The sequence below is a fragment of the Dromiciops gliroides genome, chromosome 1, assembly GCF_019393635.1.
Source record: "Dromiciops gliroides isolate mDroGli1 chromosome 1, mDroGli1.pri, whole genome shotgun sequence".
Classification (NCBI taxonomy): domain Eukaryota; kingdom Metazoa; phylum Chordata; class Mammalia; order Microbiotheria; family Microbiotheriidae; genus Dromiciops; species Dromiciops gliroides.
In genome coordinates, this window is record NC_057861.1 from 240,465,142 (window position 1) to 240,537,230 (window position 72,089).

Genomic DNA, 72,089 nt, shown 5'->3' on the forward strand with positions numbered 1-72,089 from the left:
GTCATACATGGGAGGTTCATGAGGAGCATAGAACCATATATAGAGGGGCAACTAATGCCTCCAAAGCTGTAGGGTTACAGATGATGTCATCGCACTGCTCCTGTTGGTCTCATGGTCACTTCTAAATGTCTAGCCCCTACTGAACATGGTCCCTTCTGATCCTGTGGTTGCTGCTAGATGCAGTCACTTGATTAATGACTGCAGAGCTTTTTTGCATTATGTTCTGAGTTTTGAAGCATTTGGCTTTAGTCAATCATCAATAAGCAATTTATTACTGATTGATTAAGTTCCAATCAATAAACATGTATTAAGTACCTACTATGTACCAAGTGCTGAAAGGCAAGGATGGTCCCTGTTGTCAAGGAACTTTCCGTCTAATAAGGCAGACAATGTACAAACATGTACAGACAAGCTACAGACAGGCTAAATTGGAAATAATCAGCAGAGGGAAAGCACTAAAAGTAAGAGAGAGCAGAGAAATCTTTCTGTAGAAGGCAGGATTTTAGCTGGGGTTTGAATGAAGCCAGGGAATCCAGGAGTAGGGATGAGTAGATTCCAGGCATAAGCATGGGGGACAGCCAGTGAAAATGCCCCTAGTCAGGAGATGGAGTATCTTGTTTGAAAATCAGCAAGAAGACCAATGTCACTGAATCATAGAGAATGTAGTGGGGGGAGGAGCAAAGAGGATGTGGTTCTGAAATTTGGCTAAAATGTTCCATAAAAAGAGAAATGACCTTTGCCATCTCTCTTTGAGCTTAGATCTCAGAGACTCAGGCTTAACACATTCAATGAGAAGGCCAGACCCTTAATCAGACAAGGAAAAAAAATACTGCAACTGTTTTCTTTCCATTAGAGAAATCTCTCTGACCTCCCAAAGTCTGAGTCTCCATGGGCTCATCTCTTTTGGAACACAAAACAGCCAGACAGTTAAGTAGAACCCACAGTATGTATGTATTTATTACCTAGTGGGTAACCCTACCCACTAGGATTATCATATCTGTCCCAAGCCTCTATCTGATTTATGATTAGGTAGTCCTTATAATTCCTGTTTAATTACTGATTATCAATCTACATCTTCTTTAAATACTTTCAAGTGCTGCCTTCTGGAAAACCACAAAGAATTCCCTGAGTCTGAGGTACCATGGTTTTTCTCAGACTCTCAAGATCCTTTGGGTATCCCATGCAAATGAAAGGGAAGGAAGAAAATAAGAACAAACAATAACAAAATAGTTTTAGTGGAGCTACTGAAGAGGTGTTGTCCTTCTTTGTTCTAAATTCCAGCCTCTGTTATGTCTTTGAGACTGGCAATGGGCCTCCCAAGTTTTGAACCACTCTCTATATAAGCTCTTGTTATTCAACATCTACATGTGCGGAATGGTCATGATGAAAAGGAAGACTTGATCCCCTCAGCCTGACACTTCTGATTCTGAGGAAGCATTTTAAAGAAAGTTTATACTATATCCTACTTTGGAAAGAAAGAAGGGAGAGATGTGGAGCAACCTGTTTCATCCGTGTTTTTCTTTTTCCTACCTCGGGGGTTCTAAAATTCTGGGTCATTCTGCTCTTTCCACTAGAATGGGGTTCTTAATCCTTTGCTTATCATGGATCCCTCCGGTAGGCTGATGTAGCCTTTGTACCATCTTCATAATAATGTTTTTAAATGCCTATAATAAAATGTATAAGGTTTCAAAGGAAGCAAGTTATACTGAAATTATCAAAATATATTTTAAAAACAAGTTCACAAATGTTACATTAAGAACCTCTGCTGTAGAAGATCCAGCAGATAAAAAAGAAGAATGGCTAGTCATGAGAAACAATGACTATGAGTCTGGGTTGGAGGCTACTAATTCAGATAAAATAACAGATTAGTGATCTGATAGATAATGATATGCCAAAGAATGCAGAATTATTATGGGAAGCAAAAAATCAGTTACATATAATTCAGTTAACTGGATAAGAAGAGATAAGTGAAATGTGTTGTTAAAAAGTTACTTTAACATAAACCATCCTACGAGCAAAACTTTGTATACCTGGCATCCTGAGCCATGGATAACTTCCCAGGAGAACTATTCCTTTATGACTAAAGACAATTCCCTGGGAGACGAACCTACTCTCAAATAATTTTCTAGGGTCAGTCACTGTCTTTCCTCATCCCTGGAAAATACCTTATTAGGAAACACTTGCACTGTTACCCTAGAGAGTTCACTAGGAGTCTCTAAAGCCCAGAACACACAGATCACATAAAGACAGTCACATCTGCCCATGCAAATTTATCATCTTGACTTTAACACTAGACCATTTTAAACTTGAGGTCCCATGACACTTTACCTCCTTTCCCATCCCATGATTCTATATTTAATATAGAAAAGAATTAATGAGATGAATATAAATAACTTCAGCATGTAGTCTATAACTTAAGTTATGCCCATACACACAACCAGTTCAACCACTTTTATTGAATTGATTGGTTAAATTCAGCTCTACTCTGAGTCAATTCAGTACGAAAATCAGACAGATGAGTTGGTTGACTGAACTGATAGGTCACCTCATCACCTCATATACATGTAGACTCAGCTTTCAACCACTTGCAAATATTTCCAGATCTTCAATAATGGATTTTTTTAAAACTTCAGATTCTTGTTTATAAGCAAGAAATGTTGTCAGTTATCTAAATCACTTTTTCAGAAGCTACATCCTGCTTTGTTACGTTTATGGAAAGATGACAACAGAGGACTTTAAATTGGCATTTTATGTCTTCTCATTTAAAGTTGGCAATGTTCACATATTCAAACTCTCTTCTTCACCACAGTTCCTCCCAATATATTTCTCTTTAACTGAAATAACAGTTTAATCCTGATCTGAACACTAACTTTGAAAGTGTGAGGAAGTCAACATATAGTTCCTTCCCTGACTTTGTCACTATTCTAACTCCCTTTGGGAATGGCTTATCCTGACAGAAATTCCATTCCATTCAACTAAATTTCTTATAACAATTAACAAAATTCCTACTATGTGCAAAGAATTAGGCCAGGTACATTGGATATCCATATGAAGACTAACAGTCTCCATTCTCAAGGAACTTAGAATTAAAAAGGAGGGATAAGATGTACCCAAGTAACCATAACACTAATTAATTACCAATTTAAAAAAATAATAAAGGGGGCAGCTAGATGGCACAGTGGATAAAGCACTGGCCCTGAATTTAGGAGGACCTGAGTTCAAATCTGACCTCAGACACTTGACACTTACTAGCTGTGTGACCCTGGGCAAGTCACTTAACTCTCATTGCCCCATTTTTAAAAAAAAGAATATTATCAAATAACACTACTGCTAACATATTTCTATAGTGCTTTCTTTTATACTAGACTATGAAAAGGGTGCCATGAGAGATTGGGCAGAGAGAGAACAGGAAACATTTCATGGAAGAGGTAATACACGAGCTTAGCCTTCAAGGAAGGGAAAGATTTCAATAGATGAAAATTTAGGGGGCATCCATGACCATGTGGAACATCCTGGGCATATGTAGAAATAGGACAGGGTAAGATGAGGTCAAAGAATGTCCAGTTAGCCTGAAATATAGAATCTATTAAGGGAATATATAGTGTAAGAAGGTAATTAGTATGAAATGAAGCTGAAAAAAATAGGTCATCAAACTGGAGAAAGCATCAAATGTCAAGATAAGGCATTTCCATTATCCTATGAGCAATAGGGAACCATGGAAGGTTTTTGATAAGGGGAGTGACACGGTCATATGGGTACATGAGGAAGATGATTTTGACAGGTTTGTAAGAGATAGATAAGAAAGGGAAAAGATTGGACGCAAAGAAATCTTTTAGGAGGTTATTTTGCTAATATGGGCAGAAGATGATGAGTATCTGAACTAGAGAAGGGACTGTGGAAATGGAAAAGAGGGGATATGTATAATATTGGGTAGCATTGATATTGTGTTTTGTGGTTTGTAAAGTGCTTTACATATCTTAATTCTTCTGATCCTCACAACAACCCTGGGAGCTAAGTGCTATTATTTATCCATGTTTTACAGATGGGAAGACTGTGGCAAGTAGAGGTTACATGACTTGCCCAGAGTCACAGATTTAGTCAGAGTCTGAAGCAAGATTTGAAATTGTCTTCCTGACTTCAAGAGTTAGCCTCTATCTGCTGTCTACCTGCTATTTGATCTGACTTCACAGGTAATCAAATGCAAAGATTTATGTAAAGAGCCTGGATTTGGAGTCAGATTTGAATCCACGCTCTGCTATTTCTTTTTCTTTTCTTTCTTTCTTTCTTTCTTTCTTTCTTTCTTTCTTTCTTTCTTTCTTTCTTTCTTTCTTTCTTTTTTTTTCCAGGGCAATGAGGGTTAAGTGACTTGCCCAGGGTCACACAGCTAGTAAGTGCCAAGTGTCCGAGGCCAGATTTGAACTCAGGTCCTCTTGAATCCAGGGCCGGTTCTTTATCCACTGTGCCACCTAGCAGCCCCCTAACTCTGCTATTTCTTACGTCACCTTAAACAAGCCCCTTTATATCTGTGGGTTCCCATTTTATCAGCTGTAAAATGAGGGGATTGAACAATATGACATCCAATGTCTCTAAAGCTATGATGCCAGGATTTTTAGGTAATATGTTAATTCCTCTTTTACAAATCTATGTGCTCCTGCATTCTAGCTAATCACATCTCTAATCTAATTGGCCTTGGCATAAGAATAACTTTAATTTTAATGGTTTTCCTCTTCTTTCTCCCCTTCATGTGGTCATTGTCCCAGATTGTTCTCTTCTCTTTCATTATGACCCCTTTCTTGGCAATCCCATCCATTCCCATGGCATGAGTTGTGGATCCTCTGCAAATGACTTCCAATTCTCTGGAGGGAAGAGTCACCAATAACTTTCTGGTTTGGAGCTTGAATAGCTATCACCATGGTGGCACTATCAAATAGTAATTAGGAAGTTAGGAGGAAGATCAGGGTTTGAAGAAAAGATGGTGAGTTTTGCTTTGGACATGTTGAGTATGAGTTATTGATATGATACCAAAGTGGGAGTGTCTAGCACACAGTTGGAAATGTGGGACAGGAAATCAAGGGACAGGTTAGAACTATAAATAGAGAAATAGAAGTCAGCTTCATAGAGTTCATAACTAATACCATGTGAATGGATGGAATTGCATAGAGAGAGAGCATTATGAAAGAGAAGAGAATGGAATCTGGAACAATGACCACATACAAACATGGATGACAAGATGAAGAGGAAACCATTTAAATTAAAAGTATTCTTATGCCAAGGCCAATCAGATTAAAGATGTGATTAGCTAAGATGCAGGGCCACATAGACTTGGTTATTTTGTTTGTTTTTGGAGTTAATTGGGATTTAGTGACTTACCCAAGGTCACACAGCTAGTAAACAGACTTGTAAAGGAAGAATTAATATATTAACCCCAAACCAACTTGTTGATAGAGCCACTGTTTCAAAGAATGATAACCCCTTGTTGCTTTCCAAATGCCTACAACACAGTGACCTAGGTGGAACAAATAATTATTTTTAATTGTTCATATTGTCTTATAAATTTTAAAAAAGGTTTATGTAGATTAAAAAACAATCATAAATTTCTTCAGACATCTTCATTAAAATCCTTTTCAAATATTTGATATTCTCCCATTGTCTGTAAGTTATGCTGGGTAAAAATATATGGGGAGGGGTGGCTAGGTGGCACAGTGGATAGAGCACTGGCCCTGGAGTCAGGAGTACCTGAGTTCAAATCCGATCTCAGACACTTAACACTTACTAGCTGTGTGACCCTGAGCAAGTCACTTAACCCCAATTGCCTCACTAAAAAAAAAAAAAAATTAAAAAAAAAAGAATATATGGGGTATTGGGGACAACAATGATTAGGACAGGGTTTTGTAAGACTCAAATGAAATAATAGCTGCAAAACACTTTGCAAACCTTAAAGCACCATATAAATGCCATATTATTACCAGTGGCAGCCTCCAGTCACCACTTTCTATTGAACCCTTGTTAAGCTGAAGCAATGTTTTTTAAAGAAATACAGGGGTGTACTGGGAAAAGTTTAACCAAACTTAGCTGAGAAAAAAATGTCTACACATGCTTTTAAGATTCACTTGCACTATTACCACTTTTTAAAGTGTATCCAATAAAAAAAACAATCAACTCCTTATTTGTAGTAATTGTCAATTTCTAAGTTATATATGTTCGCATTGAAAATTTAACAATCAGGGGCAGCTAGGTGGTACAGTGGATAACGCACAGGCCCTGGATTCAGGAGGACCTGAATCTGACCTCAGACAACACTTGATAGTTACTAGCTGTGTGACCCTGGGCAAGTCGCTTAACCCTCATTGCCCTGTCCCTCTTCCCCCCCACCAAAATAAATTTAACAATCAGTTCTGGCAAGCTGTACTCTCCTGGAGTCAAAAAACAAATAAACAAAACAGGTTTAATCACAACTTTGCCCACAACTGAACAAGCTGAATGAATTCATTTAATCTTTCTAGGCCTCAGTTATCTCCTCTATGAAACAAAGGAGTTTAAGGTCCTTTCCTTATGAAAATTCTATATTAAAAAAATAATCTCCAAAGTGCCTCATTGGGGGTCAACAATAGACTCATTTGGTATAATATCCTTTTTCCAATGGTGGCACCAAAATTTAATTTGCAGGAGCATATGGCTGTTCCTAATGAGGCCTTATCACTATGTTGGCCTTCTTTGCAGATGTAACATGGTAGACTGCTGGCTTTCAGGAATCAAAAACAATGACTCCTAAATCCCGGTGCAGAAGGCTAGATATAGAGTCAGAGGGCCTGGTTTCAAGCTCAAGTTCTCCCACTTATTGGGCAAATCACTTTGCTTCTCTGGACCTCAGTTTCCTTATCTTTAATAAATCTTTTCTTTTTTTTTTTGGCAGGGCAATGAGGGTTAAGTGACTTGCCCAAGGTCACACAACTAGTAAGTGTCAAGTGTCTGAAGCTGGATTTGAACTCAGGTCCTCCTGAATCCAGGGCTGGTGCTTCATCCACTGCACCACTTAGCTGCCCCCTCAGTTTCCTTATCTTTAAAATGAGTTAGACTAGATCAAATATTTCCAAAGTGTGGTTTGGGGACCCTTTGATTTCCCTGAGACCCTTTCAGGGTATCCATGAGGTCCAAACTGTTTTCATAGTAATACGGACATTTTAATTTCTAATAACTCATCTAAACAAATCTCTTTGGGGAATCTTTAATAGTTGTTAAGAGTACAAAGGGATCCTGAGACCAAAAAGTTTAAGAATTGCTGGTCTTGAAGACCTCTAAGGTCCCTTAGAGCTCCAAGTTCTATGAACAGATAAACAAGATCTTAATTCCCCTATCATTTTTAAGATTGAAAACATGTTGATAGACCATAAGAACTGGTCACAGCTGATATGGGTAGAGAAAAGTAATTTCTTCCATGGACTTTAATTCTTTTTAAAAAGCAATTTTGGAGGCTTGGAAAATTCCTCAGATTCAGGGCAATGGAAATTAAAGCCATCTCATCACAGAGCCATGAAGCAGCCAGACAAATCTTCCCCTCATAGCTCCACCCAAATGCTACAGATTTAAACTAGAGGGACCACCATGAAGGGTGAACATTTCTGTCTTCATGCCCATTCAATTCTTGGCCTCATTACTGAGCCTTCCAACAAGCATATCAATTAGTGGCACCAATTGTGAGGGTGTTTTTTTGTGATTCGAACACCTGTCCACTAGGAACTGGACTGAGGCCACTGAACAGTTGTCAGATGGTAACTGTAATGTTTATAGATACAATCCATAGATCTGCCTCTATGTTCTCTAAAGTGCCAAAAAGTTATATAGCCAGACATCTGGCAACTGGAAGAGTGTCTATCTCTGTAGCAGGCTGACTGGCACTTAGAGTACTATTTGTGTATGTAATGCTGAGCCTGAGAAAGTGAGTGTGATTTTAAATCTGTTATCTCCCTCATTTCTATCCAAAGTGTTGGAGTAACAACTTCTGGTTACCACCAGCCAGAATTACATTCAAACTGAGGCGGGGGAAGTAACATTTCCAGACTCGAGGACCAACTATTTCTGCTCACTCTAGCCAAATTTTACCCATCAACTCTATCCTTTCTGGAAAAATATGAGGCTGAGATTTTACTGTGTACCCCTAAAAGTGCTAAAGATGATAAGAGATGGAAATAGTAAATGTTGGAGGGAATGATACATGAATATACTGTCAATTTAACTGAGAATTGGTCTAAACTTTCTGGAAAACAATTTGGAATTATGTGAGAAAAAATTGCTAAACTATTCATATCCTTTAACTAAATGATCATACTACTTACTGGGGCATATACACAAAGGAGGACAAATACAGAAAGGCCTCGCATAAACTAAGATATCAATAACAGCAATTTTGTGATAGCAAAAAATTAGAAATGAGGTTGGTCACATTAATTGAGAAATGATGGAATAAACTATGGTATATGAATATAATGAAATGTTATTGTAAGAGACAACAAACATGAGGAGCTCAGATAAATATGGAAAGACTTGCTGGAAGCAATGCCAAAGCAAAGTAGTACAGGGAAAGGAAAATATACAACCATTATAATAAATTAAAAGAAGGCAACATTAAAAAGTATTCAGATTCTGATTTAATATAATAGGCAATGTTAGCAGTATAGAACTAATGAAAAAACAGATCCCCTTCCTCTCAGAAGGAAGGTAGGGATTTAAGGATGTGGAATATGGTATATATCGTCATTTAGTCATTGTGTCTATTGGTTTGCTTAATTATTTTTCTTAGCTAGATGGGAAAGTCCGTGTGCCTAACACTATGCAACGTGCTAGGGATGAAAATGCAAGATTAAAAAAAACAAAAACAAAAAAAACAGTCCCTGGCTTCAAGGAGTTTTTATCCTACTGAACATTTCCAACTGAATGTATCCCCATAAGCAACTCAAATTCAACCTGGCCAAAAAGGAACTCATTATCTTTTCTCCACATTTCCCCCTTCTGTAGATGGCCCCACCATTCTTCCACTTATCTAGGTTAGCAATTTTGGTGTCATCCTTGGCTCTTCCTATTACCTCATTCCATAAGTGAAATCCATTACCTACTTTTGTTGATTATGCCTTCATGGCTGTCTCCTCCTCTTCATTTATTTGACCACCACCCTAGTTCAGGCTCTGATCACCTATTTTCTGGACTATTGCAACAGCCTCACATTCGGCCTCCCAGCTTCCCCTCTGTCCTCTCTCAAATCTGTCCTCCGTACATCTTCCAGAATAATAATCCCAATTACAAGTTTGGTCATATCACTATTGTGTTTCAGAACTCCCAGTGGTATCCCACTTTCCTCTAGGATAAAGCAGAGCTTGTCATTTAAAGCCATGTACAAACTGGCTTCAGCCAACCTTTCAACACTTATTACAAATGATTCTCCTTCACCTACTCATACTCCAGTCAAACTTGCCTGTTTACTCATCATCACACTTAATGTTGTATCTCCCACCTCAATACCTTTGTCAAGGTATGTTCCTATATTATGAATGCACTCTCCACCTCCACCTCAGAGAATTTTTTTTTCACTTACTATCTCCTATAGAAAACCTTTTCTAGCACCTCCCTACCCCAGCCTCAGCTTTAAAAAAAATCCATTAGTCCTCTCACTCATCAAATTATTATATTCATATTAACTTGTTTACATGTTTTATTTCCCCTTATCAAATATTTGCTCTTTGGAGGCAGAGGCCATTTTTCCTTGTCTTTGTATCCTCAGGCAGAGTGCCATGCCAATATTAGGTGCTGAATAGTGCTTGTTGGACTCTAGTAGAAGCCAGAAGATGATGCATAGAGATAAACTTCTCTTCCCCACACTGTCCTGAGCTCTCTTTTCCCCCTCCACTAAAGGTGACTTTGTTGCTTCTTGCCCAAAGTGCACAGCTTTCTAGTTATGGCTCTGTATATTTCAATCATTCAATTAACAACCAATTATTAAGTGGTTTCTTTCCTTAGGAATTCAAAACCAAAAATTAATTATTGCATGCCTTCAAGGAACTGATATTTTCTTGGGTTGGGGTAGGGAGGAGCTTCATAAAAATATCTAAGTAAGTACATAATATAAGGAAGATAAATGCAAAGTCTTTGGTAGGGTGCTTAGTAGGTAGGGAGATAGGAGAGGAGAGGAGAGGAGAGGAGAGGAGAGGAGAGGAGAGGAGAGGAGAGGAGAGGAGAGGAGAGGAGAGGAGAGGAGAGGAGAGGAGAGGAGAGGAGAGGAGAGGAGAGGAGAGGAGAGGAGAGGGGAGGAGGAGGGGAGGAGAGGGGAGGGGAGGGAGGGGAGGGGAGGGGAGGGGAGGGGAGGGGAGGGGAGGGGAGGGGAGGGGGAGGGGAGGGGAGGGGAGGGGAGGGGAGAGAGAGAGAGAGAGAGAGAGAGAGAGAGAGAGAGAGAGAGAGAGAGAGAGAGAGAGAGAGAATTGTGAGAATTATGTGCCAGATGTAGAGTTAGGGATTCCAAGAGTCAGATTGAAATAGGAGGAGAGATCGTTCCAGGTAGAGGAAACAGCAAGGATACTATAAACTCCACAATAATACAGGAACCATGACTTATTTGATCTTTTTCTCTCCCAGAGTTAGGGCAGTGCTAACCCCAGAGCAGATGCCTAAACATGTTTGTTGAACTGAGTTCATCTCATACCGTTACCCCAATCATGGCTGTTTATCCCACTCTGAAATAAGACATATCTTAGTGTTTTGAAACATTTTTCCCCCAAGCTGCTCAAAATATGCTGTTACTTGTGAATTTTTGTATGCTCATAATATTTATGTGATCGAGGAGCCAAGATTGTTATTACCAATTTTTAAATGGAGAAATGAAGGAACAAAGAAATTAATAGAATATCAGTATGAGAACTAGAAGAAACACAAACTCAGGTCTTTTCAGGTCTATTGATTATGACTAAAATCAAAATCATAATGTAGTTCTGGGCAAGTCACTTGCACTTGTAAGTATTTCTATTTCCCATCTTCAAAATCAAGAGAAGGGTACCAAATCAAGTAATAACTGTAGCTGCTAAAGCTCTCCAGACTCAGAATGAGATGATGTCTGTCACACATTTAATTATGTATTTTATACCTTCCTGGTGTTTGAATAAGCAGGCTCTTGTGGGGGGGGGGGAAGTGAAGGGGAGGACTGGAGTGAGAGAAAAAAGGAAATAAATAGACATTGTAGTAGAAAAAGAGTTTAAATGATTTAGAATTATCTTTCAGATGTGATTGTTTTGGCTGTCCTGTGGTGAAATCACTTTGAATTTGTATAGAATCCTCATTCAAATTCTATAATCTTAGAGTTAAACTGCAGACAACAAATTTCTTCTGTTTCAATATTTTAAAAGTTATGTTTTGGTAAATTTGAATTCTTAACTAAAAATGGATATGATTCTTTCAAAGGGCACAGTCTGTGTAATAAAGCACAATTGCATCTGAACCAAGTTTGTAAGCTGATGTTAATATGTTGTTAATGAGTAAATTTAACCATTGTGAGCAGATTTCTGGATCACAGGGCCAGCAAAATGGCAGATGACAGATTAATCACTTTCTTCAAGCCACTTCAACTATCCAGAGAGAGAGAGAGAGAGAGAGAGAGAGAAATTATGTGCCAGATGTAGAGCAATTACAGCTAAAATCACAGGAGGAACCCCAGCAAGTAAAAATTTTATGAATTAACAGGCAAGTTCTAACCCTTGAAGTGTTCATTCACCCCTCTCCCACTGGCCTCCATGTGTTCTTAGAGGGCATACAAGGAAACTTTCCACTTTGTAGAAGGACCCACCATGGGATCACTCATTGCTGTAGAGATTCTGCCAGAAAATCACATCCATTGATTCCTTTATTCCAAGAGAAGCATCTGACTCTATCCAACCACATGAAATTGGAATGGAAGGGAAAGTAGGCAGGCTAAAAACATACTACCTTTGGAATGGAGCTTAGGCATAGCCTAAGCAGAAACTGAGCCTGCAGACACCCTGCTAAAAATACCCTCACAACAACGCCTCCATCCCATAAAAAGTGGCAGATATTGATTTTTCCCAACCCCAAGAAGGAAAGGAGAGCAGAGTGAAGAATTAGAACAGGAGCCAGAAAGTAGGCCTCGGTGTGCCAGACCTGATGGAAATCAGAGTAAGAACTAGCTAGGGGGTCCTCTATGTTATCAGAGGGTACTCAGGGCAGGACCTAGTCTGGTGACCAGTCTATCATCCAATTGGAAGAGGCTGAGGCAGCCTTGAATTCCAGCCTCAGGAAGGAAGGGGTCTAGTTTCCAACAAAGGAAGATGAGCCCAAAGGTGATGAGGAAACACACAAAAAAAGTTTGAAACCCTAAACTTTAACCTAGGGATAAACATTACCCATGATGTCATTGGTCCTCTTCTAGAATGTAGGACCAACAACAAACAATAAGGGCCCAAGTATTAGCAGTCTTAGGGCAACTAAGTTCACCACGGCTAGAACCTGGGCCTGAAGTCAGGGAGACTCATCTTCCTGAGTTCAAATCTGGCCTCAGATACTTCCTAGCTATGTGACCCTGGACAAGTCACTTAACCTTGTTTGCCTCAGTTTCCTTATCTGTAAAATGAGCTGGAGAAGAAAATGTCAAATCACTCCAGTATCTTTGCCCAGAAAACCCCAAATGGAGTCACAGAATCAGAAAGGACTGAAAAATAACCCCAACAACAACTAGTAGTCCTTTAGGTACTCAGATGACTATGTGCTTCAACCAGCATTAGGAAGTGCTAGGGATGGACAAAACAAAAAAAAAAATTTAAAAAGGATCAAGCTCTCTATGGTTCTCAGAGAGTTGGCAGCCTCTGTTCCCTAGCTTGACTCCTTTTATGGGTGACAGTGTTCTCCTTAATTGAAAGGTGTGATCTTTATGAATTTATTCTATCAAATTCTTGGGTCAACCAAGAATTTCCCGACTGGAAAATCTACCATCTTCTCTTCAATGCTACATTTCAAAGGATCCTCATAAAGTGAGGTTAGTATTATCACACCTGCCACACAAGCATGATTGACTTTGCTCATTACCATAGATTCAAAAGAAATAAAATAAAAGTATGTTAAAAAAAACCCCACAAAATTCCCATGTAGGCTTCACACTTTTTAAATATAGCCAGTCCCCAAGTAGTTTATTTGTTGTCGTTCAGTCATTTCAGTCATGTCCAATTCTTTGCGATGCCATTTGGCATTTTCTTGGCAAACATCCTGGAGTGGTTTGCCATGTCTTTCTCTAGCTCATTTTACAAATGAGGAAACTGAGGCAAACAGGGTTAAGTGACTTGCCCAGGGCCACGTAGGTAGTAAGTGCCTGAGGCTAGATTTGAACTCAGGAAGGTGGATCTTCCTGACTCTTGGCCCAGCTCTCTATCCACAGAGCCATCTAGCTTCCCTGAAGAGTTTATATCCATATTCTAAACCCAGGGGTTTCAGGACACAGTTTAGGTGCTTAATCTTTTTATTTCTTCAACTGGAAACCATAGGGATCCCTCATCTTCTTTCCTACTATCAGCCTCCTAAAGTCTCAAGGTCCAGTCTGTTGAGGAGTTCATAGTATGGTGCACTCAGTCTTCTATCTTCTCTTCAAAGGCAGACACTAGCAGTCCAGATTTGGATGCTCTGCTTGGCCATGCCTCTAGCCTTTCCTCCTGCCTGATCCCTCCTGAGCCTGTTCTTGCAAAGCTGAATTATCATAATCTTGTCATCGGAAAACTACCACATGGTCTGGCAAGAACAAACTGCTTCCTTTTCTAGGCCCATTTTTGTCTTCTGCCTCCCTTTCTTTCTCCTCAAGTTCCCTGACTGCTGTTCCCAATATCATTTCCACATGGGGCCTTTCACTCCTCTTCATATCTGCTGATGCTTGGTTGATACCCTGAGTTGGTGGATGGGAGCAGTATAGGACAGAGGGGGTTCATCAGCTGGGAGGATCACTAGAAACCCATGTATATGTAAAAGGAGGAGGTTAGACTAGATGACCATCACCACACTCTGCATACATCAGTTCGTATAAATCTTGACAAATTCATTTCATATTACACCCAATGGCTGTCAGTCTTCTCTTGTGTCAAGTTGCAAGCTTCATGAATTTTATTGGCCATGATGCAGCCTTAATACAAGACCTTATAATGTGGTGACAGACATAATTATAGCTACAATAGTGGGTGTCCCTATGATGAAAACCAGGATGAATAAATTACAATCTGGCCCAATTATGTGGGGCTGGTATAATCCCCAATAAAGCTGATGTTCGTACTGACCTAATCACCTGTGCAAAAGCACTGACGCCATATTGACAGTTTCTAAATGGACTTCTTGCTGGGACTTGTGTGATGAACCTCTGAATCTAGTTTTGACACTCAAGTCTCTGTTCCTTTGGAGGTGAAATCAGTGAGTTTGTAGAAGGTTCTATAGATGCTAAAGGAGGGAAGAGGTACTCCTGAAAGTAGATAGAGCATTGGCCTTAAAGTCAGGAGCTCTTCCTCTTCCTCTTCCTCTTCCTCTTCCTCTTCCTCTTCCTCTTCCTCTTCCCCTTCCTCCTCTTCTCCCTCTATTCACATGGGGAGTCATATCCTTACATATGGTTTTGATCATTTATACTTGGCAAGATATCTTGAGGTTGGGAAGCTAGATTTTTTTCTTCCCTGTTTATTTATTCTATCATTTTCCCCCTGAAAAACTGGGACAATTAACTCTTTTGTCTCATGTAACTTTCATTCATAATTTCTTGGAACTTAGCTCTGGAAAACCAGGTTTTGATTGCAGCCCATTGGGATTGATTCAAATGATTATGCCTTTGAACCCAAGTCACTCTGGTTTTCACTGATTGAGCTATTAAAACACAAACAATGATCAAGTGGAGCTTGGACTGGGACTTATTATTAGCCAAAGTGTGAGTAAATTGAAATTATTTCTGTTCTGGAGTGAAACTCTGAGGGTGTTCCACTCTCTGATTCTTTTGGGAAGACAAACTAAGCTATCATTTGCCTTAATTCTTACCTAGCCTTTAAACACTGAATGGGTGTTGCTTCAGATAAACTGATTGAAACCACACCTACCGCAGATCCTGGCCCTCAGGGGGTGTGCTCTCTGAACTCTAACCTCAGCATGTTCTGCTCATGGACCATTCTCAAATACAGTAAACCAATAGACTTGAATGATGCTAGCCAATTATCTTTGAGCAATGTGGAAGGTTCGCCTCTCCTCCAAAGCCAGAAGAAGCTTCTACTCTCAGTTAAGTTCTTGGACACGCTCATGGAAGACTTGGAGGAAGAAGCAGGCCAGGCTCAGCACTAGGCTAGATAGGCCTTTTCTTAACTTTCTGAGCCAAGTGTTCTCTCTTTACTAATATTTGGTATGCTTTCATAAATGCTCAATGCCCCAAACTGGTGCTAAAGCTTCTAATTTCTAAGTAACAAAAATATTAGAAACCCCAGTTAATTTTCCCCAAACTTGGGACAGAAATAAGGCAACCATATATAATTTTAAAATACATATACATGTGTGAATGTATGTATGTATATAAAAATATACATACTACATATATACAGACATAATACAAACTATGTGTATGTATACATATACACAAAATTTATATGTATATATACATAATATTATATATATGTGTGTATATATATATATATATATATATATATATATATATAATTACTAGCTAGTTATTGGCTGCAAAGAGGGAGTCTCATCTGCTCTTATCTTATCAGATCATTTTCACTTGGAACCTTAAGGAACAATTGAGTAGTACTTAAGAGATCAAGGGTTAATAAACAGCCTTTTAGAAGTAGTGAGCCAAGTGTATATTGATCCAATTTCTCCTTTGTTGTTGAATGTCTTCATGACCTAATTTGGAGTTATCTTGGCAGGGATACTGGGAGTGGTTTGCCATTTCCTTCTCCAGCTCATTTTACAGTTGAGGAAACTGAGGCAAACAGGGGTAAGTGAAAGGGTCACAGATAGTGTCTGAGGCCATATATGAATTCATGAAGATGAGTCTTCCTTTTTCCAAAGCAGGTATTCTATCCAGTGCACCCTCCTAGATGCCCTTAGTCTCTCCTGAAGAACAGTAAATAAAAGGTGAAGGAAAAAACACTGTATTTGGAATCATCAGAGCCTGAGTTTGATTTCTGGCTATGCCACTTATTACCTATCCTACTTTCAGCAAAATACTTGGCCTCTTTGGATCTCAGTTTCCTCATCTATAAAGGGAAGAGGTTTTGTTTTGTTTTTGCAGGGCAATGAGGGTTAAGTGACTTGCCCAGGGTCACACAACTTGTGTCAAGTGTCTGAGGCTGGACTTAAACTCAGGTCCTCCTGAATCCAGGTCCAGTGCTTTATCCACTGTACCAACTAGCTGCCCCTAAAGGGAAGAGCTTTAACCTGGGGTTCATAATCCCTTAAGAGGTAAAGAAGGTCATGAACTTGGTTTTTCAAAAATATTTTTTAATAACTATATTTTAATATGGTTGCTTGTCTATGCGATCCTATGTATTCTATTTTATGGATTTAAAAATATTATTCTGAGAAGGGGTCCATATGCTTCACCAAGACTGACAAAAGGTTCCATGTCACCCCCCAAAAAGATTAAGACCCTCTAGATTAGATTATCTCTAAAGTGCCTTCCACCTATAACAGTCTCTGAGTCACAGACAGCCTTTCCCCATCCCAAAAGCCAAGAGAGGTGGTTTATCTAAGAAGGGGATGGGGAGGATAGGAAAGTGGCCCCCCAACTCAGGGTTTTAGGAAGCAGCTGAAGGAACCCTGAACACCCCCATAGAAAAGGGAAAGGAATGCATCTGGCCATCCCTATGCCCTCAGGTCTTCTTTTAAAATTTAAATACTCCTGGGAGCAAACCCACTAGAACCCTTTATAGGAGAATGCATTCATTATCATCTGACAACTTTGTTATCAGTTAATACCTTTGCAAGAATTAGGTTAAGTGAGAGTTTAAACAGGCTGTAAGAAAGGTGTGAGATGAAAGAGGATAGAACCTAGGAGTAAAGGGGGCTCTGGCAGTGAAAGTGAGTGGGCACAAAGAACAAATTTAATTTATTTCACAATTTTCTATAATTCTAGTCTTAACTACAGGGTAGCTAGGTGGCACAGTAGATAGAGCACTAGGCTTGGAATCAGGAAGACTCATCTTCTTCATGAGTTCAAATCTGGCCTCAGACACTTACTAGCCATGTGACCTGGGGCAAGTCATTGAACCCTGTTTGCCTCAGTTTCCTTATCTGTAAAGTGAGCTGAAGAAGGAAATGACAAAGCACTCCAAAGATGGTGTTGAGGTTGAAGGATGGGTGACAGGAAGGATGGCAAGTAAATACCAGCCCCAATAATAGAACCAGGAGTAGAAAGAGCTGGTAAAAGAGATGTGGTGGCCAAGGACAAGTGACAGGTATCAAAACAAGAGGCAGCACATTTGTACTCTTTCAAAAGTAGATTGTAATTATTCATCAGGTTCAAATCCCACCCCTCTTACCTACTACCTGTGTGATGTTGGACAAGTCTCTTAATCCCTGGATTTTTTCATCTGTAAAATGAAGGGGGTTGGACTAGATGACACTGGAGGTCCCTTTCAGCTGTATTTCGTTTTTCATTTATTCCTAATTTGAGTTTCTATAGCCTGTCAATGTATCATTGTTATAGTCTAAGGTCTTCATGGCCTACCTCCCTCTGTTCCCGTTATGGGTACTGATTTATGTGAGTAAGAGAACCTAGCATCCTAACTTGTAAGTTATCCATTAACTGGGGTCTGACTCCCTCTTAGAACTCATATCTGAATTAGAGTTTGGGTCTTAGGTATTTCTGTTAACCTTTTTTTTGCCTCCTATATCAGCAAGGAAACCCCATATAGGGTCATGAAGAGTTGGACAACACTGAACAACAACAGTCAGAAACACCACATCTCTTACACGCACTTCTAGATCACTGTTCTCCTAGGTAGTATTTTTCCCAAAAGCATTTATGGGAACAATTGGTTTTTGTCTCTTATATGAAATGCAATTTCAACTTCTCGTCCCTCCTACCCCCTTTTCTCCTCTTCCTCCTCTCTCCTCTTCCTCTTCTCTCCCCTTGTTCTTCCTAACTCAGAGGATGAATTAATTGAGCAGTGCCCAACTTGGTTAGCATACTGTGTTCAGGCAGTCTTCTCTAAACTCCAGAGGATCTCACTGCCACCATGTTTTAAGCACAATAAATAAGTAAATGACCTTATATTCTTATTGGGGGTGTCTCTGTAAAGGTCTAAATGTCTGGTGTCAAAATTAATTTAGTGCTTGTCTATACCAACGTAATACCACTGGAAGTCTCCAGGAGCACCTCTAAGTCTTGTCTAATTTCGTAGTTTGGCAATTTGTGGGCTCCTGTATCTTGATTATTGCATTCCATAAATGCTCATTAAAGGCTTACTGTGTATTGAGCAATATGCCAGGTGCTAGGGGAGGCATCAAATTTAGATAGGACACTATCTCTGCCCTCACAAAGCTTATCATCTAATAAATTCCAGTAGCTCCATATTAACTCCAAGATCTAATATTAAATGCTCTATTTGACCTTTGAAGACCCTTACAAACTTAGGCTCCTCTACATGCTTTATGAACTAACCATGCTGGCCTACTCACTGCTCTTCCTACAGTATTCTATGCCCCAACTCCAGGCATTTTCTCTGGTTGTCTTCCATGCCTGGAATGTTCTCCTTCCTCAACTCTACCTCCTGGCTTACCTGACTATTGTCAAGAATCAGCTTAAATCCTTCCTTCTATAAGGGGTCACTTGATGTTGCTTCCTTCCTCTGATGTCTTGCCCCCTTAATCCTCCAATGTTTCTCCTCTGAGATTATCTTCCATTTATCCTGCAGATGTCTTATATACAGCAGTATAGTGGTCAGTGTTTAACAACCATCTCTCTGGGAGGAAAAAAGTACATATGACACACTTTTTTTTTTTGGGGGGGGGGTTGCAGGCAATGGGGGTTAAGTGACTTGCCCACGGTCACACAGCTAGTAAGTGTCAAGTGTCTGAGGCCGGATTTGAACTCAGGTACTCCTGAATCCAGGGCCGGTGCTTTAACCACTGCGCCATCTAGCTGCCCCCATATGACACACTTTTAAGTTTAAACTACATCATTAAAAGTTTCTCCATCGCTTTCTCAAGTCTCAACAATAAAGAAAACAATAAATCATGCCCTGATCAGTCTAAAAATTCAATTTAATTCAGCTCTCAAGAACCAATTAGAGCTACTCCAGAAAACTGCTGTTTATAGGAATATAGTTGATTTTTTTTTTCTTCCCCATTAGATTGTGAGTTTCTTGAGGGCAGAGACAATCTTTTGCTTTTTGTTATTTCTCCATGACCTGATACATAGTAAGTACTTAATAAATGACTTGATGAAAGATATATGATATAAATACACACAATCATAATACACATTGTGTGATGTAAGGATTAGAGAATAGCAAAACAAAGTGCTGAATCCAGTGGGAGAAGCCTTCATAGAGGGAGTGGAATTTGAGGTGCACTCCAGAGGATGACAAGGAATTCAACACTGTTCTCAGGCTAGTGACAAATCCTTTGCAACCTAACTTTTAAGTTCTATGGAGAAGATCACAGAATCATAGAATAGAGCTGAAAGGGATCTTCAGTGTCATCTAGTCCAACCCCCTTCATTTTACAGCTGAAAAAATCCAGGGGTTAAGAGACTTGTCCAACATCACACAGGTAGTAGGTAAGAGGAGTGGCATTTGAACCTGATGAATAGTTACAATCTACTTTTGAAAGAGTACAAATGTGCTGCCCCTTGTTTTGATACCTCTCACTTGTCCTTGGCCACCACATCTCTTTTACCAACTCTTTCTACTCCTGGTTCTACTATTGGGGCTGGTATTTACTTGCCATCTTTCCTGTTACCCATCCTTCAACCTCAGCATCATCTTTGGCTTTTTTTCTCCTTCAGTTCTCTGCTCTATTGTGAAGTCCTGTCCATTTTTCCTTCATGATCCTCTCTCCCACACTTCCCTTCTTTGGGGCTCCCATAGACACCATCTTGATCAGGAACATACTATGTCCTATCTGAACAATTTCACTAAGCTTCTGCTGGTTTCCTGGACTCTAGTTTGTACCCCCCTGTAATCCATCACACATACCACTAACAAATTAATTTTCCTGCAGAACTGCTTGGTAATTAATTGGTATTAATTGGTAATTAACATTGGTATTCTTTTAATTAATATTGGTATTGGTATTAATCAATATTGGTATTCTTCTATTTAAAAACATTTAGTGACTATTCACTGCCTAGTAAATAAAGCCCGAATTCCTTAACCACAATCAAGGACCATCATGAGACCCAAACAATTTTTCTAGATTTGTGTCCTACACATACCATCTGCTCTAGCTACACTGGGATCATTATTCTTTATCTACACCTTGAACTTTCTGTGCTTTTGATTGTACCTAGAACTCTTCCTCCACACACTACCTTTTAAAATATCTTTTGTCCTTCAAAGTCCAGTTCAGATCTGGTCTCTCTATGAAGCCATCTTAGATCCCATTAGCTGGAGGTGAGCTTTCTGCCTCCTAACTCATAGCTCTTTGTACAATATTTAAAACATATACCATAGATTGTGTTCTATTATAGTTATTTGTCTACATTCCACTGACCTCCTTGAGGCCAGAAACCATAGCCTGCAGAAGTGCAGGAACACAAAATCTCAATTAGAAATTACCTTGGAGATCCTCCAGCCTAATTCATGCTTAAAGTAGAGCCCCCTTTATAATATTCTTGCCTTCTGTCTCTTTACTCTCTCATTAGTGATCTCATCCTCTTTCACAGATTCATCTATCTTCTTTATTCAGATGACTCCAAAATCTGTGAATTTAGCCCTAATCTACCTCCCGAGATCCAGTCTCGAATCTCCAACTGCCTTCTGGACCTCTCCAATTGAACGTCCCACATTCATCTCAAACTCAAAATGTCCAAATGGAACCCTAAAAATGTCCCATGGATAAACTTCCTTTTTCTGCTGAGAGAACCAAAGTCATCCTTTACCCTTCCTTCTCCTTTCTATTGCTCCCCCTCCATAAAATCCATTGCCAAATAGTATCAATTCTATTTCCACAATGTGTCTTACATCTAGGGGTATATTGGTAAGTGTTTAATAATAGGCACTCAAAAAAAAAGTACCTATGACTCACCATGAATCTGCATTAATTACCCATGAATCTGCATTATTAATATTTTTCTATCACTTTCTTAAGTGTAGGCAATAAACAATAAACAAACAAACAAATAAATGAACCAGAGTCTGGTTTGTATCATTTACTGTTTCTGAGGTATAAGTGCTCAGACTGAAAATTTAAAGATAAGTTCTCCTGAGCTGATTCAAGCTGGTTCTAGCACACCCCTGCTTGTATTCACCATTTAGCCCTGTTTGTCTCAGTTTCCTCATCTGTAAAATGGACTGAAGAAGGAAATGGCAAACCACTTCAGTGTCTTTGCCAAGAAAACCCCTAATGGACTCACAGAGAGTCAGACACCACTAAAACGACTCAACAACAACAACTGAATGTTGTGTTGGTAGCAATGGGGAATTCTATAACCTCCTTTGAAAAGCTCTGACAAGTTATTAGTAGAGAAAAATGTGCTGATAAGCATTTATCATTTGTTACAGGTATGGGTAGTAGATAAAATAGAACACCTGAGTTTGAATCCTGCCTCAGATATTGACTAGTTCCATGACTCTTGGCAAGTCATTTAAACTATCCTAGACTATTTCTTCATCTGTGAAATGGTGGAAATAGTAATACCAACTTCGCAGAATATGAGATTTAATTTATATTTATATTTATATATGTATGTATATGTATATATACACACATACGTATATATACCCATACATACAGAGGGATAATAAACATGTATAGTGCTTTGCAAGTATTAAAACATGATATAAATGGTACTTATTACTTATAATAATATCAATCATCATTTTGATTGCAATAAGCACCCAGAAACCCTTTCTTTATGTGGAATTGGGTATAAATAAAAAAACCCTCTGTGTTTCCACAACTTAAACATGGTCTATACCAGAGGTGTCAAATTCCTTCCTGTAAAACTCTCCAGTGCCTTCCAAACCAGATTAAAATGTAATTTGTAAAGGTTTAACAGATTAATGTTGGATAATGTTAGATAGATAGATAACATAAATAATGGTAATTTGAGGTTATCTAAGTCGATATGTAGGCCATGGGGATTCATTTCTATTTGAGTATGATACTATTGGTCTACACTCACAACTGTTTCAGATATTCTGACAATAAGATAAATCTAAAATTTCAGTTTTTTAAAAGAATGACAATAATCTGAATTGGTCTTACCAAGAGTGAGACTCTTAGAGATGGCTCATGAAGCAGATATGAGAACATTTACTACCAAAGGCTTCCATTTTCAACTTTGACTTTTCCAAATGGCCAAAATTAGGGCTAAAGGAGATCCTATGTGCCAGGCACTGTGCTAAACACTTTACAATTATGATCTCATTTTATCCTTATAGCAGCCCACCAAGGAGGTTGCTGTCATTATTCCCATTTTACAGTTGTAGAAACTGAGGCAAACAGAGGTTAAGTCAGAGTCACACAGCTAGTAAGCCTCTGAGCCTGACTTTGAACTCAGGTCATCCTAACATCAGGCCTAGCATTCTAACCACTGAGTCACTTAGCTGCCTATCACCCAGGATAATGCCTGCTATTAATGTCAACCAATCAACAAGCACCTACTAAACTCTGTTGCTCATACATGGCATTCCATGTCAGGTCATTATGTTTTCTTGCTGGCAGTCTCACATGCCTGGTATGCACTCTCTCCTCATGTCTACCTCATGGAGTCTTTCTGTTTCTTAATGACACAACTTAAATATCACTTTCTATATCAAGGATTCTTGACCTTATTTTTGTCATGGAACCTTTTGCAATCTGGTAAAGCCTATGGATCCCCTCTCAGAAGAATGTTTTTAAATTTATAAAACAAAATAAATGATCTGGGGCTAGAACCAAGATGGAGGAGGAGAGGCTATGACTCCCACAAGCTCCTGATAAACCTGTTCATTCACTCCAAAATAATGCCATAAAACAATCACCGGGGCAGCCTAACTCACATAAGAACAGAGTGATACAGTTTTCCAGCCAAAGACAGCAACTAAGATCACCTGTGGATCAGGCTGATAGAGGAGCTCAGTGTGAGGGCCAGACCCGGCCAGGGACAGACCATGACTCCAGCGCCTCAAAGTCTTCAGTACCAGCAGCTTCTTCTGAGGCTCTGCTTGTGAACCAGTGAGGGTGTTCGGTGGTTGGCTGGGGTGAAGTGGCTGAGATCTCTGCTAGAGTTGGGGTGAAGCACCCTGGTTCTAAACCAGTGGGCCAATCAAGTGGTGGCTGCCCAGTTGGGGAGGGGCACAGGCACACCAAGCACCCAATCATAGAGAATCAGATTTCAATCAGAAATCTGTTTCTGGGTTGAGATGAGTAAGCAGAGAAAGCAGTGGACAATAGTTAGCTTCTTTGGGGGAGGGGTAGACCAGAAGACACCCTCAGAAGAAGATAATAACAAAGTCAAAGCTCCAACACCCAAAGCTTCCAAGAAAAATATGAATTGGTCTCAGGCCATGGAAGCACTCAAAAGGGACTTTGAAGAGAAAGTAGAAGAGATAGAAGGAAGATATAGAGAGATGGAGGAAATAATGGAAAGGGAAATGAGAGCAGTGTAGGAGAGTCATGAGAAAAAAGTCAACAGTTTAAAAAGTCAAATGGGAAAGGAGATACAAAAGCTCTCTGAAGAAAATAATTGTCTAAGAATTAGGATTGAACAAATAGAAGATAGTGCCTTTATGAGAAACCAAGACACAGTAAAGGAAATCCAATTGAATAAAAAAATAGAGGGCAATATCATGAAGATCATGATGCCATGATCTTCCAAGAAATTATCAGGAAAAATTGCCCTGATATTCTAGAAGCAGAAGGTAAAATAGAAATTGAAAGAATCCACCAATCACCTCCTGAAAGAGATCCCAAAAGGAAAACTTCCAGGAATATTATAGTCAAATTCCAGAGATCCCAGGGCAAGGAGAAAATATTACAAGCAGCTAGAAAAAAGGAATTCAAATACTGTGAAGCTACAATAAGGATAACACAATATCTAGCAGGATCTACATTAAAGGACCAGGGGTTATGGAATATGATATTCTGGAGGGCAAAGGAACTGGGACTACAATCAAAAATCACCTACCCAGCAAAACTGAGTATAATCTTTCAGAGGAAAAAATGGAACTTCAATGAAAAAGAGGACTTTCAGGTATTCATGATAAAAAGACCTGAACTGAATAGAAAACTTGACTTTCAAATACAAGACCCTGGAGAAGCATAAAAAGGTAAACAGGAAAAAGAAATCATGAGGGATATTAAAAGATTATACTGTTTACATTCCTACATGGGAGGATAATACTTCTAATTCATAAGATCTTTCTCAGTTTTAGGGAAGCTGCAAAGGAATATACTTAGACAGAGGGCACAGGTGTGAATTAAATATGAAGGGATGATATCTGTAGAACATTTATTTTTTATCCTTGTTTTTTGTGGAGTAGACAGGGTGGGGTGACATGTCTGGGGCCAGATATGGGCTCAGGACCTCCTGGGTCTAGGGCTGGTGCTTTGTCCACCGTATCACCTAGCTGACCCATGATGACATCTTCAAAATAAAGTTAAGGGGTAAGAAGTATGCACTGGAAGAAAGAGAAACGGAGAGGTGGACTGGGGAAAAGTAGCTCACATAAAAGAAACAATAAAAAGGTTATGGAGTGGAGGGGAAGATGGTGAAGGAGTAGGGGAGTGAGTGAACCTTACTCTCATCAGAATTGGCTCAAAGAGGGAATAACATACACACTCAAGTGGGTATAGTAATATATTGTGCCCTGAGGGAAAGTGGGAGGGGAAGGAGATGGGGGTGGGAGAGGTTAAGGAAGGAAGGGCAGATTGGGGGAGGGGGCAGTAAAAACAAAACAGTTTTGAAGAGGGATAGGATGAAGGAAAATAGAAAATAGAGTAAATATCAAGGGGAGGGAATAAGATGGAGGGTAATACAGTTAGCAATAGTAACTGTGAAAGAAATGATGAACAAAATGATATCAGAAGGACATATGAAAAATGCAAACCATCAACAGAAGAAGAACTGATGGTATCTGAATACAGATTGAAGTATAATTTTAGTTGTTAGCTCCTCTTTCTAAAGGTATTTTGTCTATTTTCTTTCACAACCTGACTAATGAGAAGATGTTTTGCAAAACTGCACATGTATAACTTATATTGAATTGCTGCATTTCATAGGGAGGGTTGAGGAGGGAGGGAGGAAGAAAATTGAGAATACAAAGTTTTAAAAAATCAATGTGAAAAGTAATGATGAGCAGGAGGAGTTCAGAGAAACCTGGAAGGACTTACATGAACTGATGCTAACTGAGAGGAGCAGAACCAGGAGAAACTTGTACACAATAACAAGAACATTGTGTGATGAACAATGGTGATGGACTTGGCTGTTTTTAGCAATGTAATGGTCCAAAACAATTTCAAAGAACTTCGTGATAGAAAATGTTCTCAACATCCAGAAAAAAGAAGTGTGGTTTATGAATTCAGATTGAACCATACTGTTTCTACTTTTGAGCTGTTTTTTTTCTTCTTTTTTGAGGTTTTTCCCTTGTGTTCTGAATTTTCTTTCACAATATGACTAATGCAGAAATATGTTTAATGTGATTGCATATACATATAACCTATATTAGATTGTTTTCTGCCTTGGAGAAGAGGGAGGGAAAGGAGGGTAGGAGAAAAATTTGGAACTAAAAATCCTATAAAAACAAATGTTGAAAACTATCCTTGTATGTATCTGGAAAATAATAATAAATAAATAAAATTCCAACAAAGAAAAAATGCATGGAGTTACAGTGGAAACCAGTTATACTGAAAGTTATCAATTTTTTTTAAAGGTCACAGACCCCAGGTTAATAAGTCCTGTTTTATAAGAAATCTTTCCTGACACTGAAAATTACTTGCTCCCTATGTCTGTACCCATCTTATACTTAATTATTTTATATTAATTTGTGTTTATTCACTTTATAGCTAAATCAGTGAAGCACCTGGGGCAGAAACAGGAGGCAGCACATGCCAGGTGAGTCAGACCCCTGTTGCCACCTCAATTACCACCTCCCCTCTGGGCCCCAGTGAAAAGAGCTTGAACTCAATAGCCCTGGGAATAGCAACATCCCCTAGACCTGGGAATAGCAACTTCCCATAGATGAAGCACAACCCTATTTCCAGTCCTTGACAATGAGGGAAACAATCCTTGTGGAGAAGGGGCCCACTATATTTGCCATCACCAATACCAAATGTTGACTAAATGCCATGAATGAACACCAGGTACTGAAGCTTCTACCCTCTTCAACAGACACAGTAAATGAATATCCAGAAAAGAATGATCCTACCAACAAAGTCCTTGGCACTCTCAAAAGACTGAATGACAGAAACATTTTATCAGTGGAAATGTCATTAAACCGGTGCATTACCCACTCTTGATGGAGCTGTGAACTGACCCAACCATTCTGGAAAGCAATTTGGAGCTATGCCCAAAGGGCTATAAAACTATGAATACCCTTTGATCCAGCAATACTGCTACTAGAACTCTATCCAAAAGAGGTCAAAGAAAAGGGAAAAGGATCTATTCATGCAAAGATATTTATAGCAGCTCTTTTTGTGGTAGCAAATAATTGGAAATTGAGGGTATGCCCATCAAGTGGAGAATGGCTAAACAAATTGTGTAATACAATTATGATGGAATACTATAGTGCTATAAGAAATGGTGAATAGGATGGTTATGGTTATAGAAAAACCTGGGAAGACCTATATGGACAGATGCAAAGTGAAGTGAACAGAACCAGAGGAACATTATATACAGTAACAACAATGTTGTAAGGATGATCAACTGTGAAAGACTTGGCTACTCTGATAAAGACAATGATCCAAGATAATTCCAAAGGACCTGGAATTAATAATGCTGTCCACCTCCAGAAAATGAACTGATGAACTCTGAGTACAGATTGAAGTATACTTTTGTTTTTGTTTTTTTGTTTTTTAGTGAGGAAATTGGGGTTAAGTGACTTGCCCAGGGTCACACAGCTAGTAAGTGTTAAGTGTCTGAGGCCGTATTTGAACTAAGGTACTCCTGAATCCAGGGCCGGTGCTCTATCCACTGTGCCACCTAGCCACCCCTGAAGTATACTTTTAAAAAATTTCTTTATTTTTCTTCATTTTTCTGTGTGTGTATGTGTCTGTGTTTTCTTTTGTAACATGGCTAATATGGAAATATGTTTTGCATGACTTCCCATGTATAATTGATATAATATTCCTTTTCAAGGGGTGCAGAAGGAGAAAGAGGGAGAAAATTTGGAAATCAAAATCTCAAAAAAAAAACCCAACCCAAATGTTAAAAATTTTTACATGTAATTGGGAAATGTTTAATGAAATATATAAGTACATGGAAAAAAATGTTTTAAAATGAGGAATCAGCTGCTTCCCCCCTACACCCCCCCCAGATTCCCTCAGTCCCTGGAGCCTTCTTACCAAGGAACATCCACCCCTGTTAGCCCCATTCTCCTTTCATCCTATCTCCTTTTCTTCCTATCATCCATCTTTTTCTCCTATCATCAGAGTACATTTGTTAAATGCTTTTGATGTACAAGGAATCATTCAGACTACAAAATATACTGAATTGTCTCTAAGTCCAAAGTGCTTACAATATAGTTATGTACACCAGGAACATGCATATGTATAACTCTTGTGTCAGGGATTACCATGAAGTAAGGAATGGTGTACACCTTTAGGAACTTTCTCCTTTGACAGCAACTAGTCAGAAAATCACCCAGGATGCTGACTCCTAGTGTGACTGTAACAGGAATAAGCCCATAGAAAATAATTTCTGTCTCCCTGGTGAGAGACTAGTGCTCTAAGTTTTGAAGAGCTTACACTGAGGATGATGAGAACCAGCCCAAGGAACATGTGAGATGGTTGATCCATCCATTGGTCCCTTACTAAAGTACATATGCAACCAGAGGCTCCTGGTTGGTCCCTATGGTCCATGTCATTGGAAGTTGGGTCAAAGAAGACTGGTGACTAAGAAGAAAGAAACAACCACTCAATAGGCTTAAAAGAGAAATTACTTCCACTCTTGTTCTTTCTTTACCCCTTTTGAATGTGTGACTGGGGAGGGCAATAGTTCTTCAAACTTCCAGAGCTAGAATGGAGAGATTTCTCTCCCATATGCCTTCTCTTCCACTCTCCCTCTCCTCCTCTCCTCTTCTTTCCCCTTCCCTTCCTCTCTCTTTTCTTTCTCCTCTCCTTCCCCTATATTCCCTATTACTCCTGCCATGCTCCGTGCTCTCCCTGCAGTTCCCTCTTGCTAGGAATCTCAGATGTAGGCCTCTCTCACATACCCACCTATCTTTTGGTCTAAGGGAGGACCAGAAAATCCTTTTTGGAAGTTAAAACTTTCTCTAACATTAGATAAGCTCTTTATGCATCCCCCTAACCCCTACCCTAGGGGAATTAGCCTCCTGGGCTCTCAGGTTCTGCAGGAATTAACAAAGTTAATGACAGTGCAACTGCTCTACTAAGGCAGAACCAGGCTGGAGACTTCCTCCTACCCAGGCTCCTCTTTGTCATTTTCTGGCTTATCTGGGGTCAGGGTCTCTCATTGTTCTTTGGCTTCAGAAGAACTCCTGTTATGTTCAGATAGATGGAACACTCACTGACACCTGTAAGGAGTGTCTTTCATCCAAGAGAATACTTTCTACTTATTGGGGTGTTGTCAAAGCTCCCCAATTGCTCTCTAAAGCATATAACAGAGCTATAACCAGGAATTCTGGACTATTTTTGGTTTTAAACTTCTTGAGTTAAAAATAGTTGAGCATGGAGTGGGGAGTGACAAAAATTATTGATTCACAGATTCAGTCAGTCACATTGGGGTCATGGGTGGCCTATCCTTCAGAATATCTGGATTGTGCCTTCTCAGGATTACGCAGAAAGACAGGTCCTGGAGACATGACATTTTCTCTTCTATCTTTTTTTTTTTTTTGGTTGGGCAATGAAGGTTAAGTGACTTGCCCAAGGTCACAGAGCTAGTAAGTGTCAAATGTCTGAAGCCGGATTTGAACTCAGGTCCTCTTGAATCCAGGGCTGCTACTCTATCCACTGTGCCACCTAGCTACCCTGAGACATGACATTTTGATGGCAGGACCCTGAAGGTGATAGCCTATGGTCAAGGAAGGAAGTAGATTGTGGCCACATGACACAGATGGGTCTAGGAACATCAGGTATCTCACCACTGATTGTCACAGTGAATAGAGTATTAGACTTGGAACCAGCAGGACCTAAGTTAGATTTCTGATTCAGACCCTAACTGTGACCCTGGAAAAGCCACTTAACCTATCTCAGGTTAAGTTTTCTTATTTCTAAAATGCGAATAAATAATAATAATAATATATTAATAAAATAATAAAAACCTCCTTCCACAAAATTACTGTGAAGTCAAATAAGATAATATATGTACATACTTTATAGACCATAAAATATTATGCCAAAAAACCCTATCATTTGCTAGTTGTTATGATTGTTAGTGGGTGAAGGAACTATAAAACACCTTGTTCACCAAAATTTGTGCTCTCAGACAAAGAAATGTTTACCCTGCCCTCTTTACTATTTCATCACCCAAAGTAGTCAGTAATCTCTGCTAGTTATCAACTTCCCCTGTGGTAGAGACTGCTCTCATATACCATTCCCTAAGTACAAGAGGATTAAGGGGAAAAGATCTCAATAGCCTGTATCCAAAATATTATAATACAAGCCAATATATCATAAGGACCTAGGAAGTACAGAGAATATCTCTGAGCCCTCAGGCACAAGGACTAAAAAGATCACAATGGGCTTGGGTGGTGAGAGAAGACTTCACAGATGAGGTAATTTTGGAGCTAGGCCTTGAAGGTTAAGTAGGATTTAGATAGTTATGGAGGAGGGGAAGGGATATGGGGAAGTACCATTAAAGAGTCACCCAATGTACATTATAAGGAATGTACATTAGTTAATGTACATTAATATAGGGAAACAGTGAGAAAAGAATAGGAGCAAGGGACTTTAATGCCTATCTAAGAAGTATTGCTACAATGAATCCAACAATCAATTAATATTTATCAAGCACCTACTATTTGCCTGGCACTAAGCCAATGCAAAAAAAGCATTTTATAGGAAGAACTGAATAAGACTTAATGAGAGGGGGCAGCTAGGTGGTGCAGTGGATAAAGCACCGGCCCTGGATTCAGGAGTACCTGAGTTCAAATCCAGCCTCAGACACTTGACACTTACTAGCTGTGTGACCCTGGGCAAGTCACTTAACCCCCATTGCCCCGCAAAAAAAAAAAAAAAAAAGACTTAATGAGAGAGCCTGATAGAGTAGAGAAGCACTTGCCTTACAGTCAGACATTCCCTCTTCTGAATTTCCTCATTACTATCAATATTGCAGCCATCTTTCCAGTCACTCAGGTGTACAACCTTGGTCTCACTCTCATTCAACATGTATACCTGATGTAAGAGGTGAAAAAAGGGTTAACAGAAAAACCTAAGACCCAAGCTCTAATTTAGTTATGAGCTCTAAAAGGGATTCAGACCCCAATTAGTGGATAACTTACAAGTCAGGATGCTAAGGTTCTCTTACCCACAGAAATCAGTACCCATAATGGGAACGGAAGGAGCTAGGCCGAAGGGACCTGAAGACTATAACAATAAAGGTATTGACAAGAAGTTTAGACCAGAAATGAAAGAAAAATGAAGGTGTTTTGAAACTAGCCATGGAAATCACAAAGAAACATGCGCAGAAAAGACCAAATTTGTCCCCAGATTCACCTTATGAAGTGTAATCCCCCAAAACATACCTCCACTGAAAAAGGTACCCACCTTGGGGGTTGGCTTAGGACCCCAGGAACTCCAAATTAGGATAAACCCTCCCCTGTACCTCCCAAAGGTGGAGATTATTATAATGAGACTGATAATCAATTTATCCATACTATAGATATAACTGTCTTTCACTATTTGAGAGACACCTTTCCACTATTCTGGTTCTCTCCCTGTGGTCACCCACAGTATTGCAATAAAACTTGGAAACTGAGTCACTGAGTCTTGTAATTCTTTTGGGATGACTCATGATCAATTTGACCCTAAATTTCAGCCCACATCATACCCAATTAGTTATCAAATCTTACTGTTTCTACCTCTACAATATCTCTTTCATAAGAACTCTCCTCTCTATTCACACGGGACACAATAATCTGTAAAATGATCTTTCTGCCTTAAGGCTCTCCCAACTCCAGTACATCCCTCCCAAGAGCTACCAAAGAGATGCCATTAACTCTAGTGATGCCCTATGGTCTCTAAGATCAAATATAGACTTCTCTGATTTATACAAATCTCTTTACAACTTGGTTCTTTCCTACTTTTTTTTTTTTAGTTTTCAGCATTCATTTTTCTAAGATCCTGAGTTCCAAGTTCCTTCCCCTTCCTTCTCCTCCTCAAGACAACAAGCAATCTGATATAGGTTATGTGTGTTGATGTTTTTTAAATTTTAGCTAAGACTGTCTTTTCTAAATTAATTCCTATTGCACCAGTCTTGGCAGTAAGCATATTATTATTTTATTAATATAATATATCAGTAAGGGATTGACTGTGTGTCTCCATAACTTCTCATGGTCTCAGGCCATCAGACTGATGTGGGATGGGATTTAGGGTCAAATTGATCATGAGTCCTCCCAAAAGAATTACAAGACTCAGTGACTCAATTTCCCAAGTTTTATTGCAATACTGTGGGTGACCACAGGGAGAGAATCAGAATAGTGGAAAGGTGTCTCTCGAATAATGGAAGAAAAAAACAGTTATATTTATAGTATGAATAAATTGATTATCAGTCTCATTATAATAATCTCTACCTTAGGGAGGTATAAGGGAGGGTATGTCCTACTCATTATAATATTTTCCACCTTGGGGAGGTACAAGGGAGGGCTTATCCTAATTTGGAGTTCCTGGGGTCCTAAACCAACCCCTGAGGTGGGTACCTTTTTCAGTGGAGGTATGTTTTGGGGGTTTATACTTCATAAGGTGAATCTGGGGACAAATTTGGCCTTTTCTGTGCATGTCTGTTTCTGGTTCCCATGAACACCTTCATTTTTCTTTTATTTCTGGTCTAAGTTTCTATAGTCTGTCAATTCATTTATTGTTATAGTCTTCAGGTCTCTTCGGCCTAGCTCCCTCTGTTCCCATTATGGGTACTGATTTCTGTGGGTAAGAGAACCTAGAATCCCAACTTGTAAGTTATCCATTAACTGGGGTCTGATTCCCTTTTAGAACTAATATCTGAATTAGAGCTTTGACCTTAGATTTTTCTATTAATCCCTTTTTCACCTCCTACATCAAGACCTATGCTGTCTTAAGAGGGAGAGCATATGCCAAGAGAGAGCCAAGAGCCAAGAGCAAACCAAGAGAGGGACCCTGGCATGGCCAAGGGTTTTATCCTCTTTTGATAGAGGCAGGTCATTATACATTGATCAAAGTTAATTGTTTAGCATCATTCAATTCCATTGGCTGGCATGACTTGAGGGTGGTCTACATTAAAATGAATTCTACAAATGATATCAGGAAGAAGAATGTAAAAGACCCTTTTCAAGTTCCTCAAGGCAAAGTCCATTATCTAGGTGTGGTCCTTCACTGAACTAGACAAAAGAGTCTATCTTCATTTCTTTTGTTCCCTTGGGTTTGTCCCAGACAAGATTTGCTGAAGTTCCTCAAGAACTGGACTTTCTTGAGTCGGGGAGAGAAAGGACTAATCTCTGGGTCCCAAGAAATTCATTATTAATAATTATTTTCTCACAGTTAGACATGTATAATCATGTTAAACATGTTTCCACATTAGTCATGTTGTAGAAGGAGAATCAGAGTAAAAGGGAAAAACCACAAGAAAGAAAAAACAAACAAAAACCAAAAAAAGTGAAAATAGTATGCCTAGATCTGTATTCAGACTCCATAATTCTTTTCCTGTATATGTAGAACATTTTCCATCATGAGTCCCTTGGAATTGTCATAGATCATTGTATTGCTGAGAAGAGCTAAATCTGTCACAGTTGATCATCATACTGTGTACAACATTCTCCTGATTCTGCCTCAGTTCATTCAGCATCAGTCCAGGTCTTTCCTGTTTTTTTTCAAATTTGCCTGCCCATAATTTCTTATAGCACAATATTATTCCATCACAATCGTATTCCACAATTTATTTAGCCATTCTCCACTTGATGGGCATCCCCTCAATTTCCAATTATTTGCTACCACAAAAAGCTGCTATAAATATTTTTGTACATGTGGGTCCTTTTCCCTTTTTTATGATCTCTTTGGGATACAGACCTAGTAGTGGTATTCCTGGATCAAAGGGCATGTATAGTTTTATAGCCCTTTGGGCATAGTTCCAAATTGCTCTCCAGAATAGTTGGATCAATTCACAACTCCTCCAACAATGCATTAGAGTTCCAATCTTCCTACATCTTCTCCAACATTTATAATTTTCCTTTTCTGTCATATTAGTCAATCTGATAGGTGTGAGGTGGTTTTGATTTGCACTTCTCTAATCAATAGTGATTTAGAGCATTTTTTCATATGACTATGGATAGCTTTAATTTCTTCATCTGAAAACTGCCTGTTCATATCTTTGACCATTTATCAATTGGGGAACCTTTCCAGTGTTCTTTTTTTTTTTTTTTTTTAGTGAGGCAATTGATGTTAAGTGACTTGCCCAGGGTCACACAGCTAGTAAGTGTTAAGTGTCTGAGGCCGGATTTGAACTCAGGTACTCCTGACTCCAGGGCCAGTGCTCTATTGTTCTTACACATCACTGTTTTTGGTGCTGTTCGGTCATTTCAATCATGTCCAACTCTTCATGACCCTGTTTGGGGTTTTCTTGGCAAAAATACTAGAATGGTTTGCCATTTCCTCCTCCAGTTCATTTTACAGATGCTGAAACTGAGGCAAACAAGGTTAAGTGATTTGCCCAGGGTCACACAGATAGTGTCTGAAGCCCGATTTGAACTCATGAAGATGAGTTTTCCTGATATCAGGCCCAGCACTCTTTCCACCTAAGCCGCCTAGCTGCCCGATACTTACACATTACTTCCTTCTTACACTCTGCTCTCCAACATTGTCCTGCTTCCTTATCTGCAAAGAGCTGCCCCATCTCTTATCTTTGATCTTACTATGTCCCATATTTTAATGTGCTGTCCTCTCACCTCCACAAAACTGGTTTCTTTTAAGACTCAGACAAAAAGCTACATTCTACCTGGAGGCCTTTATGATCTCCTCATCTCATACACCCTCCCCCTCCCCCACTGCTAGTATCCCCCTGCCATCCAGGGATGCAGGAAGGTGGCACAGTGGATAAAGCTCTCAGCCTAGAGTCAGGAAGATCTGAGTTCAAATCCAGACTCAGATACTTACTAGCTGCGTGACCCTGGACCAGTCACTTAGCCTCTGTCTCCCTCAGTTAACTCAACCAAAAAATGAGTATAATAATAACAACTTATTTCCCTGGGTTGTTATAAGAGTCAAAAATTAAATCATTACAAAGTGTTAATAAATTCTTGTTTCTTTCCTTCCCAACTCTGCTTTGTTTTAATTTCTTTTAATAAATTAGGAATGTACTTATCTCTGTTCCCTTTGTCTCATTGGAATATAAGGTTCTTGAAAGTAAGGATTCTTTCACTTTGGCCTTTCTATAACCATGACTTATGCAGATAAGACATCTCTTTTCTCCCCTGGCTGTGCTAAATTGGGACTTCTCTGACTGATTTATCCACCAAGACCCCAGCTTCTCCCCCTCATTGCTCCCTCTACCCTAGCTTTCTCAGCTTCCTTTTATGTATTAGCTCCCTGCCCCCCCCCCCCCCCCACAGATTGTAAGCTCCTTGAAGTCAAGGAGGGACTGTCTTTCTCTTTTGGATTTGTATCCCCATTACTGAGTACTGTGCCTGGCACATAGTAGACACTTAATAAATTTTATTGATTGATTTATTCATTGATTGACTTAGCACAGTGCCTAGCATATGGTAGGTGCTTAATAAATGTTTATTCACGGATTGACAGTATAGTACCTGACACAAATTAGGTGGTTAATAAATATTTATTGATCTATTGATCGACTTTATAATAGTTCCTGGCACATAGTAGGCACTTAATAAATGCTTATTGCTTGAGATTGAGTTAGAATCACAGTTCTGTTTGTGGCTTTTGGTAAGACACTTCATCTCTCTGGTCTTGAGCTTCTTCAGTTGTAAAATGGGAGAAATGGACATGATGATCTTTGAGGTCCCTTTCAGCTCTAATTCCCATCATGCTGTGGGCATCATACTGGAAAAAGATAATTATATATGACAAGCTTTTTGAATAGTGTGACAAACACAGAAAAGAAAGCACTTCTACCTCTCCAAAAGGTATAACTCTGCCTAGTAAAAAAAAGAGATGCTGATTCAGCTTAAAGTTTCAATCTGTTCTTACATTAGCTAAAATGATTCACACAATCAACTGGGCGTGTTTCCAGGTGAGCGAATTGCTTCGGCTGGCTGAATAACTATTACTACAGACGACCTCTCCATGCCCAAAGCAAAGCATGATTTTCAATGGCTATCTAATACCCCTGCCACTCTGTTTATCCACTACCCTGCCAAATTCAGCAGACTAACCGCACCCTTCCTAAACCTGGGATAGAGATAGGCATGACTCAAGTAATCAGATCTCTTCAGCTGTTTCTCATCTAAAAGATCTCGTGATGTCCCCCTGTCTTCATTGTACTGATGGGGCCCCTACCCATTTCCCACAGTCTTCAAAAAAGTCATGTTATCAGGATTCACACACAATGGACAATGGAAGTTATTGTCTACACAGTGGTGAGGGGCTTGGGTTTAATACCAGTTAAATAACAGAATCTGTGGTTGGGTCTGTGTCCACAGCATCAGAACTGAAATGAACAGAAGATTTAGTCCTCCTGGTACTGCTGCGGTAAGTCCTGGTACACACAGAGCCAGAAATACTAGACTTTTTGTTGGTGGAGACAATTATGTTGTGATGCAGAGAATCTAAGCAGCTGATTGTGTGTGTGTGTGCGCACGCGCGCGCGCGCGTGTGTCTATGTGTGTGCCACCCAGTCTTCCCATTGTACATAGTTTGGTCACATAGTTTCTTAGAATCTGCACACATTCCAGAAGAAAGTATGAGACATTTAACCTCTCAGTAAGTGGTTACTTCAAATGTTGGTTAGGGTCATTGACAAGGATGCCAAGTTTAAGGCCAGATCTGAAACTAACAATTTTGGTACCCAGATTCAAAAGCTACAAGATGTATTGGGGCGTGATGGATAAAATACCCTCTTATCAAGTTTATAATTCATAATGTAAAAATATAATACAAGAAATTATTAGGATAAATTTATTTGAGAAGTTAGTTACCATAATGACTTCTAGCTGCTGGGAGAGTATAACTTTTTGCATATTCTAAATTCCATCATCCTGGGGCTAAGCCATGGTGACCATATTTCTGGGTAAGGCTGTTATCAGTATTTCAATAACACTTAGTTCAACAGACTCCCAGTGCCAAGCCTGAAGCCAGGGGGCACTGAAAATGTATCCTAAGCAATGACCCCCTCCCAACCTATTGGATTTATTGGCTCCCACATCTGTACTTCTATAATTTTGCTCAACTCTAGCCATACTCTTCTTGATACTCTATTCCAGACATCCTTCAGGCTTTGCCCAAGAACCCCATCCTAAAATGATTGTGGAAATCTTAAGGTGTAGTAATAGTAAACCCCACAGATACCATCTTCAAGATGCCCTGTAGCTGTTGCATTCAAGCTTTATCACCATTATCTTTATGCATTATAGTGTTCTACTCTAGTGTGGGCACCTACACACCAGCTAAATGAATGTCATTTGTAATTATTCAGATTAGTTGTGACTCTGGCAGCCTGCTTTTTAAGAAACAGCATGCAAATGTTGGCTCTGTGATGGCTTCTTTGTCATATTCCACACTGGCCAGACCTTCAAAAGCACTGGATGACTGAGACATTTCCATTGTGCCACAGGAAGGCTATCCGAGGCTATCCGAGGTTCAGTCAAACCCTTGAAGGCAGCTCTGTGTCCATTGACCCAGGACTGGAGGGCAAGCAAGAATGCTTGTTCTGAACTTAGATCACCCCATCCACCTCTTGTCTGATGACACCCGCTTGAGACAATGGCCAAAGGAAAGCTCAGTTGCATGGGACCTGATTCCAGATCGGCTTGCCCTTCACTTGCCACGTTTCTTTTGCTGTTGGTGTTTGTCTAGTATTGTCATTGCAATTTTTATTGCATCTCATGATGTGCGCAGATGTGCTTTGTAAGCATCCCATGAGGACAAGAGTCTCTGCTCAATATCGCTGTTCCCCGATGACAGCTACCTTATAGAATAACTTTCTGGGCTACATCCTCTGGGATGCTGTAACCATTTAAAGTCTCTGGATTTTGGTGTTTTAACAAGGGTTTAATTACTAAGGTAAGTGTATGCACCTGCTAAGGCATTCCTAATTATTTGATAATGGTGTAATCTTTCTCAATACAGCCAGTTTTGTGGTGTAAGCTACACTAATGAAGCACACTGAGAGAACACATTCCCCCAATGTTGGAGAAGCTTATTTAAATTAAATAAATTTGCAAAGGGCTGAATTTTTACCACTGGCCTCAACAATTAAGCACCAGCTTTGTGGCTTGAAGCTTGTACACACCATGTCTGAGTGAGACACTTCTATTTTAGCGCTGTGAAGCATCTCTAAATGAGATGTGGCGTCATTCCTTAACTCACATCTACTCAAAAGTTGCTTCACATGTCCCACTTCTTATTCACCCCACCTCCTTGTTTTGAATCTCTCTCTCTCTCTCTCTCTCTCTCTCTCTCTCTCTCTCTCTCTCTCTCTCTCTCTCTCTCTCTCTCTCTCTCTCTCTCCTCCCCCCTCTCCCCTCTCCCCCCCTCTCCCCATCTCATTCTGTCTCCTCCTCCCCTCCCCTCCCCTCCCCCCCTCTCCTCTCCTCTCCTCTCCTGTCTCTCTTCCTCTCTTCCTCTCTCCCTCTCTCCCCATCTCCCCATCTCATTCTACCTCCTCGCCTTCCTCCCTCTCCTCTCCTCTCTTTTCCTCTCCTCTCCTCTCTTTTCCTCTCTCCCCATCTCATTCTACCTCCTCGCCTTCCTTCCCCTCCCCTCCCCTCCCCTCCCCTCCCCTCTCCTCTCCTCCCCTCTCCTCCCCTCTCCTCCCCTCTCCTCCCCTCTCCTCTCCTCTCCTCCCCTCCCCTCTCCTCTCCTCCCCTCTCCTCTCCTCTCCTCTCCTCTCCTCTCCTCTCCTCTCCTCTCCTCTCCTCTCCTCTCCTCTCCTCTCCTCTCCTCTCCTCTCCTCTCCTCTCCTCTCCTCTCCTCTCCTCTCCTCTCCTCTCCTCTCCTCTCCTCTCCTCTCCTCTCCTCTCCTCTCCTCTCCTCTCCTCTCCTCTCCCTCTCTCCCCATCTTCCCATCTTCCCACCTCATTCTGCCTCCTTCCCTTCCCCTCCTCTCTCCTCCTCCTCCTCCTTCTCCTCTCTCTCCTGTTGCTCAGCTGTTACCCATGGGTGGAGGTAACACTTTGACAAGGCTCCAAACTTTCATCCACCTGATTCTTACCCATGCCATATGTGGCCTGTTGCAGCTTAGTAATAAGATCTTTGCTGTAATGTTGGCCAGTTAGCACCTAAAATTGCAGCCCCTCTAGAAACTTGCTGATGGTTTGCTATTACAGGAAGTCAGGGATGACACTACCATCAAATATTTCACTCTTAGTTGTGTAAGACTAAAAAAGAAAGGCTCCAAAATGCAGATGGTGGCTTCCTAATATCCAGTTAGAAGGCCCTGCTTAGGAAATTTCTTGTTTCTCATTTCTCATACCACACAACACACAGTTATCTCTGAAAGGGGACTGCATCCTTCCACTGTGAGTTTAACAATTCCCCCATATTTGATTACCCATTTTTAACTTTACCTCCTGTAAATGCTGTGTGAAGGGCGTTGACCAGTAATCTGACTTTCATGAGGCTATTAGTGAAATTTAGTATGTGGTGAGAAAAGAAATTCTTCTTTAATTATCTGATTTTGCTGAGTTTTCATTTGAGCAATGCTGATGGTTTCTTTCGTTTTCAATAAAATGAGGATATTATTTTAAATTCACCAATGACCTGCTATGGAGAACTCGGGGTATTTACAAGTGACAGCCAAGACAAATGAGCAACTTGCAGAAACTGCAGGAACAAATATAAATTAAAAACCACAGTAACTAGGAGGGGGGTGGGGAAAGAAATTAATAGAGTGTTCAGGGATACCCAGGACTACACTTTGAAGCCTGTTTAGTGACAGCTTTCAATCTGCACTAGTGGGTCAGATGCTTCAAATGCCATGATATCTACTTCTAGCTTATAACCACACAGGTCAAGATTACACTGGCCCTGTTTTATCACGCCATCAAACAGGGCTGGAAAATGTAGCAACTGGGGACTGGTAATAGCAAGGCAGAGGCAAAGGGGGGTGGGGGTGGGGAGGGTGGAGCAAAGAGGATAACTTTCCATGCCAGGCAATTCAAAAGACAGAGCTTGGCTTCCCAGCTGATTCCTCAGTGTCCTAGAGATCTCTGTTATTAATGTGGCTGGGGGCACGTACTGCTGATAATTACTGCTAGCTGGAATAATTAATAAGAATAATTGCTCAGCAAGGAAAGGGAAAGGGAAGCTCTGGGAGAAGGAAGAAGTAGGCTAGAGGAGCAAGAGACTCCCCAAAGCGCATTTATACAGACAGGAAGTTCAGCAGAAAGCATCCTGAGAATAGAGGAATTGTCTGGATGCCAAGGGCAAAAGTTAAGAGATATAGGGAGAGGACAAATTAGGTGGCCTTCTCTTAGAATTCAATAATGAAGATGTCTGCTTTTGGGAGGAAGGTGAGCCTATCTGGAAATAGGAGGGAGGGAGGTAAGAAAAGAGACACACACAGAGGGAGAGAGAGAGAGAGAGAGAGAGAGAGAGAGAGAGAGAGAGAGAGAGAGAGAGAGAGAGAGAGAGAGAGAGAGAGAGAGAGAGAAGGGGAATTAGGAGATGGCCTGGGAAGGCTAGGTTTCTGATAAAGCCCAGTGGTGGCAGCGGGGGGGGGGGGGGGTAGCAAATAGGAAGAAGAGTAAGAAATGGTGCCCAGAAGAGATTTTGGGGAAGTTTATCCCAGCTTGAAAGAAGAAAAAAGTATTCATTAGAAACCAAGTGTTGGTGTTGGCAGTGTGTAAAATAACCACAATTTTGATGTAATGGGCTGAATTTTCTCAACACTACTTAGAGAGTTGCCAACACAGCTCTTGATATTGTTAACAGGAATAGTGGATATAACTCTCTACATACTGCACTTAAATACCCCCCCAAAGGCAGGACAAGCATCTGCTTGGTGAAAGCCAAATAGGTGAGGAAACTCTATGTGAAAACTTAAGTGGGGGAGCATATGGAGTCTAGCAGTCAGAGCTTGGGTAATAACATAAAGAATGAGTGAATGGAGCCAAAGAGTTTGGTATTAGTCCTGACCCTCTGCAGGAGACAGGGTATTGGATACAATTGCGCATTACAAGATAAGAAAAGTACCTGAGGAACAAATGTGACTATGTATGATTTCACCTTCCCAAAATCAATCCTATAGGAAGAGCAATTGAAACTGAAAATGATGGATTGCCCCTATTACTCCTGCCCAGCTCAGGATGTTAGGGTTCAGTTACAATGGTATCTGACATCTGCCTGCCACCATCTTTTGGCATACCTTCCTCACCACCTTGTGCAGCCTGAATTCACTAGAATCATCGGGCAATATCAATGCCACAGAAAAATAAAATCTTCCTTGATTCTCAAAAGACAATGAATGAGGTTTTCCCCAGGCCCATCTTGGCATTTTTGAATATGGCGGCATGACTAGGGTAACTGTCACTTTCCCCACTGAAACTATCTGTGGTCTTATGCTTCGGAGTTTCTGCTGAGCAAAGAGGCTGTTATGGGCATGGACAGCAGCTGGTCCCCATCTTAGCTTGAGATCCTTTGAGTATACTCACACCCCTCCCTCTACTTAGGGAATCCAGAAGCTCAGAGCGAGGGAGACAAACAACTGGTGTTTGTAGAAGTGAAATAAGGGAGCCAGATGTGCAGTCAAAAACCAGGCTCTGAATTCCATGGCAGGAGAAGCCACGTAGGAAGACATTGGCCAAGAAGACCTGGAGAGGTCAACAAGTATTTATTAAGTGTTTTCTAGCAAGCACGCTGCTTGGCACTGGGGATATAAGAAAAAGCAAACAAAAAACAAAACCCATTCTCTGCTTTCATGGACCTCACAGTCCATTGGGGGAAATGAGCATGTACAAATGAGATACATGTGGGATAGAAGTGGAGGTGGTCTCAGGAAGGACACTAGGAGAACTAGAAAAAGCTTCTTGCAGAAAGTGGGATTTGAACTAAGATGTGAAAGAAACAGGGAAGAAGCCAGGGGGCAGTGAGGATTCTAGAGGGTGAGAATTCCAGGCATGGGGTGGGGTTCAGGGTGGATAGCTAAGGCAATCACCAAAAATACAAAGAACTGGGATATGAGGTACAGTAAGGAGGTCAATGTCACTGGATTATAGAGCACATGAAGGAGAATAAATTAGAAGAGGACTGGAAAGGTCAAAAAGGGTCAGGATATGAAGGGCTTTCAAAGCCTAACAGGATTTCTTATTTGATCCTAGAGGTAATAGGCAGCTACTGCAGTTTATTGAATTAGGGAAGTAACATGGTCAGACCTGCACCTTAGAAAGATTACCTTTCTAGCTGAGTGGAGGATGGAGTAGGAGAGAGATTAGAGGGGTATATGTTTCATTCTTCAGAAAGGCTTTGCCTGCCTTACCTGTGGGTCACATTCCCAGTAAATGTTGAACAACCAGCTCTCCAAAGGGCAAAAAAATGTACTCTTGACATACTTTTTAATTCAATCTGCAGTATTGACATTTTCTTTATCACATTCTTTATGGGTTTTTTTGGGGGGGGGGCAATGAGGGTTAAGTGACTTGCCCAGGGTCACACAGCTAGTAAGTGTCAAGTGTATGAGGCCGGACTTGAACTCAGGTCCTCCTGAATCCAGGGCCGGTGCTCTATCCCCTGCACCACCTAGCTGCCCCTGAACATTTTTATTTATAGTTTTGTGTTCCAATATTTGTCCCTCTTTTCCTCCTTCCCCCCCAGTAAGCAGATATGGGTTATACATGTACAATTATGTAAAACATTACCATATTAGTAATTTTGTACAAGAAAACTTGAATAAAAGAAAAAAAATGAAAGAAAGTGAAAAAGAGCATGCTTCAGTCTGTTCCATCAATATCAGTTCTTTCTTTGGAGGTGAACAGTATGTTTCATCAATAGTCCTTGGATCATTGTATTGTTGGGAATAGTTAAGTCATTCACAGTTCATCAAATAATATTGCTGTCTCTGTGCGCAATGTTTTTTTGGTTCTGCTCACTTCACTATACCTTAGTTCATACAAGTCTTTCCAGGCCTTTCTGAAATCATCCTGCTTGTCATTTCTTAAAGCACAATAATATTCCATCACCATCATATACCACAGCTCATTTAGCCTTTCCCCAATTGAGGGGCATTCCTTTGATTTCCAATTCTTAGCCATCACAAAAAGAGGTACTATAAATATTTTTGGACAAATAGGCTCCAGCATACCCTTATTTCATAGCCTTAAGGAAATCATCACACTAAGAGCCGCAGTAATATTACTATTAATGAAAGGAAGGAAACCCACCTTCTCCCCTGGCTCTATAATAACAACAACAAGGCTTAACTTGTAAAGCAGTGGTAACTGTGCAAACCAGTGACACATCCAGAGAGAATTATTGCTGAGATGCTGTCCTGGAATGTGTGAACTAAGAAATCATTTTTCCCCTCTCTTGTCTAGTTTTGAAAGGCCATGGACAACCAGCTATGGGAAAATCATTGGGACAAATGTATTTTTGTCTAATTCCATGGTGTCTGACCTGGCTTGAACCCAGGTTGTCCTGGCTCCAAGGTCAGCTCATTGTCCTCCATGCCATGCTGCTTCTTGATAAATTTCAATTCCCATGGTATAAAAACATTAATTCCTACTAAAGTTCTACTCTACAAGTTCACCGTAGTATCAAAGTGACCTCAGCTTCTTGAAGTTATGCCAGCAAAGCAACTGGCAGAAGATAGGGGGTCAGTAGTAAAGTAAAGAGGTAAGCACCTTGTAGGTGGCACATAGGACTAAAGTTTGTTCTTAAAATCATTTTAAATTGGTAATTTCTCTTTCATTTCTCTCTCTCTCTCTCCCTCTCTTGATATAGAAAGATATAGAAATGATATCAATAGATATGGAAATAGATCTCAGTATCTATATAATTTATTGACAGAGATGCAGATAGACATCTATCTATGGTAAATATTTAACAACCAGCTCTCAAGGAAAAAAGTATACTCCCTTTTAAACTTAATCATTATTAGCAGTTCTGCCATCACTTCTTAAGTTTAGACCAGAGCTTCTTAAACTTTTTCCACTCCTGACCCCTTTTCGCCCAGAAAACTTTTTACATAATCCCAGTTATATAGGTTTATAAAATATATGTAAAATGTACACAACCTTTTACTGTTACCAAATTTTTTACCACCCCCATATTCAGTTACAAGACCTCCATATGGGGTCATAACCCACAGGTTAAGAAGCTGTGGTCTAGGGGGCGGCTAGGTGGCACAGTGGATAAAGCACCATCCCTGGATTCAGGAGTACCTGAGTTCAAATCCGGCCTCAGACCCTTGACACTTACTAGCTGTGTGATCCTGGGCAAATCACTTAACCCCAATTGCCTCACCAAAAAAAAAAAAAAAAAGAAGCTGTGGTCTAGACCATCAACAAAACAATAAATCAAGTCCTGATTTGCAGTGTTTGTTGATTTCAGATGTGTAAATGCTCACAGTGAAAATTTAACAATTGACTCTTGGGGAACTAGTTTGAATCAGCTCCAGCACACCCTGATTCCCTGTTCATAATTTACAGTTCTTTTTTTAATAGAACATTTATAATTAAACTCACTTCCATTCAACAAACATCTTTTATGTGACTACAATATGTTGGGCCCTGTGGTGGGTTCTGAGGCTATAAAGACAAGAAAATGGTTTTTGTCCTTGAGGAGCTGACATTCTTTTTTTTTTTTTTTTTTAGTGAGGCAGTTGGGGTTAAGTGACTTGCCCAAGGCCACACAGCTAGTAAGTGTTAAGTGTCTGAGGCCGGATTTGAACTCAGGTACTCCTGACTCCAGGGCCGGTGCTCTATCCACTGCGCCACCTAGCTGCCCCTGACATTCATTTTTTTAATGGTTAGTGTAGGATCTTTGTAAGTTCCTTGAAGGCAGGGACTATCTTTTGCCTCTTTTTTGTTTGTTTTTAAAATAATATTTTATTATTTTTCTCAATTACATATAAAACAATTTTTAGTATTCATTAAAAAATTTTGAGTTTCACATTCTCTGTCTTTCTCTGTCTTTCTCTGTCTCTCTCTCTGTCTCTCTCCTCTTCCCCCTCCCTGAGACAGTAATTTGATAATTGCAAATTATCCATTGTAATCCATTGTAAATATGTAAATCATTTTCATATTAGTCATCTTGTGAAAGAAAACACAGAGCAAAAATAAACATTTAAAAATAACATGAAAAATAGTGTGCTTTGATCTGCATGCAAACTTCATCACTTCTTTCTCTGGAGGTAGATTGCATTTTCTGTCATGAGTCTTTTAGAATTGTCTTGAATCATTGTATTGCCAAAAATAGCTAAGTCATTCACATTGTACAGTATTGTTGTTACTGCATATGTTGTTCTCCTGGTTCTTCTCACTTCACTTTGCATCAGTTCATGTAAGTCTTTTCAGGTTTTTCTGAAATCATCCTATTTGTCATTTCTTATAGCATAATAATATTCCCTTACAACCATATACCACAACTTGTTCAGTCATTCTCCAATTGATGGAAATCCCCTCAATTTCCAATTCTTTGCTATGACAAAAAGAGCTTCTGTAAGTATATTTGTACATACAAGTCCTTCCCCCCCGCTTTTTTAAAGCATCTTTGGGATACAGTTTTGTCATAGTTAGAATAGTTGGATTAGTTCAACTCCACCAACAGTTCATGAGTGTCCTCAGTGCTGTTTTAATTTACATTTCTCTAATCAAAAGTGATTTAGAGCATCTTTTCAAATGACTGTAGATAGCTTTGATTTCTTCATCTGACAATGCCTGTTTATATCCTTTGATCAATTAGGCAATAACTTATACTCTTATAAATTTGATAATGTTTTCTACATATTTGAAAAATGAAGTCTTTATCAGAAAGACTTGCTGTAAAAATTTTCCCCCAACTTTCTACTTTCCTTCTATTCTTGGCTACATTGGTTTTGTTTGTACAAAACCTTTTTAATTTAATATAATAAAAATTAGCTATTTTACATCTTGTAATGCTCTCTATGTCTCTTGTTTGGTCACAAATTCATCCCTTTTCTGTACACCTGACAAGTAAACTATTCCTTGCTTTCCTAATTTGTTTATGGTATCATCCTTTATGTCTAAATCCTGTACCCATTTTGACCTTACCTTGGTATATAATGTAAGATGTTGGTCTATACCTGGTTTCTGCCATACTGTTTTCCAATTTTCCCAGCAGTTTTTATTAAATAGTGAGTTTTTATCCCAAAAGTTTGGGTCTTTAGATTTATCAAACACTAGATTGCTATGGTCATTTACTACTATGCATTATGTACCTAATCTATTCCACTGACCCACCACTTTATTTCTTACCCAGTACCACTTTATAATATAGTTGGTGATCTGCCTTGAGACCCAGACTCCCTTAGGATAGCCCAGCCTAAGACCTCATTCTTCACATTTGAATGAGAAACTCCTGTTACTCAGGTGGACAGGATTGCTCTGCACCTTGACTGCTCAGCCAGCCACATTGAGCCTCTGGGTTATCAAGAGACCTGATTCTGTGGAAATGGCCATGACTTCAGAGGAGAGGCTTTGTGAAGGCCCAGAGAGGGTCACTGTGATTAACTGGCTGGAACAAATAGGTAAGGAATTGGGACAAGCTGGTTTTGAGACAGGTCATATTTAACTCAGTGGTCCCTGATAAGGCCAAGACATCCTGACCTTTGAGAAGGGGATAACAAGGCCATTGCCCTCCATGTCAGCTGCTTTGGGATCCCTCAAAGGCCATCCCTCCTCAAATATTAAGTAGAGTTTCAGAGAGGAGGCAAAGTCCCAGAGAGACCAGTTCCCAAATATAAGTTTTCATTTGTTCACATTTAAATTGGAGACTTAACTAAGTGCCTTGTCGAACAGCTCACTTGGGAGCCTGCCACTGGCACTCAATTTGTCTTGATCTGATTCTAGGGTTTGGGACACATTTTTCCCCAGCCAAGTTCAGGGCTGCATCATATGTCCCACATGTTGGGAGAATGAGCCAAATGGTCGCCATCCCTGAGGAGCAAACAAAACCCTGGCAGGGGAAAAAGACTCTTGGGCTTTCTCTCTGCTACTGTTCCATAGAGAGACCTCCACAGCTTTCCCTTGCAGCTACTGTTGCCATAGCTTCTCACATGCCTGCAAAGCCCAAGTCTTCAGCTATCTCATCTCTTAGCTCAGGCTTGTCTCAGATACCCATCAGCTGCTCCAGCAATTGTTTTCCTGCTTTGTTGCTGCTTGCTAACCTCAAAGTTATGCTGGCTCCCTTTTGAATGGAGCTGCCTCTGGCTTGAATGAAACATAGGAGGAAAGGGGAACAGATTTTTGTGGCCAAGACCAAGAACAGTTACTATGATATAATCCAAAGTCAGAGGATACACACACACATACACATACACACACATACATACACACACACAGACACAAACACATATGCATACACACACACACACACACACACACACACACACGCACACCACCAGGCAGGGTAGATGGCTAGCCCCTGCTTCCACTTAAAGGTGCTGAAAAGCCCATCAACCTTAATGGTCCTTCTCCATTGGCCTGATGTAGGACTGAGAGCCCAACATAAAAATACACAGTTTGAGTAGCAGGCAACTGATGGTTCAGTTCATAGAGCATTTGGCCTGGAATCACAAAGGCTTGAATTAAAATCCAGCCACAGACACTATGTGACCCTGGGCAAGTCACTTAGCCTCAGACAGATATCCTCAGTTTCCTCAATTATAAAATGGTTATAATAATAGCACCTATGCCACTGGGTTGTCATGAGGATCAAATGAGATGATATTTATAAAAAATACTTAGCATAGCCCGGCACATAATAGGTGCTATATCCTCTACCTCTCCATTTGAGTTAAGGCATTTGGTCCTCTAAAAGGTAGGTTGGTGTAATAGGAAGAACAAGCCGGGCATCGGAAAAGCAGGATTGTTCTACAGCCCTGCCATGCTCCAAGGCATGTATCTTTTCGATAAAAGAGACACTGGTTCTTTTGGTCCAGATCCCACATTTGTCACTCACTATTTATGAGACCTTTAAAAACTTACTTAACCTGGGGGCAACTAGGTGGCACAGTGGGTAAAGCAGCAGCCCTGGATTCAGGAGGACCTGAGTTCAAATCTGGCCTCATCCGCTTGACACTTGCTATCTGTGTGACCCTGGGCAAGTCACTTAACCCTCATTGCCCCGCAAAAACAAACAAACAAACGAATTTACTTAACCTCTCTGAGTTTCAGTTTTCTCACTTGTAAAATGAAGAGGCTGGAGTAGGTGGTCTCAAAGGTCCCCTCCATCTCTAGATCTATAATCCTGTGGTACATTAACTGCCCCTATAGTCTTGGCAAGTCATTTCCCCTCATTAGGCCTCAGTTTCCCTATTGGTAAAGTGAGGGGGTCCATTTACATACGAATGTTGTATGATTCTCTAGTCTGCTCTTGCTGAAACACCTAGTTCAATTGCCTGGGTCAGCTATCACAGAGTGAAAGGTGAGACAGGATAATGATTAGGAAGAACACTCAACTAGAACTCTGGAAAGTGAAACTTTAGTTTTGTCTCTACTATTTGCTAGTCATGTAACTCAATCATTCTAGACCTATCATATGATGGGTTAGGATAAATTGCCTTCAAGAGTCCCTCTGACTCTATTGTTCTATGTCTCACCACTGGACTCTGATAACTCTGGAGTGAGGCTGATGACTCTGCACAGCTCTGTCTCACTGAAACCCAATTCACTCGCAAGTCAAGATATCACCTTCTAATGTCATTGGTCCTCTGAGAATGAAGGATCATCATCAACAACTACATCGACAGCAGCAGCAAACAGCAAGCACAGGTAAGGAGGGAGAAGAAGTTGGAGGGAGGGCAGAGCTAGGATGAAACATTAGTGAGTGGTGGATGGGGAGGGAGAAATAATGACATCAGCAACAAAGATGATGATAGCATTTCTAGAGCAGAGCTTTGGAAATCTTATCTCATAAAACTGAGGCAGAGAGAGATTAAGTGATTTGCCCAAGGTCACACAGTAAGTGTCTGAGGCTGGATTTAAACTCAGGACTTCCTGACTCCAAATCCATCTAATTCCCTGCCCCCAGCTGCCGAAGTAGCTAACATTTCTATAGGGCTTTAAGGTTCGCAAAGCATTTTACATATTTTATCTCACCAAGCAGCTGAAAGAATGGGGAAGGGGAAGAGGAAGAAAAGGAACGAAATAAGCATTTATTAAGCACCTACTATGTGCCAGGCACTATACTGACCACTTTACAAATATAATCTCATTCAATCTTCACAACAACCCTGGGAGGAAAGTGTTATTATTATCTCTATTTTTACAGTTTAGTAAATGGAGCCAATCTAATAAGATAACCCTTCTTGCTTACCTGCTTCCAATAACCTCCTCTGAAGAGGAATGGGTTGTGCATTGTGGTAGAAGGCCAGCAAAGTCAGGCAGGGCACAGGGGTCCTACATCAATCTGGAAGAATGAGGTGAGATTTCCTCTTTTTGCAGGTATTCCATAGGGATTTCTAGACTAGAATGGTAACAGCTATATCACCTTATGTTGTACCTAAGAACAGACATAGCCTCCAGCCCCTCTCTGGGACTACCAGAGCCTACTCTATGTGGAAGATTAGAGGTGAGAATGACTTATTACCTGGTGCCTTCATAAGTCACAGACTTGCTTGTCTAGGACCAGCACCCTTACCACTGGACTCATCTGGTTGGATGAATTGGAATTGAAACCAGTCTCTGATTAGAATGAAATAAGTCCCTCCCTTAGAGATTCAGCATCTGAGGGCCAGCGTGTTGTCTCTCCCACATTGCCAGAACAAATAGTGTTCTGGCAATGGTCTTTGTAGTACTGTATGTGTGATTCTCTCAACAGTTAGATTTGATGGTGATTTCTTTGCAAGCCTCTTTACTGAATCCTATAAAGAAAATCTCACCAAAATTGTCACCTCAAGTTGAAAAAAGTGGTGGTGGTAGTAATAAGAGGTAGTGTGAGGAAGGGGTATCTTTCTGAATATTGTGGTACTTCAGCTCACACCTATCTTCAGGGTTCCTGAACTGGGGTTAGAGATTGTCCTGTCTATTATTGGTGATTATTGTCTTAGACACAGTCTCCTCCCCCACCACACTCCTATCCCCAGATCTAGCCCCCCACTCACTTCAGAAACCAGATAAATATATGATGTGGTATTAGAGACTCATATATTCTTCTGCCATAATTTTCATTCTTTAAATAATGTAGCTAGCATGTTGTCATTATAAGATTATATTTGCTATAAATGGGATCATTTTCAACAGTAACACAAACATGAAATACCATCTCTTAAAAAAAAATACCAAGGTCAAGAAAATGGATTGGGTCCAATTTAATAAAATGGTTCCAACTTTGTAGGAGATATGGAAAAAGAATTTGTATTCATCAAATAATGTCCCAGGTGGTAAACATAAAGGGTAATGGTATTTTAAAATAGATATATGGCAATTGTGCACACGTATATACCAGACATATATAGCATATACATGTATATGTAGTAAATAAACTGTTTTTAAAATGCCAGCTTTCTCTAGGCTGTCAGCTGAAAGAATGCTTATGATAATGTGTGTGTGTATATATATATATATATATATATATATATATATATGATGCATAGACATCTGCAGTCTCCAATGTATTAAAACTGCAGAAAGAGTACCTCAGACCTCAGAGATGACAAAACAAATCCAATCACCAAAGAAGAAAAAAAAGACATTAATAACTATATAGAAGCCTGAAAGCAAAGAACATTAAGTTCTTTCTCCACAGCCTAGTCTAAAAGCAACAGGATAATGAAATGCTGGTGAAAATGTCAAAAAGGAGCTTGAGCAAGGCAGACAAATGTAGGACTTCTCAGCTCCCCTCCAAAAGCTTGGTGCCACAGGGAGAAGGGGTGGGGGTTGAGGGGAGTCGGGAACACAGGGGGCTGGGAAATGAAATTGAAGGAGCCAAGATTCCCGATTTGTTTTTAAACCCAGGCATGGTTGGTTGGTGTGAACTTGGGGTCAGGCACAGTTAAGGTTGAGTCAGGAAGTAACCTAAAGAGACTCTAATTCAAGGGATCTCAGAAACCAGGTGTCAACAATGCCGGATATTAAAAGATACCAGGGAGGAAACTTCAGGTCTTATGGTGTGTCTGATCAATTTCAGAGGCCCTGGCAAAGTAGGGGCTGCCGGGCTGCAGCCCATATAGAGCTATCTCATTACCATCAGGTGGCCTGAGAAACCATAGCAAAGCTGGTGTGTGTGCTGTGGGACTCTGATCCGTGGGCCCCATAATTAATTTCCCAGGAGGTCCACACCCGGCCAGCCGATGTGTGCCTGCCCCAGAGCCATGCTAGAGTGGTTCACCTGTCAGCTTCCCAAATGGGTTACACGGGATGGACCCTGTTATGTTGGAATTTGGGCCAGGCTGTAACAAAGTGCCACGTGACAGTCAACTGCTGAGGCTAAAAACAGCGGGAGCTTAGGACAGGAGAGGGTAGGAAAACTTCATTGAAGAACAATGTCCCTCAGCCCAGAAGTGGTGAGTGGGGCCCCTGCAGGGACCACTGCTGGGACCTTTAAGGGTTTTGTGTTCGCATGATTAGTCAAGATGAAGGGACCAGCTGCAAACTTTAATTTCCTGATGACACAAAAGAGCTACGAACAATATATAGATAGGATTTGAATTTGTAATAAGCATTGGCCTAGATCACAGCAAAGGATATTCAATGTGCACCACCCCACCCTCCCAACTCCTTCCCCCACAAAGTGCTCTTGAAGGTTGTTAGGGGTTTCCTATTGAGGACATACTATTTATTGTCAGTTATTTTGAGTAATTTATCTTGGGAAGTCCTGGGACTGGATACTATTGGGAAAAGCCCACCATATTCTAGCTCCAGGACTGATTTTCTAATGAGGTGCTCTGTACTCACTCCTACGCTAGTGTCTGGCCCCAAGAAAAGTGTTAACACAAGGAATGTTCTTGTGAGTTCACAGAAGATGACACTGACCTCCATCCATTGAACCGTGAGTTAATCTTGGGGAGGCCGAATTAAAAACATATATAGACACACACAAATCAACTCTAAATCTGTCTCAGACTCATAGGAAGTAAAGCTGGGGTAAGAATAATATTAGCTAGCATTTATATGGCACTTTGAAGTCTGCAAAACACTTTACAAATATTAACTTATTTTACTTTCGCAATAATCCTGGGAGATAGGTGCAAAGATTATCCCTTTTTTATGGATAAGTAAAACTTAGGTAGAGGTTAAATGACTCACCCAGGGTCACCCAGCTAGTAAGCATCTGAAACTGGTTTATGAACTCAGGTGTTCTTGACTCCAGGTCCAATGCTTTGCCATCCAGGTGCCTAAAGATTATCTAGTCCAGCTGTCTAATTTTACCAATGAGGAAACTGAATTGTGGAGAGGAGAAAGGTCACACAGTTATAGTAAGTAAAAGAACTGGCTGTCTTCTGATTCTAAATCAGTATCTTTTCTACTATACTGATCAATTAATCAACATTAAGTGCCTATTCTGAATCTTACTGTCTCTTTGCTATGCAACACTTTGCTAAACATTTTACCTAAACACTGAAAATTAAAGCATTTGAATTGTATGTTTTTTCTAATGCAATCAGATTCGTTCTAGGAAAACACTATTCCACTGTCTTTGTTTTTTCTTCCTCCCCCTCCTCCTCCACGTTTTTCTTCCTTCTTCTTCTACCTTCTTCCTCCTTTTTCCTCCTTCTTCCTCTTTCTTCTTCCTTCTTTTTGGCTTGATCTCCATTTGATTTGAAGTATTTACATAAAAAGTGAGCTATCTATGCTGTGATAGGCAACTATCATGAAGCCCATTCCCCTCTTTGAACAGATAAGGAAACTCAGACCCAGAAACACAGGCTCAGATACACACAGGTTTTAAATAGCAGAGCTAGGGTTTGAACCTACCTTCTACATATCAGGCCAGGAATATTTTGGGAGAATGGAAAGAGGAATTATAACAGCTTTTAGAGTTCATGGGTGTCATACAACACTAACAGAAGGTATAACTATGGGCCTGAGTTTAAAAGATTCTGATTGGGGCAGCTAGGTGGTACTTCAAAGCACTGGCCCTGGATTCAGGAGGACCTGAGTTCAAATCTGGACTCAGACACTTGACACTTACTAGCTGTGTGACCCCGGGCAAGTCATTTAACCCTCATTGCCCCGCAAACAAAACAAAAAAATTGCATGCATTTTAGCAAAAACAACAGCAGCAATAACACCTAAAGAAAATCAGTAGAATTCTGGAATAAGCCTATTCAGTATTATATGGATTTAGCCATATATTGGAGGCAAAAATATGGCCCCCACCAAATGTATTTTTATTATATGTAAAAACGTGATCTGACATCCTTCAGGAATAGTTGAGCACTAGTTTGGTCCCCCACAATGAGTGTGATAAAAGGGCTCTGGGTTATATTCTTCTTATCCTGATTTTCTTGAAAATTTGTTTGTTTGTTTTTTTTAAATAGGATTCATCTGTTGCAATTACCTCAGGTGCATGAAATCTTGAAAGAAACTACTGCAGAATAAGAGTCGGCTGTTTTGTTTTTTGCCTTTGTATACAAAAGGAATGGGGATAACGCATTCATTGGATAAAAAGAAAACCCTTCCCTGTGTTATTTGTATAATGGTGAGTCAGTCTTTGGAAGCCCTTGTCAAGTTCTAGTGCTTCGAAATTCTATACTTGCATTCCTCACTTTGACACTGAAGGTGTCCGGAGGCCCCATCCAGCTGAAAGGAAGCCTACCAGCTGCTGGGGTGAAGAGCTGCTGGCCTTCTGGGTGCAGCTGCCGTCCAGATTCTTCCCTGTTCCAAGGAGAATGTGTTGTTATCCAATGCCTGGACAGAGTCTGAGGGGGTGGGATGAGGCAAATCATTTCCCCTGCCTGTCCCTCAGTTTCCCCATGTGTAAAATGAGAAAGTTGGACCAGATGATCTTGAAGGACTCTTCCAGTTTGATTGTTCCACGATTATAATGAATTCAAGAAGAAGAGAGGCCTATTCCCATTTCTTCTCCACTAGTGAAAAAGATCCAGTCTCTCTTTTTTTCAGGGGCTCCGTTATGACCTTCGTTCCTGCTCCTGACTGGCCTCACCCAGCGAATCCATGAGGAGGCCTCAGAGCCAGCTCCTGAGTCATCTGCAGTGCACACAGCTGGGGACGACTTGACTGCTGGGTGTTGGGCCAGACCCTTCGTTTTATAACCAAGGGTATTCCTTCAAAGTCATGCTTAGATTAGGCAGGTTACTCTTTCCAGCAGACAAAATATCTCAGAGAGAAGAGAGTCCTACTGGAGCCCCACGCCCCTCTATCCATTCTTCCTTCCTGTCTCCTACAATTGAGCTAATTGATGCGGCTGGAAAACAGTTGAACTGTTAATGGCAGCCAAGGAAGTGTTGGGGGCCCAAGACAAACGGTTCTTGGCTCATGTCACTAAACAGCTTAAGTTTCAATTTTGAAAATTACTTCAGTTTTACTTAAATCATCTTTGGTGCAAGCAGCCAATTTGTGAACTGATGCATGACAAAGCCATCCCATCTGCAGTGAATACACTATCAATTTTATTTGACCTACAGTAACAGGAGAAGGTAGTTTTTTTCATAGCCTCTCCACGGTGCTATGTGAGTGGGGGAGTGTGTGTGTGTATTACATTGGTTTGTCTGAGAAAAGAACAAAGGAAATAGAATTAAAACAATTTAGATTTCTTCACAAATTAGAACTGTGTTAGGAAGGGGATTACTAGAGTCATTTATCTGTGAACCACTGGCAATTCATATCTTGTGAAATAAGTCAGGTCTGCTTATTTCAACAGTAGTAGGTGAGCTATAATTGATATGTGAAAAATAATATTAGAATTTGTGAATACTTCTGATGAATACTTTAAAAACCCCAGTCCAATATGACATAACATTTCCAGGGGAGGGTTGGAGTGGGGAGGAGTCTGGGCTTTATAAATGAGTAATTTTGTCATCACCTACTTGCTTTCAATAATATTTTTCAGTCCCTACATGATTGCAGTTTCTGATATAAGTATTTTAATTTATAACCTTCACCTGGCTACATTTTCCATTGAATGGGCTGGTAACTACCTCTAGGGCGCTACATTCAATCTTCTAGAGAGAACATTGTCCTTTATAGATTATCAGGATGTTAGACATATCAGGAAGCTACTAGAACAACAGCAAAAACCTGCTCAATAATTACAGATTTGTCTGACACTCCATGGTTTACAGAATGACTACCAGCATATTATTCCATATGACAGAACAATTCTGTGAGGTATTGAGGGCAGATATCATCCCCATTTTCAGATGAGGAACCTGAGGTTCATGACCCCTACAATGTGGTGCCAGACTCAAGGCTGGACCCCATGTTTTCTAAGTACAAGTTCAGGTCTCTTTCAACTGAGTCATATTACTTACCAATAAAATAGATGGCATAAGAAATACCAAGAACAAAGATATTATGTTGACGAATATGGGAAAAGTCAAGAACACTTAACCCAATACTTGGCATCCATGGTAGCATGTGTCCTTGGCAGTGCGAGAAAAAATATTAAAAATCGATTTATTAGAGGACCCAGAGATCTCTTTCTTAGTTCTCCTACCCTCTCCACTCAAAAGACCAGCTCTCCTTGAGAGATTTCATCAAATCTCATCTAGGTCAAATACTAACCCAGACTCTAGGCTCATAAAAGGAGTTTTTGGGTGAAGATAGATTATTTTGTCTAGATAGCCAGGATTTACTAACATTAAACCACACCTAGATAAAGGGATTTTGTTCTGACCAATTTGAGTGAGTCTTTCATTCCTTTCTCTGATGTCATTCTTCAACTTCATTATAATATAGCCCACCTTCAAGTCCTGTCAACCAATTAGATTTTAATAATGCTAACCAATTATATTTGATTGATATATAATTACCCAATTAGATTTGATTGATGTATAATGACCTGACTTTTATAAGAAAGGGATAGAAGACCTGGACAAGTAGGATGTACCCTCTCTCTCTCTCTCTCTCTCTCTCTCTCTCTCTCTCTCTCTCTCACACACACACACACACACACACACACACACACACCCCTACCTCTCTGGTAAGCCATGCTGCTCTTGGGATCACATGCTCGCTATGGGGGATCACATGCACTGTCTGGGGAATGCTAGAAGTTAAGGAGATACATGGTCAATCCCTTACCAGTAGAAATTGATAAATTGATAATATGTTTATCCAACATCACAGCAAGCAATAACCATTGAGGTAGTTGTTTCCCTCCCATGAGACACATGACAAAGGAGAATGGCAAACATCTGGGGAAGCCTGGATGGGATTTGACTTGGAGAAGTAATGATATCAGACAGAACCAGGGCTTGCTCTGATGACTTTTGCTATCTTGAAGGTTTGATCTTTTGAATGTTTGGGGAATCTATCCATTCAACTCACTAAAATTTATTGGGCACTAAGGGTTTGGCGGACTTAGAGTCAAAGGACATGACTTCAAATTTCAGCTCTGAGACTTACCACCTGCATAACCTTAGAATTAGAGTTGGAAGGAGAAGCCACCATACCTCTCTGGGACTCAGTTTCCTTATTTGTAAAATAAAGCAGTTAGACTAAGTAATCTCTAAGGTTCATTCCAGCTTTGCACAGTACCCGGCATATGATAAGCCTTTAATAAATAAATGTTTATTGACTGACTATGATACCGTTCCAGGTGATAAATACCAGTTTGACCTCTCCTTCATCCTTTTGTTTCCTGAAGTAACCATTTGCTTCCTACATGTCAAACTGGTTGAGAATCTAAGACGAACTACAAATATTCTACTTGTACCTCTGGAACTTAGAAATCTTTTACATGAAAAGATGATACCCAAAGGCTTATGCTCTCTGATTTATAATGCTCCCTATCTATTCCAAGTCATGGGGATGGGTAGAAGCCACTAAATGGCAAAGTTTTAAAGAGAGTGTCTTGCAGAAATGACCATAAATAGCTGCTCAGGAGGCCACTTACATTAGGTTACACCAGTTTAGGATGAGGGGCAATTACTGTGTGAGCTTATCATAACTTGATTCAATTGCAATAAGTGAGAAGCGGAGAAGATGACCAGTCACTATGAGAAAGCCAAGTGTAGATCAGATAACCACATTAAAAAGATTAAAATGTCCAGCCTGCTATAAATGCCTTCTAAAATCCCAAAAAGGAGTCTAGGGAGACCCATAAAATCATAACTAAGAAAGTAAGGGAGCCCTGAAGCTTTAACCAGATGTTCTTGTGATATGAATGACTATGTTAGTAAATTCTCATCCTGGCAATACAGCTTTGTATCGATCTTCTGCTTTTATTAGTCAGTGCTGCTATGAGATTAAATATTGTTGGAAAGGAAATACAGGCTTCCCCTCTCTAGAAGGCTCTTCTCAGTAACCCAGTGTTTGTTATGGTGAAGTGCATGAGGGAGTCAATAATGAATTGCACAGCAGAGCAGGGCCTGGGGTATATAAAAAGAGTTATATAAGGGGGACCTGTATAGTGAATAGCCTCATATGGAGCGAGGGCATTGTGCACCCCACAGGCCCGGCAGCCCACAGAGAGCTGTCGAAAACAGAAATAGACGTGAGTATTTATGACGAGGCAATATCTGGTGCTAAACACTTAATCTATGGTTAGTTTTTACTCTAGATCAGAGCTGAAGTCAGCAGAATTGAATCTTCAACTGTATTTCAGCCGCCTTAAATCCTTCTGATACTGTTAGCAGTGGCAGGCTTCCAAAACGCATTCTGTTAATAAGACAGTAAAGTATAAAATCGAGTTATCTCCTTCAAGGAGGAAAACAGAGAGTAAAGGGAACGAGTCTTGTAAAATTACATTTCCAGCATTCAGGCCTTTCCCTATCGAGTTTCCTTTCAATTTATTTTTTTACTATCCAACCATTCTTCTTGACAAATCACAGAATTTTCCCCCAACTATGAAAGGAACGTTTCTTCTCTCCCTACTCACCCAACCCCTCAACCCCCAACACCCCCTCCACCCCCCCACCCAAAAAAAGGGTTTAGTATTTTCTCTTATCTGTACAGGTTAGAAGAGGTTAGGAATTTGCCAATCAGCTTGTAACAAGCAGTATTAAGTCTCCTTGGGCTGGCAACCAGGATTCAGCAGCTGTTACCTTTTTTTTTCCTCTCACTTTGACATAACTTTTTGTTCACCTGCAGCTAAAGAAAATTTATGCAGTGCTCACTGGGATGTTGTTCATGTCCCCAAGGCAGATCTATTAGCTTTCCCAGGAGCAGCATTAAATGCTTATTAAACCATCCCCAAAATATGGAGGGGGGGGAAGAAAACCTTACCTCCTTGAGACTCACCACAACAAGGAAATGCCGAAAAGAAACCGAAAACTCCATTTCTCACTTGACACTCTCATCCTGGGATTTCTGCACAGATGGGATGCAAGCTCACCCACTGTTTAGAGATCCCTGCAGGGCACCATTGGGTGGTTTAAGTAATGAATTTTAACCTTAACTCTGAATTTCCTTGCTTTTGTGAGTTTCAGTCAAACTCTTGCTTGATGCGTCAATATGTATGACTGTCGGCAATTTCATGTGCTTTAGGCATTACTTTTCTTGCCCGTGCTGGAGTCAGAAAAGATAGGAAACTCCTTGTGTGGAAGAACTGATGTGATACAAGTAATTGAGCTGTAGCAATCTACTGGGCAGATACACAAATACATGAAACTGTGGATTTATACTCCACTGGAAACCCATGTCATATTTAGCTCTAGCCAAAATATTAATACAGCACATTAGTGTTTCCCCTCTAGTGATGGCCCAGAATCCCTTCATGGCGGAACTTGGTTTCTTGTGGGTGAAAATACCTGATAATAGGATTCACCATGAATTATGGACAATGACTATCTTAATACCCTGGACCAGAAATAAATGCCGTTATGCCTGTATATGTAATACATTTGGCTATAGATAGGCACTGGCCCTGTGATTTCATTAACAAAGGGACCTTCTAGATGAGAATGCCCTCTACACCACTGAAGATCTTCACCTTCTTAGCAACTTATTAACTCTTTGAGAGTTGCAGAGAGTATTCAGAAGTCAAGTCACTTACCCAGGGTCCCATAGTCAGGACATGTCAGAGGCAGGACTTGAATCCAGGTCTCCTGGTTTTGAGGTCAGTTCTCTATCCTTTAGATTATACATATCATGCATACATGGATATATGTGTATCATATGTGTATAACATTACATATATGCTATAGTATAATTTGTATATGATATAGCAATATATTATATAGCTATTATAATACAATCTATTGTGATAAAATAATGGCATTTGGCAGATGCCCAGGAGCCCCACCTGAAGATTGATTTGGAATTGATTGAATTGGGTGAGACTGAGAGACTGTGAACCTATTTAAGGTTGATTAAATTGAGACCACACATGGCCAATCCCGAGTAGAGTGTGTTCTCAGGCTGTGGACTGTGACATCAAAAAGAGACCACTCAACCAATCAACTTGAAGCAGTGTGTAAGGACCACCTCTGCTCCGGACTATAAAAAGCTTCCCACACTCAGTTTGAGGGGAGTTCATGATTGAAACAGACTCGTGGCAGAGGACTTGAGGAAGAACCTGACCAGGCTGGAACTATAGGCTAGATAGTCCTTTTCTTAACTTTCTGAACTCTATGTGAATACCTGGTATGCTTTAATAAATGCTTAATGCCCAAAGACTGGTGCTAAAGCTTCTAATTTAAGGTGACCACACATTAGATTTTTTAGACATCATAGTTAGATTTTAAACATCACACTATATAGCTTCTGTTTTGTTTTGTTTTTGTTTTTGTTTCTTTGTGTAGCAATGAGGGTTAAGTGACTTGCCCAGGGTCACACAGCTAGTAAGTGTCAAGTGTCTGAAGCTGGATTTGAACTCAGGTCCTCCTGAATCCAGGGCTGGTGCTTTATCCACTACGCCACCTAGCTGCTCTCATATTATATAACATAGTTATTGTTATTGTTGAGTCATTCAATCATGTCCTACTCTTTCAGATCTTGGACCATAGTATGCCAATACTGTCCATGGGGTTTCCTTGGCAAAGATACCAGAATGGCTTGCCATTTCCTTCTCCAGTAGATTAAGGCAAACAGAGGTTAAGTGATTTGCCCAGGGTCACACAGCTAGTAAATGTCTGCAGCTGGCTTGGAAATCAGATCTTCCTAACTCCAGGCCCAGCAGTCCATACACTGAGCCACCAACTGCCTCCTAATAGATAGATACATGCATACATATATACACATGTATACAAATATTATACACAGATACGTGCACACACATGTGTATATATACATAAATATAGATATATAAATAGCTATAGATTATATAGATATAGATATATAGATATAGAAATAGCTATAGATTCAATTATAGATATGGATATAGAAATATCTATAGCTATAGATTAGATTATAGAGATAGAGATAGATATGATTTGAGAGGGGGGATAGTTAAAGAGGAGCATATTCCTGAAAGGGGAACAAAAACACCCAAAGCAGGAAAGAACAAGGGTAGATCACCCTGACTAGATCATATAGTGTGCATGGATACATTTTTATGCATTTCACCATGTCAAAAAGAAAGTAGAACTTTGTCAACAAATGCATTTTTATTGCATTCATTTAGCAGATATCTATTGATTACCTTTCATGTTCAGGGCACTACGCTGGGCCCTATAGCAGAGCCACAGATAAATAAGGGAATGTTCCTAGTCTCGAGGAGTTTTAACTAAGGGTAGGCCTATTGGATTTTTAGCACTTGCGCTAGATAATTTTCTTTATGAATTTACAGATGGGTTGATAATGTTCATTGGTGAAGAAAATTGGTGAAGAATCCACTCTGGGATTTCTCAGTCATGAAATCCTAACCCTAAACCAAATAAACCAATATGGCTACTATTAAAAGAAAACAAATTGATTACACTGCTTTACTCTTTCATTCACTGGAACTTAGTCTCAGAGAGGAGGCAGAAATATGTCTACAGTCTTATGGCTAGTAAGGTGAGGGCTGACACTTCATGCCTATATAGTGTGACCTTGCCTCATTCTGTGGGTATGCTGTCCATTAACTTTGTGCTTCTGCATTTTTTTTTTTTTAGTGAGGCAATTGGGGTTAAGTGACTTGCCCAGGGTCACACAGCTAGTAAGTGTTAAGTGTCTGAGGCTAGATTTGAACTCAGGTACTGCTGACTTCAGGGCCAGTGCTCTATCCACTGCACCACCTAGCTGCCCCACTGCATTATCTTATTACCTCACTTTACCATTTCTGTGTTTCCTGTACCTTGAGCTTAGAGGGAGGCAACCCACTTTTTACTTCTAACTAAATTTTTTTTGTCATTGTTAAGTGAGATAAAGAAAGAGGAACCTTTTGGATCAATTCAAGTCTTCTGATGCTGTCCACTGTTATGAACTGTCTTTTTCTTAGAGAATTGCTAAGAAAATGAAAATAATTAAATGTTTGGTTCTACTTCATTAAAACCTAAGGGTTTTATATAAGAATATAATTCCTATTTTGTGGGGTTATATTATTTGTTTTTTTTAATTGTTATTAAGTTTATAGTATTAAAAATAAAGCTTAAGGAATAAAGATGGGGCCATACTCCAATAAGTTCAGGTTTGAAACAACCATAAATCTATCCTAAGATGCTTGATAGAGTGTGCATTGCAAAGTAGAATCCAATTTATAGAAATCCAATGAACAAAATGAATGTTCACTATCATCTAAATAGTTCTAGTACACCTTTTTTTTTCCAGGTTCTGAGCTACAAATCTTCAGAGTTTAGTCCAATGGGCAGCACACAGTGAATACTCAATAAAGGTTGATGATAGACACATAAAACAAAACAAAAAAATGAGATGGGGGATGGAGAACTATGGGGTTTTGAGCTTTTTATAAATAGTAGGCATTGGGTAGAAATAAAACAAAAGAAATTTCCATTCTAAACAAATGTCTAAAGTGTCATTTGAAGGAAATCAAGAAAGTTGTCTTGTAACTAGAATCTTCCTCATAATCAAAACTTATTGTAATGCTAGCTGATGGTGGTTTACAGAGCGTAAGAAGGAAAAGGAGAAGGAGAAAGGGAGGAGAAAGTTGGACCAGGCCCATGGTGCATGTCAAAGATGATCTCTTGTTTGTCTTGATGCTGCACACTTCAAAATAATGACAAGGCAGACAATTTACAGTTGACTCCAGATACTCCTAGTTTGTGGAATTCCATCCACCTTGTCAGAGGGAGATGAAAAAGGGGTCCCTCTTTCCATCAGCATCATGAGCTACTTTGAGTTGCATGATTCGACTGCATCATCTTTTCACTCCCCTTCTCAGCAGTTAATAATGCCGTGCGCTTTTGCTCATTATAACTAAACCATGGGCCAGCTACTCCCTGGGCCTTTTGTCTTTCTCTAGGCTAGATGATGGGGTCTCATACTGTCACAACATACAGTGAATTGAAACATGGAGAGGCAATGTGAAAACCCATTGTGGAGTCTTGTTGGGAACTTGAAATGTGTCCATTGTGACCTTGTATCACTCTCCCTGAGCATTCTGTGTCATTGTTTTACATGGCATTATTGTGGTCTTCTGCAGTGTCACCTTATTACCTAATTTCCCCATTTCCCCTCTGCTTCCTTCCCCTCTGGGCAGAAAGGAAATAAAACCAATTTCACTTTAACCCAGCTTTCTCTGTCACTGCTAGGAAAGATGAGGAAGGAGGAACCTCTTTGTCTCTCCCTCATCTGGATGTTAGGAAGGAGAGATTTTTAAAATCTCTTTCACACTTTAAAATTTAAGGAGACAGGGCTTGTGCAACATAACAATTGTTGTACCATATTGCACCTGTTCATAGCCCCGTCAAGTATTTTGTTTTTGAACATGGCATTAATGATTATGTTGTGGGAAGGTGTTTTTTTTTTCTTTCCCTAATGTCAAATGTAAAGTTTAGGGACTGACTCTCCAATTCACCCTATTTTCTCTTACTAACTCAAAAAAAAATATGTTATAGATTTATCCAAAACTTTTTTTCCCCCTTTTCAGCCATTACCACCCAGAGTAATATCTGGGCACTACAAAGGAGCTTAGTCCAAACCCCTCATTTTGCAGATAAGATACAGAAATCCAGAGCAATTGAGTGATTTGCCAAAGCTAGGGAACGAGAGGCAAGACTGGCATCCAGTTTTTCTGACTCCCAACATGGTGCTATTTCCAGTAGATTACTCTACATAGATAAATGATTTCCATAAGTATACTAATGGCTATGTAAAACAATACTCCAATATTCTAATGTACCTGTGATTTAATTGATGTAGATTTCATAGATGTGAGTATTCCCTCCAATGATACATATTGCAATCCATTCCTACCAGCCCATCTTATGCAATTTTTATTCCCTTAGATTCACTATGGGGATCCATACAATGTATTGGCTTCTTAACTTTTTCTTGATACCAACAGGTCATACAGATAGCAACTTGAGGGTAGAGAGGAATAAGAAAGACCTCATATTGGAGGTTGTTTTGGAGCTGAGCTTTTAAAGAGACCAGTGATGTTAAAGGGCAGAGGTGAAGAGGGATTCCAGGCATCAAAGACAGTCTGTAAAAAGGCAGAGATGAGAGCTGGAATGTCCTGTGACAAAAAGGCCAGCTTGGCACTTTTTCATATCTGTCCTAAACCTTATTTGTCTTTCAAGCTCTAATAAGCACCCTTTTATTCTAGTTTCCCAGTATTTTGTGAAATGGTTCATATACAACCTACCCATATCCTTCATAGTTCTTCAGTCTATGAGCATCACCTCCTTCATTCAACCTTTGCCTTCTTACATTGGAGTCTTCATCTTTTTATTTTGTCTTCCTATAGCAACACTTTCATTCCTCAGGCATTTATTAAGCAGCTACCAGATGCTGGACATGTGCTCACCTTGTTATCCTTCTCCAGTCTTTCTCCAGCTCCATTGATTTTCTTGAGGCGGGGCACTGGAATAACACACAAGACCCTAGGTTCAGCCACACTTTACATCGGTGAACTCAACTTCATTTCCCCTCCCCTACCCCGCAAAAAAATCTTTCCTAATGAGGTCCAGCATTGTGTGGGCCTCTGGACCATGCTAGCAGGCTGACCTGATGTCAACAGGGAATCTACTTCCAGATCTTCTCCTAACTAATAACATAAAGCGCAGAGCTCCCTATTGTATAAGCACAGTTGGAATTATTTCCTCTTAAATGCATTGCCTTCCACATGACCAGCTTAGAAGGTGCCTCTTCCATTCAACCTCTCATGATCTCTCTTTTCCCATAGTTTATCTCCACTGGTTGGCATCTCACTACCAGGGAGAGCTCCATGTCATCTGTCAACTTGGAAACTTCTTGGAGCAATCCCCTGGCCATTGGGTAGAAGTGTTGTCCTCCACACAGCCCTTTCTAGTTTGGGAGATAGCAGAAAAAGAGGATGCTTCTGTTTTTTCTCCTGGAACATAAACTCCTCTTGGCCAGTCATTCCTCCTTGCAGCTGGCCTTATTGATGATATCACTTGCTGGCTTAACTCCATAGCCAAGGCAAATCCAAGGTAGCAGATTGCATTTTACAGCCACAGAAATCTAATACTCAATCCCACAGGAGTCATGGCACCCTGAATAAGAGCTGGCATCATGTCTTATTAAAAGGACACTGCCTCCAAAATCAAAGGAACCCTATGGACCACAACTCCTACCACTTGAAGAGATGTATTGTAATTTCTCCTGTATCAGTATGTGACTTAGTCCTGTTTTTCAACAATTGTGTGTGTGTATTTTACCTCCCTAGTTAGAGTGTAAGATTGTTGCAAGCAGGGATTGTGCATTTAATTTTGTTATCCTCCCAGAGAAAGTGACAGAGTGATCTCTGTATTGAGCTAGTGTCACTATAGGGGGTAGGAGGCAGGGGGAGAGGAATAATGAAGTCTGCCATATGGTGCCTGACCTTAAGGAGTAGAGATAGAATGAAGGAAACATGACAATAACAAGGAAGAGGGTGACTGAAAGTGGGTAATGAAAGTGAAGGGAAGAAATTCCAGATGGGGTTGGAAGGGGTGGAGAAGGAAACAGCATGAATACTTGGAATCCACTGACTACTCTAAAGGAAAACATATGTGTGTGTAATTTATATATTTTTCAGAATATATATTTTCAAATTGTGATGATTAAAAATATGAGAGACAGTTAGTTTCTGGGTAACTTAATTGTTTTATTAAGAGGCCTACCGGTTATTAATAAAAGGAGGTCTATTGGCCATCTCTCTCAGAACAAAGACCCCTAATCACCGTGGGGTCACAGTTCATATACCCTTCCAACTGCAGGAGGTCCATCACATAGCAATCAAATCCAAATGGTTAATAACAATCAAATATAATTGGCTGAGATGATTGTAGGTGGGTTATATTAAAATGAAGTCCAAGGATATGTGATTCTTGGTAATGACATCAGAGAAAGAATGTAAGACACCTCATCCAAAATAGTTTCCATCTAGGTGTAGCTGTGCAGGCCAGATCTCATCAGTATGCCTTGAGCTATCTAGACAAAAGGACCTGTCTCCACCCAAGACTCCTTTCACCCAGATGAATCTTAGTTTCTTAGACCTTAGAGTGGGGGAGGGGGTAGAGAAAGGACTAAGTAAGAAGGGGAGATCACTGGTTCCCCCAAGGTATTGATTTTTTTTTTTTGGCGAGGCAATTGGGGTTAAGTGACTTGCCCAGGGTCACACAGCTAGTAAGTGTTAAGTGTCTGAGGCCAGATTTGAACTCAGGTACTCCTGACTCCAGGGCAGGTGCTCTATCCACTGCGCCACCTAGCTGCCCCAAGATATTGATTATTAATAATTATTTCTCACAACATATATTGGAGAAATATCAGGAATATATAGTTTCCTGACATATCTCTCCAATATATGTTGTGAGAAATAATTATTAGGAATACATATAGATTAGATATAGACATAGGAATATATATAGATAGAATGTATAGATTCCTGACACACATTTCTAACATTTTTGTATGTGTGTTTGTATGTATTGGTTCCAAAGGTTTATCATGCCGGGGTGGGATTGGGGATAAGCTCCCATTCTCTATAAAAGGCTCCAATAGCGTGCGTCTCAAATAGCCTCTGACAACCAAAGCCCAACTCCTGGCCTTCTCGTGGCAGAACTGTTTCCATTAACAGGAGAAGGAGTGAAGGCAAGTTACTGGTGCCTTAAAACCAGTCGTTTCGGGCAGGTGCGGCTCTGGCAGTCTTGGCAGGCAACTCGCCTAGGGGAAGGAAACCCTGATTTTAAACCTCCACTGCCTTGTGGCTATACCCATATATGGGAAAGGCTTTGGGAGTTAACCCCAAGGAAAAACCAGGAGTCGGAGTCCCTTAGACAGTTGGATGTTGGACATCACATCCCTCAGGCAACTCCTCCGGCGGCACTGGTGCCAAACTGTACTGGCTCTGCCTCTCCTTTGGATCCACCAATGTCGTGGAGAGGGAAAACCTGCTGCATGGGCAACAGCTTGTTCTCCATATTGATCCGCCCAGGCCAGCGCCCTGGAGAGGACACTCCAGCTACTCCTCATGGGGTAGATACAACACGCATAGCCACACTGTGGCCCGTGGCTCTTCAAGGTGCTGATCCATGGTCGTCTGCAACTGGCAGAAGCCTACTACTACTACTATTATATTGATATACACATACATGCATGTATGTGTATGCATATATACATATATGTGTGTATATGTATGCATATATGTGTATGTATGATAAGGGGATAAAGTATCTTATATACATATTCAAACATACATATATAGATATATTGGTATATCTAAACATACCTATATAGGTATATAGATATATATTGATCACACACATGTATAAACTATAGATATGGGTGCCTTCTCTGCACTTAGTCTTAGAGCAGTGCCTATGATACTAAACATTCATATTAATATATCATCTATACATCTATATCTCTATATGAAATCTGTGTAATATACTCCTGGTACGGAAACTTCTACCAATGTAGCTCAGTTATTATTTGCAAAATAGTCTGAGCCACTGAAAAGCACCATATCACTGATATTTCAATAGAGTTTTACAGGTTCCAAAGCCCTTCACATCCTATTTGAACCTCACAACAAGACTGTGAGGTCAATAGAAGGGTTATTATACCTAGCTTAGTGCATGAAGCCACAGGCTCAGAGAGAGAGATTAAGCAAATTGTCAATGGAATATTTAGAATTCTTCCACTTAAGATTCTAGAATAATAAATACTTGTAAGACTTGGTTTGCCTTTCTATCTGTAAATGGTTGGATGGTTTTTATATGACCCCAGTGCAACTTTTTATTTGGGGGTACTGTATTGCAGGATTAAAAAAAACCAACCAGAATCTTGTTCTCCTAAAGAATTCAACAACCATAGTTCTATGTAAAATACGAGAGGCCTCCCCAGTAGTTATGGGCAGGGAAACAAAACTAATACTTCATCATCTGCATTTGTCACCTTTCAACTGCTTCCTTCTGAACTTTAAGATTCTTCGTTTGGGTCCCATATAGCTTTGAAACTGCTTCTGAGCTCATGGTGGGTAGAAAACTAGCTTGGTCTTCAAAGATAGGCTTGAAAAGATAGTCCCTATAAATTCAAGTGAGGTTTTTCTGCATGAATAGAACCCAATAAATTACAAAATGAAACAATTTAGCACTTTGATTCAGTACCTTCATGAACACAAGGGTTCCAGATGTGTGTCTTTTTAATAAGGACACATCAAATTGGAGTCCATGTTTGTTTGGTTTGTGTGTGTGTGTGTGTGTGTGTGTGTGTGTGTGTGTGTGTGTGTGTATGTGTGTTTGGCAATACATTGTAAATTCTTTCTTTCATTTTCCAAATCTCATTAACTCCAATCTCGGTTGCTTCATTATTTTCAGAACTGTCTTCTTGTAGCTACGTGTTTTTTCTAACCCACTAATCTCTCAGCTGTTACAGTATTTTTAATTATATTTTTTCCAATATTTCTTTTCTCGTCATCATTTATTTTTAATTTGCCTGAGTATGTTATTTTTATGATGCAGCATAAATATGGTTGCCTGTTGTATGGAATGTATAGCTGTAAAACTTCTAAAGGGCTTTTATCTCCTAAATCCTCTCTTCCACCCAGGAGTATATGTTGACACTTATGGTTATTTTGGAGTCATGTTAGTTTTATAGCTTGAGTCCTGTCAGCCATTTCTACCCTACCCCAAATTAGTTATTCTTATGGTAGGTCTTTATTCATATTATCATTATAGATTTAGGGTTAAAATGGACCTTAGGGGTCATCTGATCTAAACTCCTCATTTTCCATTTGAGGAAATCAAGGCGCAAAAGTTAGGTGTCCGACCCAGATTCATACAGGGGGTACCTAACAGAGGCAGGAACCAAACTGTGGTCCTCTGACTGCAAATAGAGAATCTCTTCCCTTGCATATGGGACATGAAAGTTTTCTGTAAGTACTTGAGGACCTCTCACATGAAAGAAGGACAACATTGATTCTTTGTGGCTCTAAGGGGGAGAACTAAGCATAGTGGGTAAAAGTTACAAAGAGGTTCATTTAGGCTAGAACTAAGGCAGAACTTCCTGGTGCTTAGAGGTACAAATACATGCATATGTGCGTACATACATACATACCTGCCTTAGGAGGTGTAGAGGCTTCTTTTTCACTAGAACAATTGAACCAGAGGTGGAGGGGGCCTGAAAGGTCATTAATCCCAATGCCTTCATTTTACAATTGACGAAAATGAGAACCAGGAAGGTAGTGACTTGTTCAAGCTCACACAGATAGCAAAGTGAGGATTTGAACCCAGGTCCTCTGACTCCAAATATAGCACACTTTCCACTGTGCCACACTATCTCAAGCAAAGAAGAGGTTAGTACTTGTTAAGTTATTCATATGGGGGATTCTTAGCTATGTATGTATTTGCTGAGAGGGCTTCAGAAGTGCCTTTCAACACTGAGATGCTATGACCTTTACAGTCACGCAGTTGACCAAAGGGTGGAGAGAATACAAGATGCCAACAAATTTATTGTTTATGATTAAAAACACATTTGATGTGATAGAGTAAAATGTATCCTTAAAGGCTCTCTTTCAGCAAAGGGTCTCCCCATGCATATCTTACAATCATAAAATCATATTGATAAATGCAACTGACCATTTTGCTTGACGACCCAATTATTAGTAAAATCAGACACAAAACAAAGAAATGTATGCCTACCAAGAGTGTTTGCCACTGTCATGGAAGAAGTCCAATACAAAAAAAAAAAAAAAGGCAGAATCTTCTAAAGAGTGTGGCCCTCCAGATATCCCTATTTGTAGATTGTATCTCATTGCATTGTCATGGTATTAATTGCACCACTTATTCCCCAAATAGCACTGAACTATCCCCACAAAACTTTTGAGAGATGGACCCTAGTAAAACCAGCTTCATTGTCATGGTCACCATTATGGATTGCTATAACACTTACATGAGCATGACACAATTTAGCACTTCATTCTTCTGTACCCATAAAATAGGGGATTTGGACCAATCAGGGGTCAGCAACCAGCAACCAGAACCCATCTCCCTAAAGCATCCCCAATTCTTTATGATGGGCACCTGATATGGAATTGGGACAAATTAGGAGAATCTAGGCAACACGAGGAGCAGTTGCTTAGGAAGCTAAGCTTACCACCAAAAATCAAATCATAAAGGTACATCCTCATACCACTTAGCCTGAGGGGAGGGCATGAGGAGTTGCTAATGATTTCAATTTCCTCTACTATCACTATACAAGATCTGGCTGGGGAGGTAGTTGCCTCATCCATCCTCTCCCTATGCCAATACCAATATATGCCTATCTCTTGTTGGGGTACAAGATACACCATGGAACAAGACATATGCCAAGTCTGACCCTACCCAACTGAATAAATGTGACTGTGTTAGAGGAGCAGATCCACCTGAAAATTATAAAAGTGAAGAGGATACTATTTCTTTTTAAAGGATGTGCTCTTCTCTCTTTTTGGCCATCTCCCATTGTTACTGGTTTCTAGACATTTTCCACTATAACTAGCATACACAGGTTCACAGCTAAACTTATCTAAAGTGTGATTTAATTTCAGTGTGAACTTATGTATGTCCTTCATTTGTATAACATGCCCCAGTAAGTTAGGGAAAACTGAAGAACAATTGATAATCTAGCATTGCCTGGAGAAGAACTAAAGTATAGTCCTTTGGAGAAGTATACCCCACCTTTTTCTAAGCAGAGTTTGAAAGACAGCACTATCTTTAGCTCTAGAATTGGTGTAGCTATTAGCTGGCCTTAATGGCACTAAACAAAAACACCATACAATTTGTTAGATGTCTATTTTGCCTTCTAAAATATTATACCCTTCTATGCCATGTTCTTAATCTGAGGAAAGGAATTGTAGGCTTCTTAAATGTAGTGTTAACAGGAAACAGAAAGTGATGTCAGAGTGGGTTGCTATCTAAATTTCAGTAATGAATTTCACAAAAGTTTTTTTTTATATTTGGGCAAGATGAAAAAATGTGGGGTGGAAGATAGTAGAGGCATTAGTAGTAGATAGTACAGTATCATTGATCAACATTTTGAGGTATAGTCTTTCAATCATCTATGAAATACTATACCCCCAAATATTGATTATTGATCATCAAAAGGAAGACTTCTGGTGTGTTACAGGACTCTGTCCTACTCAACTTCTTCCAAAAAAAGAGGAAGACAAAGTGAGAGGAATATCAGGTGACAGAATCATGACCCTAGATGAACTTTACAGTTATTTATGTATGTGCTGTATTTCCTTGTGAGACTATAATCTACATAAAAGCCATGGATCTGTCCTTTCTAAATTTTGTAATGTAGCTTTTTTCAGTAGATGTCTGTCTTGACTGATGTCTTGGTTTCTTTTCTTTACAGTTGAAACAATTCTGCCAAATGCTGGAATCTCTTGTGGCAAATTAGCTCCTGGATCTCTTCATCATTTTCATCAAGTCAATCCTGACACTTTTTGGTACAGAATCCAAGTGTCTAATGATGGGGGTATTGAGGGAATTCCATGAAGTTTTAATACCTTCCCAACAGGGTTCATTTGGATGTACTCCAGTCAGTTTTTGTTCTTTAACTTTTATGAGAGCGATGAAAGAAATTTACATTAATCCTCATATCTGAGGTTCCAGAGGCAAAGCCCTCTGCTGAAGCCATTGAATGGGAGTCAGTTTGATTGACATCTTTGTAATGCCAGAACCACACAATCTTCAAATCAGAAGAGATTATTTAGTCCTACCCTAACTAAACAGGAATCTCCTCTATAACATCCCAGAAAGTCACTTCTGCTTGAACCCTTGCAGAGACAGGGAACTTACCACTTCCAAATGCAATGTGGTCTGGTTTTTGCACAGCCTGAATTGGTAGGAAATTGTCCTCTCAATCAAGCTGAAATCTGTCTCTGCAACTTTCACATGGTTGCTTCTACTTCTGTCCTCTGGGATCAAGGATAACAAGTCTAATTCTTCTTCCATGGAGCAATCCTTCAAATAATTGAAGACAATAATGTATCCTACCAAATCTTTTCTACACCAATCTAAGAATCCCCAATTCCTTCAAGTGATTCTCAAATAGTTTAATTTCCCCTCATTGTTTTCTTGTTTACCTCACTTTGGATGAGCTCCAGTTTGTTAAATTCTTCCTAAAATGAAGCACCTAGAACTGAACACAAGGCATGTTATGACTAAGGTACATGTAGCAAAACGGTCATCTTATTTATTCTAAACTTTATGTGGCCTAAAATTGTGTTAACTTTATTTTGTCTTCCATGTTTGAACCCACTAAAGCTCTAATATTGATTTCATACAAACTGTTATGTAGCCTTTCTCATTCTATACTTATGAAGTTGGTTTCTGTTACACGTCTGTAGGGCTTTTCATTTATCCCTGTTGCCTTTTTAAACTTGAACCATTGGCCTGTTTGAATTTTAATCCCATTGGGAACTTTTTGAATTCCCATTCCATTGTCCAATGTGACTTTCTGTCAACTGAAGATTTGATAAACATACCACTATGCCTTCATTAGAGACACTGACAAAAATTTTGAATCGGTAGAGCCAAGGAGAGATCACTTGGCCACTCCACTAGA